At 37.6% G+C, this 72,089-nt stretch overlaps 1 protein-coding gene across 5 annotated transcripts; it reads left to right on the top strand.

Moving 5' to 3' along the window:
• Positions 1 to 44,517: 44,517 nt before the first annotated feature.
• On the top strand, positions 44,518 to 49,960 carry LOC114265003 (uncharacterized). Of its 5 annotated transcripts, none has more exons than XR_014336753.1 (7): positions 44,518 to 45,585; positions 45,689 to 45,822; positions 45,907 to 45,983; positions 48,030 to 48,260; positions 48,525 to 48,626; positions 48,735 to 48,898; positions 49,594 to 49,959. XR_014336753.1 is itself a non-coding variant. In XM_082880831.1 (6 exons), the coding sequence occupies exons 3-6, from the start codon at positions 45,909 to 45,911 to the stop codon at positions 49,633 to 49,635; spliced, it is 450 nt and encodes a 149-aa protein (XP_082736957.1). In that variant the 5' UTR covers positions 44,518 to 45,585; positions 45,689 to 45,822; positions 45,907 to 45,908; the 3' UTR covers positions 49,636 to 49,960. The 5 variants fall into 5 exon arrangements, 2 of the variants coding, with proteins under 2 accessions (XP_082736957.1, XP_082736951.1); XR_014336751.1 differs by having other exon boundaries at positions 48,709 to 48,898; XR_014336752.1 differs by having other exon boundaries at positions 44,518 to 45,822; positions 48,709 to 48,898.
• Positions 49,961 to 72,089: the final 22,129 nt, after the last annotated feature.

Here is a 72,089-nt window from a genome sequence, read left to right as displayed (position 1 = left end):
AAAGAATGGAGTTTTGCCCTAAAATGTTCAAGTAATTATTTTGCATAAATAGTAAAATTAGAAATGGGAATATGAAATTAGATGAATGGTTATATAAATGGTGAAGTTGGATGTATATTACCTCTCACCTATAGAAATTTCAATAATTTATCTGTTGAGAAGATTGTATATTTGTTTTGGACTATCGGTGGAGAATAGTTATGATTGTTGTCGTAATTGCATGAGGATTATGTAAATTGAAACCAATCGCTTATTGATTGTCATTGAATATGACTGTGTTTAATACATTGTTTATGTATGATGTTTGGAAGGAGAAAGGGGATGTACTTCATGTTTAGGAGAAGAAAGGGAATGGACTCCATTGAATTAAGTTAACCTGTGCATCCAGGGTGAAAGTACCGAAAATATTGTGTATACATGGATGCCGATTCCTGCGAATGAAATTTTCGTAAAATGACAAATTGAAGTGTTTGTGTGTAATGGTTGTGTGATAAGAAAACCACTGAGTTGTAATCTTAGTTGGGTTGTCTAGATAACGATGGATATGACTCATGAGTTAAGGAGTGTAGACACCCCATTTTTGACCGTCCTCAAGACTTGGACGTCACCGTTTGAACACTCGGTGATCATCCATGTTCGTGTTCGTTTTGAGTTCCCGGAGGCCTCAGGCGTGCGCCTTGTCTCAGGATCTCTTAACTTGCCTGTTCTGTGCTTGGTTTTGCACCAAGGACTTGTGTTTTGTGCTTCTGAGGATGGGAAGAGGCTTGTTAGCCATCCTTGAAACCCACCGGCCGTGGCATGATGCCACCGGCCTTGTTTTTTTTCTACCGACCAAATGTTTGGTTGGTCGGTATTTTCTTAGGTGTATCGGCCTTTTTGTGTGGTCGGCCGACCATTTATTTGGCTGGTTGTCTCTTTTTTTGGCCGGTACCTCCTTTTTGCCTTTTTTAGGCATTGTGCATGCCAGCTGTGCCAGCTGGAATGCACGGACTTCTCCTCCATACACGTGTATAGAGGAGTTGCACTCTTTGCCCCTTTTTTTGCTCAAGCTTCTTGGAGAAGCTTGACCCTTTGCCTTAGCTTCTTCAAGAAGCTTAGACCCTTTGCCTTAGCTTCTCTTAGAAGCTTGACCTCTTTGACCCTTTTGCCTTAGCTTCTTTAAGAAGCTTAGGCCTTTGTCTTCCTCTATAAAAGGAGACCTCTCTTCTCCTTTGAAGAGGTTCAACAAAATCAGAGTTATATAGGATATATACACCACTCTCTCTCTTCATTTGTGTGTGTTAGAGGGCCTAAAAGGGTGTTTTGTTCTTAGTTTTGCACTAAGACACCTAGTATTACACCATACTTTGGTTTTGGAGGTGTTGAGAGTTTGTTCTTGGAGTTTTGAGTTGGTTTTGATCAGAAAAAGGGGGCTGGACTTACTGTTCTTGAAGTGTTCTTCAAGGGTAAACACTATTGCTTTATATTTCTCAATCTTGCACTAGCTTTTAACCTACTTTGCATGCTGTTTTGAGCTTTGTGTATAACTGATAAAAACTCTGATTTTTCATGCTTAAGATGTTTCATTAAGGTCTCTTTGGTGTTGGGGGTCGACCTCCCCCTCTTTGGCCTTGGTTGGCCGTTTTGTTGCCTTCTTTGTTAAGCCTTTGAAACTTTCATGAATTGGCCTTCTCACCAATGAAATCCAGAGGATTTTCAGTGGTGAAGAAGAGGTTTTGAGGTCTTGCATAGGGGAGGGACACCCCTCTCCCTTTGTGTTTCATTTGTTTGTGCTTTTGGCTCATAAGGGTAGCATGCATGCCTAGCTTTGTTTGGTCTTATTTCAGAGGTTATTTGGTGTTTTTTTAACATGTTTTACCTCTGTTCCATGGTGGTTTGTTGACCCCTTGCATGCATAATATACTTGCCTTGTATTTCTCCATTTTGCCTAGAAATGCATCTTGCCTTTAGACCTCCATGCTTGCATGTTCTAGCTAGACTTCATGAAGCTTTTGGTCATATTTCATCATGCTTAAGGTCTGTTGGGTGTTGATTTGATCATGTTTGCCATGTTTGGTATAGCCTCTTTGCATTTTGGCTCGTGAGCCTTGAGTGTGTGAGTCATTAGCTTGCATTACCTAGGCTATTTCAGTGATTTGGAATCACTTATTATGCCATTTCAGTCCATGTTTTGTGCTTACATGCTTGCATTTGCTACCCTTTCAATGCCTTGAAGAGATGTGACCTTTTGCTCCATGTTAGGGCCTTGGTGTATGCCTATGTGTTTGAGGCTTTGGGCTGCCATATCAGTGGATTTTGGGGTGCATTTTGATGTATTAAAACTCTGTTTTTGGTTGTCTAGTCCATGCCATGTTTGGTTGGGGTGGTGTAGAGAAGTGCTCCCTTTTGTGCTTTGGAATGCCCTTTGTTTTGGGCCCATTTCTTGGCATGTTTTGACCATGTTCCATGCATGTTCTAGTCTTATTTTGGAATGCCCTAGGACTATTTTTGGTCATTTTTGTCCTTTGGGGCTTGGTTGTCATAGCTATGGTTTGAACTCCCTTGTTGGCCTCAGGTTTGGGGCCCCATTGCATGCCTTACTTGCATGTTTTGTTTGAGTTGGCATCACTCCTCATGAGATTTCAGAGTTTATTATATCCTCATATTCATCACATTTCACTCATGCTTGAAGGTTGTGCATCGTGGTCTAAGTAATGGGCCAATTAGTAAGCTTGTTTGATTTGTATTTTGTTGCCTTCATCCATCATTTCGGCCACTGTTTTGGGATGGGCTGAGGTCTCCCAATTGCGGTTTAAGTCCACCATTGCATGTTTTGATATGTTACATTACTTTGTTTCATGCTTGCATTGTCTCACCTTTGCGCGTTTGCATGTTGTTTAGCTAGTTGCATTCCATATCCTAGTTTGCATGATAGGTTGCATTGCATTGTATCTTACATGTTTGGCACATTGCACTTGGCATGTTTGCCACCTTAGCCGCATGTTGCATACTTGAGTCACATTGCATACTTTCATTACATTTTGCTTCGTTTGGGGTGTCAAACCAAGCATGAGGAACAAGGGGCGTTCGTACTCAAAGTGACGTAACGCGCCTCAATCCTCGGTCGCCGATGTCCTTGATCTCAACATGATAGGGCGTATAGCACTCATGTGCTTTATTGCATTCATTCACATTGAAATGCACAGTTGACTTCTTGGACCATCACGCATCGAAATGCACGATTGGTGGTCCGAGGGTCGAGTACCAAACTCCCTTGAGCCCATAGCATGATAGGGAGAGTGGCCATGCACACATTGCTTTGAAAATTCCATACCATACACTGTCTGTCCTCTGCTGCTGTCAAAACAGGGCTATGTAGGAAGAAATGGCCGGCCGACCACTCTTGGTGCCGACCGACCATCAGTGTCCATCCGGTGGTTCAATATTTGGTCGATAAGTCTACTCCCATGGCCGGTGGATTTTAATTGTGGCCGGTGATATTCCACAACACTCAGGGAGTGATTCAGAAGGATTCTGGAAACTTTCATAAATTTCAGAGGAGCAGGGCAGTGTAAACAGAGGCAACATTGGCATGGTACCGAGTTTCCAGCCGAGGCGAACCGAGCATGCATCATCCCATCATTTCAAGGCAGGGCTGCGGCCACTTTCCTTTTGTATCTAATTTGTTAATTAATTAGAAGCTTTGTAATATTTAATTAGCTAGAGTAGTTAATTATTTGTTTAATTTGTATTATTCTTTTGGTCCCTCCAGGCGAGGGCAATTCTGTAATAAGTGTGTGTGAGTGTGTGTATGTCTTCCAACCCCTACTTCTTTCTCCTTTTTACTTACCAGCTTTCAATGGTTAGTATTAAAGCATATTTAAATTAGCATACCTTATGCTACGCATGCGTGCATCTATACATTTGTCTTGCATGCACCGGGCTCGGCGCATTATACTAACTGTATTGTATTTCAATTCCAAGTTGAATATGTGTTAGTTGTAACATCATCATATGCCATCTTAGAATAGCCGAGCCTATTGCAGTTGCATCTTGCCTGTGTTGCATTAGCCATCTTAACATGAACTAGGATCATGCACATGATTATTAACTAGTTTCTGTTTTGGCTTGGAGTACTCGGTAAGCATTTATGTTTTAGCATCCTTGCATGAGTGTAAGTGTTGCCATGATAGCATGCTTGCCATGAGACTATGTGCTTATGTGATATTACTGCCTGAATGCCTGTGGGTGAAGGTTGGATTGTTTGAGTTGGAACAACTCGTTGAAATTCGTATTTTTAGCCTACTTGCGAGTAGTAAATTTCAAAACATTTTCCGAACAAACGGATATGCAATGCTTTGTTCCAAATTAGGCAACCTAGTCTATACTTTTGTGTTGTGCGCATCACATAGTAAGATTAGCTAATTAATCGGAATAAGAACACATAACGTTTTCAAAACTAGATATCATGGTTAGCAGAGGTCGATCTTCGGATCGGGCGAGCGGGAGGTGCTCATAGCTAACCTTCCCCAATCGTACCCAAGTTCCCAAGCCGAGGCAACTTTGGTGATGACGGACATGTGGCCTTAGGCAAACAAGTCAGGGTTTCTTAAATTCCCCCATAAAAAAATATTTAGGTGGCGACTCTGTATCTGGCAAAGCAGTCCATGTTTGGCACTTCTTTACAAAAAATCTGTTTTCAAAAACAATTTGCCGGATTTGAACTCTTTGGTTCAGATTTAGAACCGTGACAATTTGGGTCCTGAACTGTAGTGAGCCCAAAACCAACTAAACGGGATTCATCCTCCCGGGGCGTTCGCGGGGACATCTACAAGGAGATATGAAGATGACATGAAACGAATTGACATAAAATGGATTGAGATATCATACTTGGCATAATATGGATTTGGGAAGAAGAGTTGTAAATGATTTTATTTGAGCATTGGCCATGTGCATTATGTCTATAACCTTGTTAAAGTTCATATATTGTGCTAAATTGTTTCTGCTGGATTTTGGCTCACCCTATTTGGGAAAAACCATTTTCAGGTGCTGGTAATATGCCTCTACCAAGGCAGTAACTCAGAGGGATTGGGAGCAAGAGCTTCTATCATATTATATCTATTTTTGTATAGCCAAGGGCTTTAAATTGTGTTGAGTTAGGCTCACTTTTGCTGTAACCAAGAACTGTCTTGGAAAGATGTAAGCCCATAGAGCATTTATTTCGTTGATCATTTAGTTTGGTGCCACATGTTGTACATTCAGGGTAGAGCTTATGAATATGTAATGCATGTGCCCTTTTGTAAATGGACTCTGATTAATGAAAGTCTATTACACTGTTTTTGTCTTTTTGCATTAGTCTTTATGGTTGAATTGTTGTATTATTTTCGGGGCTTGACAATTTGGCTTAGGTTTCTGACTAAAAAAGGTGAGGGTTTTTGGTTAAAATAACAAAAAAAGTCAAAACACTTAATCACATTACTTTATTTTTCTACACGTCTTTTTGTACAAAATCAAAATCTAACTAAAATAATCAATTCCTAAACAAACTCTTACTTGAGAATTGAAAGAAATGGTCGAATTCAACGTGAGGCTTAGCAGTTAAATAAATGAGAGATCAAAATGCAAATTAGATCTAATACAAAACATCAATTCAAACATCATATAAGTATGAGAGAGAGAGAGAGAGAGAGAGAAGCCAAACCTGTGGTTCATGCTCTAGGGGATTGTCGTCATGAGTTGTGTAACAATATTGTCGATACCTCTCAATGATTTGGCTTATGCTAAAAAAAAAAAAAAAAATGGGCAGATAAAAATTCTATCAAAATAAATATATAAAAATACTACTATTAATTAACATGATTGATTAGACATATCATTTAATAAATAAACAAAAGAATCTACAAAAATAACTTTTAGACGTACAAAACTTTTATTGGTAACTAGAATAGGAGAAAAACCATTCAATCACTAGTATCTAGTGCTTTAGATGGACATGGACTCCAATAAAATAAGAAAACAATATGTTAAGATGAATAAATCATATAACCCAACCTTGCTATACTAATACTCCGTTTTGGAAATATCTTTCATACTTTTTAGTGTTCGGTACAATTGAAAACGAAAGTATGGAAAACATTTTTTTATGGTTAATTAGTGATAAGCCAAGACTACTTGAAGCAAAGCCACAATCCAAGATAGAGTTGCAGTCACAGCCAAGACTACAACCGCAACCACAAAGAATGTTGCAGCTCAAGCCATAGCTCAACAAGTTAGTTAAGTCATCTGAAGCTAGTGCATAATAATTAAGCACGTGTATTAGATTGAGGAGGTTACAATCCACTTGGGGTGGTTAGATTAGTTAGTTAGGGAGTTGTGGTAACACAACTATAGTTAGTTGCATGATTGGTTAGGTATAAAGACTCACATTGTATTGATTGAATTGTTAATAAAAAATGAGATAAACTTCAATTTCTTTTATGGTATCAGAGCCAAGAGAGCTCTCACGAGCATTAAATCTTCGACAAGATTCAACAATGGCAACAAAGCTTCAAGAAGCTGCAACAATGGCAGCTTCAGCATCTTCTGTCATTCCTTCAAGCATTTCGTCGAACACATCTGTGTTGCCTTCAAATCTTACTCTTCTTATTTCAAATCTAAATTCATTTGTTCCAATCAAGCTTGATTCAACAAATTACATCATATGGAAAAGCCAATTCTAAAATATCTTGAGAACTACAAAGCTTATAGGCTGTGTTAATGGATTAGAGGTTTGTCCTTCTTCAACAATCAGAGATGCAAATGGTAATCCTATTCTAAATTCTACATATACTAATTGGATTGCCATTGATGCACACTTCCTAAGTTGTCTTACTACTACACTATCATATTCTATTTGCACTAATGTTCTTCATTGTGGAACAAGATATGAGGTCTGGACTACACTAGTTACTTAATTTGCATCTCTGTCGAGATCTCACATTCACCAGTTAAAGAACAAACTCAGTCATATTACAAAGAATAATTTAACTATGGAAGACTATTTGAGTCAAATTAAGTTTGTTTCTGATCAGTTGAGTTTAGCCAGGTCACCCATTGAGGATAAGGATATAGTCTTGCTCACTTTAAATGGCTTACTTGATGAATATAATGCTTTCAACACTACAATTCGTGTCAGATCTGAACCAATCTCTATTGCTTGTTTCTTTTCATTACTATGTTCTGAGTTAATTCATATTGAAAACTCCACTAAACAAGCACCCTCGGATCTCTCCTTTTTTTTATGCTACTACAAGAGGCAATTATCGAGGTAATCACAGAGGTTATCAGAAAGAAGGATATAAAGGTCATAGGGGAAATTCTTCATTTAGAGGTCGGAGCAATGGAAGAATTGATCAAGGTAGAGGAGGTCACAATAACAGGACTCAACCTCCTCAAATTCAATCTCAGCCTCACTTTAATGTTGGATCTCTATCATGTCAAATATGTGGAAAGCCTAACCATTCAATTTTAGAGTGTTGGCAAAGAATGGACTTAGTTTTTCAGGCATCTTCCAAATCATCTAAATTTAATCCTAGAGCTTATGTTGCATGTTCATCAATAGCCAATATCATGGACTTAGACTCTGAGCCTATAACCAACTAGTATGATGAATGGTTGATATAGGCTCAGATTCTAGGATCATGAACTAGTTAGAGATCATGTTCATCAATCATCTAAATTTAATGCACTTAGACTCTGAGCCTATATCAACCTTATCAAGGTCTTGATCAAGTCACTATGGGAGATGGTTCTACTTTGCCTATTCATCATACTAGTAATGGCATCGTTTCTACACCAACCATTTCTTTCAAACTCAATAATTTGCTACATGTTCTTTTCATTTTTTCAAACCTTCTTTCTGTTCATTAATTAGTTGTTGATAACAAATGCACTATTACTTTTGATGTTGACTCATTTGTTATACAGGACAAGATTACCTAGAAGGTTCTCTATAGAGGATGTCATTCGAATGGCTTTTATCATCTTCCAACTTCAGCTGCTTCTTCATCATTCACTTCTACATCTTGAGCTTGCTTTCATTGTTCTACTATTGCTACTATACATGTTGATTCTCTTTGGCATCATAGATTAGGTCATCATTCATCTAAGAAGTTGCACTATCTTGTTTCTCATCAACATTTACCTGCTACTGCTACTGCTACTAGTAGTACTACAAATAAATTGTGCACGCGTTGTTTTGTCTCTAAGAGCCATAGGTTGTCATTTAGTCTTTCTAATTCCATTGTAAATCAACCTTTAATTCATATTCATTCTGATGTTTGGGGGCCATTTGTTTCAAAGTACAAATACTATGTGCTTTTCATTGATGACTATGGCAAGTTTACATGGTTGTTTCCACTTTTTTTTTTTCTTTTTTTTTTTTTATAAAAGTGAAGTTTTCTCCAAGTTTGTTGAATTTAAGGCCTTGTAGAAACACAATTTCAAACTAAACTTCAAATTCTAAGAAGTGAAAATGGAGAAGAATATCTTGATAATAAATTTCAGTATTTTCTTAAATCAAAAGGCATTGAACATCAGCTCATTTGTCCACATACACATGCTCAAAATGGGGGGGAGGGGCGCTAAGAAAAAGCATAACCATTTAATAGAAACTACAATAGCTCTCCTGCACTAATCATCCATTCTAATACAATTTCGGTTTGATGCTCTTGCTACCTCAGTGTTTCTTATCAACAGACATCCTATTTCTAAGCTTGATAATTTAACTCCATTTGAAGTTTTGTATAAGGAATCTCCTTATTACAATTTTTTGAAAGCTTTTGGTTGTAGGTGCCATCATTGGGTTAGACCTTATACCACCCACAAGCTTCAACCAAGGTCTCTTTCTTTTGTTTTTCTTGGTTATCAGCCTTCTACAAAAGGATACAAATGCTTGGAAGTGTCTAGTGGTCGAGTCTACATTTCTAGGCATGCTATTTTTCATGAAACTACCTTTTCTTTTTCAGGATAGTTCCCTCTGTGCCTCTTCCTCATCTCCAACTTTCTCTCAACTTTAGACCCTTGTTTGGCCCTCAGATAGCTCTGTCTTCACTTTGTCCTTATACACCACCTTCTGCAGCTGTCTATCCATCTGCACCTCCTACAACACCTGTATGTTCTTCTATACTACCTATAGTACCTATTTCCTCAGTTCCTACTTCATCTGCCATTTCTATATCATCTACAGACCCTATATCTCCACATCTTCATGTCCCATCTGGTTCCCTTGTCTCATCTATTCCTTCATCTTCTTTACCTCTTTCTACTTAATCCCATGTTCCTATTTCCTCTATTTCCATAGATTTACCTCTTTGCTTGCCTTCTCAAAATACTTATCCCATGCTTACTTGATCTAAGACTAAACCACTTCCTACTTGTCTCATGGCTGCAACTGAATCCATGAAACCATCCACATACAAAGAAGCAACCCTTTCTCCTCAATGGTAAGCTGCAATGTTGGATGAATTCCAAGCTCCGCAACGCCAAACCACCTGGTCACTTGTGTCATTGCCACATGACAAGTCAGCTATAGGGTGTAAATGGGTGTTTAGGATCAAGAAAAATTCAAACAGCACTGTCGCAAGGTATAAGGCTCGTTTGGTTGCAAAGGGATTTCTTCAAACATAGGGCATTGATTTCCATGAAACCTTCAGCCTTGTTGCCAAACACCAACAGTTTGAGTTCTCTTATCCTTAGCCTTACACTTTCAATGGCCAATCAAGCAACTTGATATGTCCAATGCATAGTTACATAGTGTCTTAGAGGAGGAAGTGTATATGCAACAATCTTAAGGCTTCACTAGTGCCTCTTCTCCTCACCTTGTTAAGCAAATGCATTTCACTTTTACCATGAAGAAAATTGGTTTTATAAATACTTTCTTGGTATATCAGTTACTTCCTTCTCTCTAGGCTATTTTCTCTCCCAGCACAAATATGCTTATGAGATTGTTGCCAAAACTGGCATGTTTGATTGTAAACCTTATTCCTTCTCCACGACTCTTAAGCAAGCTAATCCTACTGATAATGTACCATTTTCTAATCCTACTGCAGTATTGTAGGTGCTCTTCAATACTTAATAATCATTTTTTCAACGTCACCATCGTTAGCGGCGACTGACCAGACTGTCAAATATACCATCCATCATCATTTGAGTAAGGCTTTTAGCATCCTCTTTGTCCTTCTGTCCTTCTGATTTCATCTAGGTTTGTGATTTGAGGGAAGCCAAGTAAAAAGGTTTTCGCACTAGTGCCTCTTCTGTCCTTCTGATTTCAATACTTAGTATTGTCGGTCCTGTTTTTCCCAGTAAAAAGGTTTTCGCACTCCACCTGTTCTATAAAATGCTTCAGTGAAAATGTAACGGCACAAGGGGGAAATGGAGGCAGGATTCCGATAGTGAGGTAGTGTAGCACGTCCGCGAGGGACCCCTGTGAGGCCCCTGACTTTTTTTGTAAACTTTATTAGATCCCTAAATTTTGAATTATTATAATAAAGCCCTTAGTTCGTCAATTAATCGCAAATTAAGCCCTAGGACTGAAAACGCATCACGGGCGAATCCATACAAACCCTAATCGATCCTAGAAGCTTAGAAATCACTTCTAACACTCTAACATTAATTACTTAACTCTCAAATTTTAGATTAATCGCTCTAAACCTTAACTTTCAATTTTTACAATCATCGTTCGGTTATTTACCTTTAAATTCAAAGCAAGATAATACAAACTGAATTATTTTACACTTGAAATAGATACTTTAATTGAACCCAAGCCCGCACATTTTTATTAAATCACAAATTGACCCCAAACAAGTACTATTATATATATATATATATACACTTTTACCCAAAAATCTTTTTTTAATAATATATTTTACAATTTCCAAGATTTGTACAAAATATATATATATATATATATATATAACATGTCCATCAATTCACCATCACAAGGCTAGCCATCATACCCCCCCTAGACTATAATCATTGTACTTTAAAATCTCTTGAAATCTTGGAGCAATAATGACTTTAGTACCTATAAAGATTTGCTATATTTTTTTGTGTACTTCTAAGATATTTATATTAGTCCTAGACCTAACTAGATCATAATTAAATACATCATTAAGGTTCTAATCCTCCTCATTTCATTACATTTAATGTGAAGCCCCAGAAAAATGTATTTGAATTATTTCCTTAAAGCCCCTTAGTTTCTTAAATTATTTCGAATCTTGCCATATAGCATTTTTAATTTTTATCGGAACAGGAATTACACTAGCCGGATTAGGTTCCCTAACCTAATTTAATTTAATTCTATATAAGTAAGGTTCCAATACATGAGTTTAATTCCAAGCCCTCACTTCTTTATTTAAATTCTAAATTTACCCCAAACTAGTACTTGTACCTTGTACCTTGGTATACCATCAATCTTGCAATATATATATAGGCATATATACACCTTGAGGGATGTGCCTAGGACCAAAATTAATTAAAATAACAACCCATCACACTTCCCCAAGACTATGATTAAGATATTCTAGGAAATCCAAACCTAGTGACCTAGACCTAGGTTGCAAATCTCAAAACTAGTTACCTTTCAACTAAAGATCAACTAATTGATGCCAAAACCTATGATTTAGCACCTTAGTTACTCCTATCCCATTTGACACCAACCAAAATCTTAGCTTTCCCATCCATTTTCAACTAAAGGGTTTTTATGTCCTTTTACCCCAAATTTGCCTATATATACCACACCCTCCCTAGCTTGCAAACATACACACAACACACTCACTCACACACACATTTTGAGAGGGAGGAGAGCAAGGAAGAGAAGTCTAGAGGAGGAGAGGGAAGAAGAAGAGAGTTTCTTGTGCAAAGCTTAGAAGGTAAGCCACCAACACAACCTTCTCTTCATTTCCTTTTCTAATGCATGTTCTAAAGTTCTGAATAATGTTCCAGATCTGTTATTAGCAAGTTCTTATGTCAAAAAAATGCTAAGGGTTGTGTATTGATTTCATCCCTCTTGTATTTTCCCCATTTTGCCACAAACCATCTTCTTTTTGTACAAATCTCTCAACTTTTCAAGGGCACTCTTTCAAAAAAAATTTCTGAGTTAAACATGTCATAGTTAGCATATGTTCTTCACAAAAGAAATGAAACTTTCCCGTGGTGGAACCCCCTTTTTATAAATTTTCTTGTTTTGGGCATTCTACCTTAAAACCTGTTTTTGCAGTCAACTTTAAAAAATTCCAGAAAAATGTAAAAAAATATTCTGAACCTCTATTTTATGTAAAAACATTCCTTTAGAAGTTATATTTCAACTAAAATTGGTTTCATCGAAAAACATTGAGCGGTTTGCAAGAAAATCAAGTTTTCGTAATAGTCGACGGATCTGGGCAGATTCTGGACAGATTCTGGACAGTGCTGAAATACTTTCTAAATAATTTAGAATCTGGAAGAGCAACCCCAATTCCAAAAAATGTTCTAGAAACTAGATCGAATTCTTTTCGAACCATAAAAAGACCAAGTCCGGTGGAAGATCTAAAATAGCCCTTTCATTTTAATCTTTATGTGATGCTAAATCTGGAAAATTTGTTATGCATGGATGTTTTATGCCCTTGTATTCATGAAAATGTTTATTAGCTTATGATCATATCTTGGCATGATATTGTATGTGTTATGTTATGTTCTTTATCTTCTTCACCTTATGGATGCATGCTTGTGTGAACATTTTTATCTGGTTAAGTTGTCTAACCTTGATGTAAAATATCTAACTCAACGGGAAACCAAGTTGGGAGGGTATTGGGTTTTCGAGCACTTGAGTAATGAAAAGATGAGAATATGAGATATATGGTTTGTTGGGATGCGTTCCCCATTTGGAAGTTAAAGTCTTGCGCAAGTGATTTTCGGAACCCTTGGTGGTTTGGTGTGAGGAGGGATTCGGGCAAGGCCCTATTTTACCGTCTCTTTTGAGGCCCTGCGGTTGGCACTACACGGTATATAACCGTTGGTAGGCATCCGAGGTTAGGTCTGCAACAAAGCAGCAAAAGAGGGGGCATACCGAATAATCCGCGTCCAATTCTTGTGGTTGGGAGGACGGAATCTCTTTGGGGGATTTCTAGTTTACTGACATCTAACTTAACTATTTATTTATTTATTGATTCATTTATTGGAATATCATGCTTTACTACTTGATGTTATATTTTGTGATTGTGTATTGGATTGGGAAAAAGGGGTAGGGTGTGTGCGTGTGTTTACTGGGCATTCAAAGCTCACGGCGTATCATGCCAGGTGACGAAGAGGAACTCATAGCTAGAGATGTCGAACTTGAAACATTTGAAGACTTTTGGCTATCCTAGAATATTAGAAGTTTCTTTTTGATATTTTTGTAAGACTCATGTGAGGTTTAAAACTTTCTTTTTGGGATGTAATGTAATGGAACAATCTTTTAATCAAGGATATTGTGGCAATTATATTCTATATATTTATATGCATGAACCTTATCGTTGCTTATGAGACCTTGTGTCAATACCTTTTAAGATCTGTCAAAAGGGTAGTGCGCTACCTAAGAAAGCTGGGCTTAGAAGGGAGGCTATTTTGACTCCTCCGGCGATCTGGGATCTTACTTGGCTATTGACCATAGGACTCATTAGTGACTCTCCCTTGTCTGCAACCAATAGCGTAGAATCGGGGCGTCACAACCCCGCTACAGTTCGGACTCGATTTGTGTCACGGTTCTTAATCTGAACCAAAGAGTCCAAATCCGGCAAATCGCTTTGAGAAACAGATTTTTGAAAAGAAGTGCCAAACATGGACTGCTTTGCCAGATACAGAGTCGCCACCTAAATATTTTTTATGGGGGAATTTAGGAAACCTTGACTCGGTGCCAAAGGCCACGTGTCCATCATCACCAAATTTGCCTCGGCTCGGGGGCTTGGGTACGATTGGGGAAGGTCAGCTATGAGCACCCCCTCTCGCCCGATCAAAGATCGGCCTCTACTAACCATGATATCTTGTTTTGAAAGCATTATGTGTTCTTATTCCGGTTATTAGCCTAGAATTACTTTGTTATGCGCACAGCAAACAAGTATAGACCAAATCGCCTAAATTGGAACAAAACATTTCATGTTTGTTTTGAAAATGGTTTGCTACTCGCAAGTAGGCTAAAATACAGGTTTTGCCACCCTCAAGTGGGCTTTTAGAAAAGATGGTTTTGCCGCTATCTAGTGGGCTTAAAATTCACAGTTTTAATACGTTATCCCAATTTAAACAATTCGACCTCCATCCACAGGCATTCAAGCAGTTATATCACATAAGCAGCTAGCCTCATGGTAATCATGCATATATGGCAACACTCACACGCATGCGGCATGCTAAAGCATAAAAGCTCACCTAGTACTCCAAGCCAAAACAGAAACCAGTTAGTAATCACATGCATGATCCTAGTTCATATTTGAAATGGCTAATGCAACACATACAAAGATGCAATTCAAACAGGCTCGGCTATCCTAAACATGGCATGTGAAATGCTGCAACTAACAAATACTCAACTTGGAATTGAAATACGAGTGCAGTTAGCATGATGTACCGAGCCTGGTGCATGAAAGACAAATGTATGGATGCATGCATGCATAGCATAAGGTATGCTAATTTAGATATGCCCTAGTCTACCATCATAAGCAGGTAAATAAAAGGGAAGAAAGACGTGGGGTTGGAAGACATACACACACTCACGCACACTTATTACACAATTGCCCTCACTCGGAGGGCCCGAATAAATATTACAGTCCGAATAAATAATACTAAATTAAATATTACAAAATTTCTAATCTAATTAACAAATTAAATGCAAAGAGTGGACGGCCGCAGCCGCTGCCTCGGGATGCATGAATGATGCATGCTTGGTCCATTTTGCCCGGAAACCCGTACCATGCCACTGCTGCCTCTGTTAATGCTGCCCTGCTCCTCTGGAAATTGCCAAAGTCTCAGGGTATCTTCAATGAGCACTGCATAACATCACCGGCTAAGTGAAATGACCACCGGCCGTGGGAAACTTCCATCGGCTACTTTCAAGTCTACCGGCCACCAATATACGGCCAGTCGGCATTCTACAGTGCCGGTTGGCAAAAACTTCCTGCAGAAGCTGGTTTTTGACAGCAGCAGAGGACAGGTAGTGCATGGCATAGAATTTCAAGCATGTGTAAGCATGGTCATGTTCCCTATCATGTATTGAACTCAAGGGAGAATGGTCCTTGATCCTTGGGCCATCAATCGCGCATGATAGCCTAAGGGACCAAACTTGCCATTCAATGTAAAATGCATGCAACACACAAATGAGGACCAAGACCCTATCATGTCGAAGTCAAGGGCCTCGGTGACCGAGGGTTGAGATGTGTTTCATCACTTGTAGTATGAACACCTCTCACCCTCACACTAGGTTTGACACCCCAAATCAAGCAATGCAATAACATGGCTCAAAAATGCAACAAGAAGCTAATATGCAAAACATGTCAAATGTGATGCAATGCAAACTATCATGCAAACAACATGGTAATGCCACTAGCATGCAACACTACAAGCAATACTACAATGCACACTAGATAGGCAAGTATGTAAAGAGGTGGGCATGCAACAATGCACAAGCCATAAGGATACCACAACATGCAATGTCACGAGCATACTACAAGATGCAAATATATGATCCATGGACTTACACTAAGATGGAGGACCCTCAGCCACACCCCAAAACAGTGGGCAAAAGTGATGAAATGATGGGCAAATACTCATGCAAACTTGCATACCAAAGAGCATAAGGCTAAGGCATAAAAGAAGCCTTCTACCACAACTATCGTAACCACACATGGTATGAATGGAACAACCAAAAAAAAAAATAGAGTTTTAATGCATTAAAACACGCCCCAAAACCCTCATGAATGGCAACCCAAGTGACTTAAACATACAAGCATGCACAATGCCCATTTCAAGGCACAAAACTACAACACCTCAAGGCATAAAAGGATGATAAATGATGTCATACAAGCATGATATAGGGGCTGAAATAGCATAAAAGGTGACTCCAAATCATTTAAACAACCTAGCCAAAGTATGCTAATGACTCATTCGCTCAAAGCCAAAATGCTAGAATGCAAAGGAGCTATGTAAACCACGACAAACATGACAAAAACAGTGGCCAATAGACCTAAAGCATGATAAATCATGACCAAAAGCTTCAATAAGCTAAGCCAAATCATGAAGATATACTAGGCTAAACACATGGCACATTTCTAGGCAAGATAAGGAATTACAAAGCAAGTACAAGATGCATGCTAAGGGCTACAAATCCAACCAAAGACAGAGATATAACATGACTAATAGGCACCCAAAAACCTTTGAGATGGGACCAAAAACAACCAAGCATGCATGTTGCCCTTTTAAGCCAAAACAAAGGTGAAAAAAGGACAAAGGGGAGAGGGGTGTCCCCCCCCCCTACACAAGACTTCAAAAGAACTCCATCACCACTAAAAATCCACTGGATTTCAGTGGTGGGAAGACCAACACAACAAAGTAAACAAAGCTTAAAGAAAAGGGCACCAAAATAGGCCAAAAGAGGCCTAAGGGGAGAAGTTCGACCCCCAATGCCAAAACGCCCTTAATGAAAGATGTTAAGCACAAAAATACAAGAATTTTTCATGTTATACACAAAGCCTAAAGCAGCATGCAAGATAGGTAGAAAACTAGTGCAAGATTGGGGAAACTAAAGCAAATGTCTCACCCTTGAAGAAACCTTGAAGAACAGATGATCCAGCCACTCTCTACTGATCAAAATCAGTCCAAAACCTCAACAAACAACCCTCAATGCCTCTCAATCTCGGAGCAAGGTGTAATGGTGTGTGTGTTAGTGCAAAAGTAAGGTCAAAATGCACTTTTAGGCTTCCAAACACACCCTAAGGATGAGAGAGAGGGAGATATAGAGAGAGAGGATGATATATCAGATGTATAGATATAGAAGCTCTGGTTTTTTATTCAAAAGCTCCAACCCCCAACAAAGGGAGAGGATGAGTGCTTATATAGGCAAAGGCCAAGGTTCTAGGCTTCTCCAAGAAGCTAGATGAAAGGGGCAAAGGGGTGCAAAAGGTTCTTGGCTTCTTGGAGAAGCTAATGCAGCTGGCCAAGCTTCCCCAAGAAGCTTGGCCAAAGGGTTCAAGCTTCTAGAAGGAAAGAGGGTTCAAAGGTTCACACCAGCCAAAAACTGCACGGGGAGGAGTGATGGTGCATTCCAGCTGGCACAGCTGGCATGCACCATGCCTCAAGGGTGCAAAGGAGTCACACCGGCCAGCAAAAGAGGTCGCCGAAAAAATAAAGTGCCGGCCGGCCATTGGTTTTAAGAAACCATGGCCGGTGGCACCCATAAACAGCCGGTGATGCTAGGGGAAGGCCGGTGGAATGTGGGGATGGCCAACAAGCCATTCCCCGCCCTTCAAGGCAGAAACACAAGTGTTTGGTGCCAAAACCAAACACGGAACAGTCGAGTCAAGAGATCCTGAGGCAAGGCGTGCAGCCAAGACTTTCGGGAACTCAAGACGAAACACAAACAAAGAGGATCACCGAGTGTTCAAGCGGTGACGTCCAAGTCTTGAGGACGGTCAAAAATGAGGTGTCTACAGGTAGCAGGAAAGAGGTGGAGCTCAAGGCAAGGAAGATAAGCATGGACTGTTCATTGTATTTGTAGATAATTTACCTTCAGATATGGATGCTAAAACTCTGTTCAAACTCTTCACACAGTTTGACATAGTTAAGGATGTCTTTATACCCTTCAAAAAAAGGACAGTGTCAAACTTTAGATTTGGTTTTTCTTGTTAACAGATATTTTTTAGTGGTTATCATATAATAAATGATTATTAGGCTTTTAATAAGTAATGTTTAACATATGACATATTTTTAGTTTTGAATGTTTTGATTTATTGAATTGGCCTAATACTGATATCAAAGTTGTTGCCATGTTTGACTTGAGTTTTTTTAAACTATTTTTAGAATTTTTTTTTAAAAAAATAGAAAATAATTTAACAAAAATAATTATAAGAAAAATATTTCTACCCTCCTAAAAGATAAAATTATATAAAAATGATAAGTGTTTTTAATTCTTTTTTCACCAATTCTATTTTTAATTTCTTAGGAAAAAAATTGAAAATATATTCTAAAAATCAAACCAAACAGAAAAAGTGTCAGTATTATTTATTAAAAAAATGATATTACATTTCAAATAATATACAAGTTAATCAACACAAAATAAGTTCGATAACAACTTTATTCTTGAAATGGAGAATTTTTTGTTTGCAAAAGAAATGACATCTTTGATTGTCTTTACTTAGAACCAGATTCAAAATTTATGATCAAATGTATTATAATTGAAATGTTAGAAATCAAAATGACAAAAGCCTAAACTACAGAATTGTTACCTTAAATTCAAATTTAAACTAGAAGGAAATCATCCAAATCAAAAACTCTAAGGAGGAATACAACATAGGCTTTTTTCTTTTCTTTTCTTTTTTATAATTATTTTATTTCATTTATTACGTGAATAGTTATGACGTTTTTTTATGCTTTATTTTGTTTTGTTTTTGATTTTAAAGATAACTATTAAGTAATTAATAAAGTAAAATATTAAAAACAGCATTAAGGTGGTTGTTAGCGCTAGAAAATATATATATAAATGCATTAAAATGTGTAAAAAATAAATAAAAATACGTAAAATGTATATTGAGGTTATAGATAAGGCTCATTAATAAAAATAAATTGATGTATACATATTGAGGCAACCTAAACTACTAATACTATAAGAAATTAAGGTTTTGGAAATAAAAATTGTAAAAAAAAAAATTACTTTTCAGAGATGAAATATTTTGATTATCAAAAGTATCATTATTGTATTTTCACTAATAAAATAAAACATTTAGTAAAGAATTATTACATTTTTTTTGACCGAAATTTTCATCTAAAAAGTAAATTCTTTATGCACGAAAGTGCTTTATCTCTAAAAATGTACTTACTAATAATATTTTTAAAATTTTGTCACTAATTTTTTTTTTTTTGACATTTTAGAATAATTTTTTAGTGACAACTCTCATGACAATATGAATTAATCTTCAAATTTAAAAAAAAATACTTTTAAAGATAAAATATTCAATTTTTAAAACCTTTATACATTGTAGTGTAGACACGTGAGCCGGCACTAGAGGTTAGAGTGGTCCCTTTAGCTTTACTAAGGCCTCGTTTGGAATGAGTGTTTTGGCTAAAATAATTATATATGACAAAATAAGTTATTTTAGTTAAATAAGATAAAATATCACATCTAATTTATAATTATTTCATTTTTTTCTCATAAAATCAAAAAAATCAAAAAACATATCCCAAACGAAACTTTTTAATCCCACACTAAAATAATCAAAAAATTAAAATAATCAAAAAATCAACCTACATCTCAAACCAACCCTACTCGCACATGAATTCAAGACTTGCATATGGAGAGGGATTCAAGACTTGCATATGGAGAGGGACATGCTTATAGGGCGGTCCCCTCCACTTGTGATTGTCAGTAACAATAAGAAAGACGTGTCTGATAGCCCTAATCTCATATTATTATTGTGGCCCTGTAGACGCCCCCGTGGGCCTCACTACAGTTCGGACTCAATTTGTGTCACGGTCCTTAATCTGAACCAAAGAGTCCAAATCCGGAAAATCGTTTTGAGAAACAGATTTTTGAAAAGAAGTGCCAAACATGGACTGCTTTGCCAGATACAGAGTCGCCACCTAAATATTTTTTATTGGGGAATTTAGGAAACCCTGACTCGGTGCCAAAGGCCACGTGTCCGTCATCACCAAAGTTGCCTCGGCTCGGGAGCTTGGGTATGATTGGGGAAGGTCAGCTATGAGCACCCCCTCTCGCCCGATTCGAAGATCGGCCTCTACTAACTGTGATATCCGTTTTTGAAAATGTTATGTGTTCTTATTCCATTTATTAGCCTAGAATTACTATGTTATGTGCACAGCAAACAAGTATAGACCAAATCACCTAAATTGGAACAAAACATTGCATGTTCGTTTTTGAAAATGGTTTGTTACTCGCAGGTAAGCTAAAATGCAGGTTTTGCCACCCTCGAGTGGGCTTTTAGAAAAGATGATTTTGCCACTATCTAGTGGGCTTAAAACTCACAGTTTTAATGCATTATTCCAATTTAGGTAATTCAACCTCCATCCACAGGCATTCGAGCAGTTATATCACATAAGCAGCTAGCCTCATGGTAATCATGCTGTTATGGCAATACTCACACGCATGCGGTATGCTAAAGCATAAATGCTTACCAAGTACTCCAAGCCAAAACATGAACATGTTAGCAATCATGCATGATCCAAGTCCATGTTTAAATGCCTAATGCAACGCATACGGAATGTCACTGAGTAGGCTCAGCTAGTCTATAAATGACACGTGAAAATGCACAAGTAGTATGTATTCAAGTTAGATTTGAAATACTTATGCAGTTAGTATGATGCGCCGAGCCTGGTGCATGCAATACTAATGAACGATGCACACATGCATAGCATAAGGTATGCTAAAGTAAACATGTCCTAATACTAACCATCAAAGCAGGTAAGTAAAAAGGGAGAAAGAAGTGGGGGTTGGAAAACATGCACACACGCACCCACACTTATTACAAATTCACCCTCGCTTGGAGGGGGGCCAAAGAATAATACAAATTAATTAACCTATAAGCTAATTAATTATTACAGACCACCTAATTAATTAAAAAAATTAACTAAGCTAAGAAAGCAGTAAAGGCCTCGGGAAGAGGATCCAATGCGCGCGTGCTCGGGTTTGCTCGGAAATCCAACGCCATGCACAAGTTTGCCTCTGCTTTGACTGTTCTGCTTCTCTGAAAATTGCACGACTCCCAAGGTTGCTTCTCTGGGTGTTGTAGAACACCACCGGCTGAATGGGATCATCACCGGCCATTTTGAAGTGGTCATCGACCATCCATTGAGCTTTCGGCCAAACATTTGCAAGTAACGCATGCTACACACTCACGCACCCAAGGCCAACAAGCCAAAATGCAAGGTGGCTATACTAAGCATGTGATGATCGACCAAAACAACCAAAAACAGAGCTTAGGCATGCTAAAACAAACACGAAAGCTTCACGAAGCTTGGCCAAAATGATGCTAGAATAAGGACCAAAACCTAAAGCATGTTAAGACCTAAACACGGCATTACAAGGCATGCATGCTAAGCAAGCATGGTGTACCAAAACCAACTAAAAACAGAGCTATACCAAGACATAATAAGCATAAATATCATTCAAGGCATGGCCAACATGAACCTAAACATGATGCTCACTAAAGAGGCAAAAATGGCCCTTTTCAAGGACAACAAGGAGAGGGGGTGGCCCTCTCCTTCCTAGGACCTCAAGGCACCATCCTCACCTCTAAAATCCCTCAAGATTTCAGTGGTGAGGAGGCCCAAACACAATGGTCCCGGAGCTCAACCGAAATGGCACAAAACAAAGGCCAAACAAGCCTTAAGAGGGGTCAAACAACCCCAAAGCTTAAAACACCCTTAACAAACTATTTAGATCACTCAAAAAAAAGACTTTTCTATGTTATATGCTAAGCTCAAAAATAGATGCAAGATAGGCTAAAAAAGCTTTGCAAAAAAGGGGTAAAAAAGGGACAAAAGTCTTACCCTTGTAGCACAACAGCAAATCAGGAACTTTTGGACCAAGAAAAGGCTTCAAATCACCCCAAAAATCACCTTCAAGGACTTCAGCTCAATAAAGGGAATAGAGAACTAGGTGTTTGTATGCAAAAGTGCAAAGAAAATGCACTTTTGAGCACAAACAAGCTCTAAACCTTAGAGAGAGAGGCAGAAAAATGTAGAGAGAGAGGGAAATTTTTTGCTCCTTAGATTGTATATCTCCTCCTCTTCCTCTTGTATCTCTCTTCTTTTGAGAGAGCTTGATTGATATAGATATATCAATCTGCAGCCCCCTCAGAAGTCCCACGTCCAGGCATGGGCTGGGGTATGGCCCGGAATGACAGCTGCCAGCTATCTACAGAAATATCTGTTGAAAACCACATTTGGCCGGCCGGCCTTCAAATTGGTCGACCGGCAGTCAAATTGGCCGGCCGGCCATCACATTTGGCCGATGGCAACAAGACACAGCCGGTGGCCTCAAGCCACGGCCGGTGGAGTGTAGGGATGTCCCAAAAGCCATTCCCTACCCTCCAAAGTAAAAACACAAGTGTTTGGTGCAAAACCATACACAAAACGGTCGAGTCGAGAGATTCTGAGGCAAGGCGCGTAGCCGAGGCCTTCGGGAACTCAAGACGAACACAAACATGGATGATCACCGAGTGTTCAAGCGGTGACGTCCAAGTCTTGAGGACGGTCAAAAATGGGGTGTCTATAGGCCCACATGGGGTTCTCCAATTGGGCAAAGAACACCCAACGGTGCACTCCAAATGATTTGTTATACATCCTTTGCTATAAGGAAGAGGACCAACCCATTGCTAAGAAGCCGCACTCCATCTACACCTCATCTAAATTTGTAAATCATTAACTCACTTATGGAAAAAGTTTCCTCCAACACAAGATGTAGGAGTTCCTACATCTAAGTAATGTGACATTTTAAAATTGACTAAAACATTATACAATTCAAGAAAACTTGTGTTTGCAATCTTAGTTATCTTAGATAACTTATTTATTTTATTTTTTTAATTAAATCTTTATCTTAAAATATAAAATTAAATATTGGTAATTTTTGACGGTTGATTTTTATTTTTTATTTTTTGGCACGATCAAATTGTACTACAATTGTATTGCACAGATAGTACCAGATGAAAATTTACATACATTAGACAACATTGTGTGCTGTCAAATTTTGTTAACAAAATTAATTATGTTTGGTTTTACTTTTGGAAAATAATTTTGATTTTATTTCCTTTTTTATTTTGTATTCGGAAACTTTTTCATATTTTAGTCAAATTTTTAAATTTTTTGGATGTGATGCACTTTAAAATATTTGTGAAGAAATTTGAAAAAAGAATTTACTAAAAACAAAGAAAAAATAAAAACAAAAAATTGGCACATTTTATTTTATTATTATTTTTTTGAATTTTTCTATATTTCTAAGACATACAATGTTGCCTAATTTATGTTGATTTTCTACGAATATTAATTAAGTAATATAATTGCAGAATAATTTGATCATGAAGAAAAAGAAAGAAAAACATTCAGGTGATAAGTCATCCAAAATTTACCAAAATTGAATTTTATATTTTTAAATAGTGATTTAAGTAATATATATATATATATATACAAGTTACATAAAATAATTAGGATTCTAAATATATGTTTAATCCCTTTAACCAATCTTAAAGTGTCACATTATTTGAGATGTAAGAGTTTGTACATCCTGGATTGGAGGGAAAATGTTTCCCTAATGGATATCATCGCAAATTATATATTATACTATAATTAGTGATATAAAATGGTTAAAAAAAAAAAAGAAAAAAAACATATAGTAGTCTTCAAATCTAAAATGTCATTGCAATTTCCATGTAAAAACATCTTCCACAATCCATCTCTGGCTTCCTTGGTAGAGAGCAATTGGGGAGAACTACACCTGAATGGATCGGCAGGTTTCATTCTGAAGAGGAAATTGCAGTCCCTAAAGTTGGCTTTAAGAAAATGGAATCAAGAGTCTTATGGTAATGTTGCTAAGAAATTAGAAGCCTCCGAAGCTGCTTTGCATGATCTTGATCTAAAAGCTGAAACCGGCCCCCTAGATGAAAGTGAATTGGTGCTACAAGGAGAGAAAATGAATGAAATGCGGTCTTTGAGCAGGAAGATGGAATGGGAATGGCTCCAAAAATCTAGGTTGGACTGGAATCTAAAAGGGGATAGGAACACGAGGTTTTTTCATGTCATGGCCACTAGTAGACAAACAAGAAACACTATTAATTCCATCACAATCGGGGATGTGGTCATTGAGGATCCAGTTTCTGTCAAGAATGAGGTTTGGCTTCACTTTTCCAGCCTTTTCAAAGACGACTGGAAAGTGAGACCAACCTTGTCAGGTGAATTCAAAAATGTCAGGCTCAGCTCTCACTTCCATGGGCTTGAAGCAGATTTTTCTAAAGATGAAGTTTGGGCAGCAGTAAGCGATTGTAATGGTAACAAAGCTCCAGGACCTGATGGATTTAATCTATTGTTTTTCCAAAAATTTTGGAAAGTGCTTAAAGGGGAAGTCCTTAATTTTATGCAAGAGTTTCATGCCAGTGACAGATTATTCCCAAGTTTGAGTAGCTCATTCATTTCTCTTGTCCCAAAGAAGGAGAAAGCTATAACACTAAATGAATTCAGACCTATTAGTTTGATTGGTTCCATCTACAAAATTCTATCTAAAGTCCTAACAAATAGATTGAAGCTAGTTATGCCTTGGATTATAGGTGATTCACAATCTGCTTTTCTGTGAGGTAGAAACATCTTGGATGGTATCTTGATTGCAAATGAAGTTGTGGATAGTTGGGTCAAATCCAAGAAAGTTGGGCTGCTATTTAAAATAGATTTTGAGAAGGCTTTTGACTCCATCAACTGGAATTTCCTTTTTTCAATGTTGGCAAAATTTGGGTTTGGCGAAAAATGGATCTCTTGGATTCAGAAGTGTGTCACCACTGCTAGAATTTCAATTCTTGTCAATGGAGATCCCACCAAGGAGTTTAACCCACAAAAAGGGCTCCGGCAAGGTGATCCCTTATCACCATTCCTTTTCAATTTGGTTGTTGAGGCATTAAATATCCTTCTTCAGAGAGCTATGGATCTGAGATTGCTTAGAGGGGTATCAGTTGGGGCTAATGTTGAGGTGAATTTATCACACCTGCAATTTGCAGACGATTCACTCTTGTTCTGTGAAGCTGAGCTATCAGAGGTGCTAAGCTTGAAAAGAATTCTTCGATGCTTTGAAGTGGCTTCAGGACTTAAAATTAATTACCATAAAAGTGTGGTTTGTGGGATTGGCATCTCCGGACCTACCCTTACTGAGTTTGCTTCCCTCTTGAACTGTAAGTCCCAAAATCTACCCTTATAGTATCTAGGTCTACCCTTGGGTGCAAACCCTAGAAGGAAGAAAACTTGGAAACCAGTAGTTGAAAAGGTAAAACTAAGGCTAGCTGGTTGGAAAAGGAGGCTACTATCTTATGCAGGTAGATTAACCTTGGTGAAAGCTGTGTTATCAAGTATACCTGTGTACTACTTATCACTATTCAAGCTACCTGATGGAATTGCAAAGGAGTTAGACAAAATTCAAGCATCATTCTTATGGGGAGGGTCAGATCTGAAGCGTAAAATTCACTTAGTAAAATGATCAGAGGTTACCAAGAGTATTAAGCAAGGCAGTTTGGGGGTTCGAAGAATCAGAGATGTAAATGTGTGTCTACTTCTAAAATGGTGGTGGAGATTTGATTTTGAACCAATGTCACTTTGGTATAAGGTTATTTGCAGTAAATATCGGTTCCTTGGTGGGAAATGGGTTCCAAACCCAAGTTTAAACTCCTCTCCCTCATATATCTGGAATGGCATAGTGGCAGCAGGTGAGCAAAACCAGTCCCTTTCCCTTTTCTATGCTAGCAACCTCCAGTTAAATGTGGGAAATGGCTACCGCATCAGTTTCTGGGTTGATCCTTGGTGTGGGAATCTCTGTCTAAAAGATGAGTTCCCTCGCCTCTTCAGTTTATCTTTACAAAAGGATGGTCTTCTAAAGGATTTTGTGGAAGTATCTGGCACAACTAAGAATTGATTATTCACATTTAGGAGGCGACTCTTTGTTTGGGAAAAGTCTGAATTGCTAAGGCTCTATGGCATTGTAGGTTCAGCCCCTTCTCTTCAGTTGGAGACTCTGGACAATGCAATTTGGAGAGCAGCCAAGACAGGGCAATCTTTTGTGGCTAACCTTTACAATCATACCAGCAGTGCCTATGGAGGGACTGAAAGCTTCAGTCATCTGGTGTGGATCAAGTTTCTTCCTCCTAAGGTCCAGTTCTTTGGTTGGCTCGCATGGAAATACAAGATCAAAACTGTTGTTTTCTTGCAGCAGATTGGAGTCTTGCCTAGCTCTGCCTCTTCATTGTGCGTATTTTGTAAATCACAGCAGCAATCTTTGGAGCATGTTCTCATGCTCTTCCCACTTGTTTAGAGAGTATGGTCAGGCCTTCTACAGTGGTGGGGTGTATCTTGGGTTATTCCTGACTCTGTCATTGGTCTGCTGCAATGGTAGTCAGGATACCCTTGCAGGAAAGCTGAGCTGCGGATTTGGCGTGCCTTACCTCTGGTAACACTATGGTCAATCTGGAAGCATAGGAATGTTTGTTTCTTTAATGCGTCTAATCCAAATCTGCAGGAGCTGCGAGAGCTAATTCTCATTAGGCTGGCTTTCTGGCTTAAGGCTGCCTCAAAGGAGCTCCATTTTTCGGTTTCAGATTTCCTCTACAATATCTCAGGGGTGAGGCAAGGTCTGTTATAGTTTGGTGAGACCAGTGCTGTGAGCTTCTGGGTTCTTTGAAAATTTTTGTTTCAGTTTGCTGTGTTGTCCTACTGTTTTTAAGTTAGGCTTCTCTGCTTCTGATGGCTGCTAGTGATCTGTTTTTGGCTGTTGTAGACCTGTTCTAACTTAAAGGTTGTTTGATTTGAGTATGCAAGCTGCTGTGATCTGTTCTGACCTGGTTGATCTATGTATGCAACCTGCTGTGATCTGTTCTGATCTGTTTGATGGCTGCAAGTGTTCTACTCTAATGGCTGCAAGTGTTTTGCTGGTGTTTTTGTTCTATTTGCTACTGTTGTACTGATCTAAGTATGCTATTGCTGGTGTTTGATCAGTTTTGCTGGTTTCGCTGGTTCCTCACCAACTTACCCCTCCTCTTTTACTCTTTATTGGTGTAATTGTTTGGTACTTTGTACTACATTTTCATCAATGAAGTCCTTATCTTTGCCGTTCAAAAAAAAAAAAAAAAAAACAAGTCTAGTCGAAAGAGTTATTTAATACTGTTCTATTTTAGTAAGTCATTTTTTTTTTTTGGGTATAAATACACACTCCATCAAGGTTTTCTACTTTAGCTATCTTTTTTTAAAATATCTTTTTTTTCATTTTTCTAAATACAATAATATTTTTGAGGGTAAATTATTTTGACTTTTCTTGAAATTTTAAAAATAAAATAAAAATAAAGCAAGCCCTATAATTTCGGTACAATTAGATTGAACTCTCTCAAAGTATTAATTAAAAATAACACTTGGCTCATTTTTTATCAATAATTTGTTAGTCATATGGATGTAAAAATTATATTACCATTTACTTTACACTAAAATGTATAATTTTTCTTATTTTTTCTTATATCTTCACACTATTTGCATTAATTATGATCACTTTAGTTTTATTAAAAGCGAAGTCCCTATAATTATGTCAAAATTATAACACTTTGTAATTTTTCTAAATTTCAGGAAACGTCAATATAATTTGTCCTATTTTAGAATAGTTATATTTTTACAAAATATGTTTTCAATGGTCATATTTTTCAGTGACAATATTTTTTCAAGAGCATCTCTCTAATGATTAAATAGTTAAATGACTAGTTACTGCTAAAACAAATTACACTGATAATTTTTATATTTTATTTTTTATGTTATTTTAGTCATTACATTTTTAATTAGCATAATTTTGACCGTCAATTTTAGACTTGTGTCAATTTGGATTAATTGATAACGTTATAAGTGTTTTTTACAAAGAAAAAAAAATCAATGATTTGGTTGAGATTAACTCACTAAATTGATTAGGTTTACAATTTTATTTCTAAAAGTGTAACATATTCTATTCATGTGCACATTTGCAATAGAATATTACTAACATTTGTAATTAATTGAACTAAACTGAGACAAAGTAAAAAATTCATGGTCAAAATTGAGCCAATTGAATTTATAAGAACCAAAATGATACAAGAGCCAAAGTATAGGGCCAACTGGTGTAATTTTTTTTATTTTTTTTGGTAATTTGATATCCGGACCATTACACTGACTAATCTAAAGGACTAATCTCACTGTCCACTTGCGAGGGTCCCATTTACCCATTAGTTATAGATTAAGTCTTTGCTTCCCTTTTTACCCTAACCCAGTCTTAAGAAAGAGATTGAATCTCCTTAATAGAATTCAATTATAGTACCAAGAACTCTCTCTTGGTTAGAAATTCAAAGATTCACAGAGAATTAATAATTGTACTACTTCATTTAAAGAATAGGGAATAAGGGATTCAATATGGGACAGAAGGTTCCCATTATATCGACTAATCCTAGAGACCAATCTCATCGCCCATGTGCGAAGGTCCCAATTACTCATTACACCGACTAATCTGGGGGACCAATGTCACACCCCACTTTTTATTACTCGGAAGTGTTACCAAATTCATTACTTAATTCAATTTCAGAGATAACATGCGGAAATAAACTCTTTAGTCCAATGAGTAGAAATAAATAATCATTCTCTCATCCTAATGCAAATTAAATACAACATGAGCATACTGAATAAAATACCCGAAGGCTTACATCATTTGTTTAAAAGAATCAAGAAGAAGGGTGTAACCATTTTACAACAATGGCATTCCGCCAACACAAAAGAGGCCCCGTGGCCAACAAATAAGAAGATCCAAAATCTTGTAGCACATCCTGCTTATTACCTAAAAAGATTCAACAATGTGGGATGAACATATAGTCTAGTAGGGATCTCAACATGATCCTCAACAATAACAACTTACAGATAGCTATGATCATGAATGCTCAATATCATACTACGATAGTAATGTGGCAGTTTATACAAAATATATATAAGTACGAATTTTTCTCGAAAATAGCCATTTCATTCAACATTATAAACGATTCATCTTCCTTTTCTTTTCATTACCCCTTGTTGCCAAACTTTCATAACAATATCAACTTAGAAAAAGATTCCACTAAGCCCATTACTTTTCTCCCATTTTCCATACTTACAACAGGTTTTTTCTTTTTCAAAACATACTTTCAAATACCCAATTTTCCTCCACACTTTTCCAAAATCTCATAATGGAATTTTGGTTTGTTCCCAACACATTCATATCTGTATATGCATGCCTTTAATAGAAAGGAGATAACAAATCATCAACATGTATATAATCAACAAATAAGGCAACTCGGCCCTCCAAAACTGTAACCATCGTAATTCATGATATACTCCGATTTACTGAGACAATAACAATAAAACTCTACTCTACCTGCCATAAGCACGGTAAGTTAAGGATACACCTTACAATCAAATGATTAGCCATATTCTCCAGACACAAGCTGGAAGGTAATGGTACCTAGTCCAAGTTCTCCAAGCGCTAGCTGGAAGGCACTGGTACCCCTTATTCTAAGTGCGATATATAACACTAACCATCTCAATATAACAAAGCACAACCAATAAGTGTAATACGTACACATAAACTATTCATGATACATAAGCAATGTGTTAAAGTATATGAACGCATAGGTGTGTGGAGTACATCCCCTATCTCCTCCCACACACTGGAGTACATCACTTATCTCCTCCCTAACAATTATACATATATAATGTATCATAACACTTCATTACGTACAATGTTCAATCAACACCGGTGTAATGCAAACACAACAATTCAATACAACAATGTCATCCTCCACCGATGACCAAGGACAAGACCTCTAGATGCATGTATTCAATACACCTATTAGAAAACTCAACTATCATGAGATCATAAACCCAACAACAACGCTAATACGATAGGTAAAGGTAAAATCCCAAATGTGTGTATTCAACACTCATGATACAATAATTAAATTCTCATATTCATTCTCCGAGACTCACATAGAGTTAACATTTCATTTTCCATTTTCAAGGTCAACTTTCATAAACTTTCCAAGTCAACAAGTTACACCACTTATTCCCCAAAACACTTTTCCCATTCACAAAATCAATTCCATTCTTTTTATTTTACAAAACCAATTCCATGGATAATAAAAGCCATAAGCCAACTCAGTTCAATACATTCATTTCAAAACAACCCCAAAGCCATAGTTAATCCTATAGGCATTAATACCTTCACCCAACTCATATTAACAATAGTAATTTACAATTATTGTTAAATCAACCTCCCTCTTTAATCTCCCAATACAAAATATAATTTAGGGATTTTTCTTCTTTCCACAACAACATGATAATTTACACTCCAATTAACCCAAAGAACTAACAATGATAAATTAATCATTCTCAAACAACCAACCCTAGGTTCCCTCACATGGTTTTCAAAGAAATTCAACATGATATGATTTTCATGCAATACAAAACTACCACATGTCTATCTATAGACGGAGTATTGAAAAGGAACAAGGAGAATCCCTACCTCAAATGGAGAACCCAAGGAGAAGAAGAGCCAAACTCGGAAGTGCTCCAATCCCAAAGTTTTTCAAATCAAAACGAAGCCCACGCAACCCTCTAACTTTCTTACAAAAAGATTAGGGTAGGAACACCCAAGAACTAGATCAATCCTTAGAGAGAAGGTGAGTATAGAAAGAGAGAGAGTCGAATCTAGGGTTTGAGACAAAAGGGGAAATCAAAAAGTGAAGAAGAAGCTGCTGCTGCGAACTGATATATACGATCTTCGCTCGAGCGAAGGAGTGGTCGCTCGAGCGACCAGACACAAAGAAACCACGCTCGAGCGCACAAAGCCTTGCTCGAGCGAACAACACGAAGCTTCAGGTTTGCAACCCAGAAGCACGCTCGAGCGAAGAAATGCTCGCTCGAGCAAAGAAGCCCAAAACATACAGCTCGCTCGAGCCAAGGCTGCGTCTGAACAAAAACCTGAAGACATGAAGAGCCCACTCGAGCGTACAAACTCTCGCTCGAGCGAAGAAGCAACAACACAAGGCTCGCTCGAGCGACAAAGTCCTGGATCGAGCGAAAAGGCTAAAAACTGGACAGCAACCATATGCTTCCAATCACAACCAACCTGAAACGAACCTGCCCAAAACATCCTATAACTCAAATACAAAGTATTGAAGGACGGAAACAAGCTAAATACAACAACCCACGTCTACGGAACCAAGTCCGGAATACAATACAAAATGGAGGGAGAACCGGGATCGCTATAACCTCCCCTCCTTAAAGAATTCCGTCCCCAAAATTAAGAACACGCCAAAAGCACAAGGCGACTGATCATACAGCACCCAACACCCGAGTACTAGGAAAGAAACTATTCTTGCAACAAACCTCTGGTTAGCTCTCACCAAAAGAAAGACTTACCAAGGAAACACGTTCCAAAAGATAACACTCAGGCACAAAAACTTCAACAAAGCCAAACCTTTCTCGAAACAATTTACCAACATCCGACTTGCGCTTCAAGCTAAGTCATTACTCAACAACATAATTTCCAAAAAGGCAACCAAAACAAATCTTTTGTACAAATACAAGAAAAATCATTTTCTTGTTCATGAGACATTTTTCAAAGATAGTCAAATTTTCAAGGTTGACATTCCGAATCAAATTTTGCATTTTCCCAATGAAACTCAAAAGTTTTGTAAACATTTTTCACAAACACGGTGTTATCTAAAACACATACTCATCCTCAGTTTATTTGCCAAAAACTACTCGTTTGGAAATTCCCATAACATTCAAATTAAATCAAATCCTCAACATTTTCCTTTTAACTACGCCCTTAGAAGGCCAAAACACTAGGAAGAACTTGTTTTCCATTCCTTTTTAAAATAACACTAGTAACATCCATCACTCATACAGCGATGCTACAACCAACACATAACATAACATTTCTATAATGATAGTTGATAGAAATAAACACTTTGCTATCAGCATATAAAGCATAAGAAATTCATGGTTTTGCAATTTCATTCCACCTTCCTCTACTTGACCAATTTAAGATCATAAACATGGCTCAGAACCTGGCCGAACAATTGAATGACACTACAGCTCACAAATAAACATTTCAATGTTATAATTGATACACATAATTGTTGTATCAATGGAGTCCATCCCCCATCCCCTCCCAAACAAAGGTGCATATTACAGATGTTTTCAAACACTTATCATATACAATGATCAATCAATACACAGATTTGATGTATTATTCCAACCATCACATTCAATGACACAATCCGAATGATTAGTTTCAGTTTTCCCTAATCAACATACAATGTCTACTACAATCAAGACTATCCCCAAGGTGACCAATGCCAACCCAAAACCCGATGCTAACAAGCTGACTAATCAACTCAATAAACCACCACACTCAGTAAACCACACACTGGTGTGCCACTCAACACCATTTACCCCAAACACGGAGTTCCCTACACAAACCCCAAATGAAATCTCACCGGACTTCTCAAGATTGAATCACACCGTCACTGTTTCTAAGGGAATCACCACCCCCCAAGGCTACATAGCAAGCCTGCCCATCTCCTCAACTCAAGACCAACATGGTCAACCCTAATCACACAAACCCGAACACGAAAGACAATTCTGATCAATGATTCTCTCATCACCCGAAAACACAATCTATTCTTCCTTTCAAAGAATGCCGCCAACATCCACTCATGAAATTCTCCTCCTACTCACAAACCATACCCAAAACCAACAACAAGTCACAATACGAACACTACCCATGTACATACTGATGGGATCACAACGAACTCGTTAAGTAGCAACACCAAAAACACTAAACAATAAGCCGATACCATTCCTGCTAACCCGAGATACAAATCTCACATTCCCTCAAACATTCTCACATAACTTTGCCAATACCACGCAACTCTCGAAACCATCATATCAATCACATTCACCTACGAATTTCCCGTTCTCAACAAATAACTTATAAACTGAACAAGGCTCATAAGCCATCACATAAATATCTCATAATTCAGTACCAAACATGCAACAATACTAGGATCATCGATCCCATTGACAGCTTCTCAATATAAATAAAAGAAGGTGCGTGATTCCATGCATGCCCCAATATATGAGGAATAAACAAACAACAACACGCATACAAAACCACTACATAATCATGATGCCTCAGCATCCAACAATACACCGGTCAACAACAAAATGATTCACATATTACATCACCGGTCAACAATGCAAAAGTCCAATAAGTCGCCCCTCGCGAGGCTCTCAAAGCCTGGCCTGCCTGTTTCTGGTACCGATAACGTCCCCGACTGGACGGGTATAACTGAGTCTAACTAGGTTTTGAAACACTTGCATAATTCACACGTAAAGGGCATAAACGCCTAACATGGCCTAACTGACCACAACCAAAACAACGAACAGACCCTCTACTCTGAGACAGGTCTGAAACCTGAACCTCCCTGGACCTCTCAACAAAAGAGTCCGAAACCCCTGGCGAGAAAAGGGATTTAGCCTGAGACTGAGAATGTTTTCGCCTCTACCTCTTACTAGGCCTAGAGTGCTTATGAACCGTAGGAGTTACCGAGATGGCCTCCTCCCTAACTTGACCAGCACTCACAACCATGGCCTCCACATGGGCCGCTGCCTCGACTAGACTATAATAATCCTTCTAAAAGGATCCAATTACTTTCTCCCGAATATCGAAACACAATCGACTTTCAAACTCATAACAACGGCGCTCCTCTGTTGCCACCAACTCTGGAGCGAACCTCGACAAACTGGTAAACCGCATCTCAAACTGTGCCACAGGAGTATCATCCTAACACAACTCAATAAACTATTCCCTCAACCTTTCCCGAGCAGAAGGAGGGAAATACTTGGCCCAAAAGGCCTCGGTAAAAGCAACCCACGTGCCACTTACAGTATTCTTAACATACTTCCACCAATAACTCGCATCTCCCTTCAATTGAAAAGTCGCCAAAGAAACTCTCAACTCCTCATCTTCGACTCTGAGACATATCAAGAGTCTTGGTAATCTGCTCTAACCAACTCTCTGCCTCCAACGGTTTGGCCTCTCCCATAAACTCTGGTGGACTGGAGTGAAAGAACTCCTTAGTAAGCTTGAGGGCACGCCCGCTGCCACCCTCAGTGCGAGCTAGGGCGTCCTGCACTACTCTCACAATCTCGCGTGCAACGTCCTCGCTAACAGCCGATGCTGCAATGACGGTTGTTAAAGGAACTGTTGTGCCTCTCTCGGCACTCCTACTACTCACCCGACCTCTACTTCCTCTTGTAGACATCCTATAAAAACCAAAGAACAAAACCACGCTTAGTGCACAACACAACAGCCTTCTTCGAGGCAGACACTTGCTACAATTAAGTCACAAGACGCACTTAGTCTCAAAACATACATCTCTATTGCATATAAACATCTAAACATGTAAACACATAATCGAATCAAGTCTACAAAGATAGCCACTCATCCCGGAACTCTCAAGGAATTCCTATCCGAAACCACGTTGATCAAGCGTGTTTCAAAGAGGACCTCAAAGCAAGTTCACCGGCTACGAGTATTATCTAGAAACCTTAATCCCTTGCTCATATAAATGCAACATACAAGTCCTAACATTCATGTTAACTATATGCAACGTCCTCACTACACGTAGCAAACCCACTGTAATAGAAACCACTTCCCATGAGCCCAAAGTATTCAAACCCGGCTCGCTCTAATACCAAGTTGTCACGCCCCACTTTTTATTACTCGGAAGTGTTACCAAATTCATTACTTAATTCAATTTCAGAGATAACATGCGGAAATAAACTCTTTAGTCCAATGAGTAGAAATAAATAATCATTCTCTCATCCGAATACAAATTAAATACAACATGAGCATACTGAATAAAATGCCCGAAGGCTTACATCATTTGTTTAAAAGAATCAAGAAGAAGGGTGTAACCTTTTTACAACAATGGCATTCCGCCAACACAAAAGAGGCCCCGTGGCCAACAAATAAGAAGATCCAAAATCTTGTAGCACATCTTGCTTATTACCTGAAAAGATTCAACAACGTGGGACGAATATATAATCCAGTAGGGATCTCAACATGATCCTCAACAATAACAACTTACAGATAGCTACGATCATGAATGCTCAATATCAAACTACGATAGTAATGTGGCAGTTTATACAAAATATATATAAGTATGAACTTTTCTCGAAAACAGCCGTTTCATTCGACATTATAAGCGATTCATCTTCCTTTTCTTTTCATTACCCCTTTGTTCCCAAACTTTCATAACAATATCAACCTAGAAAACGATTCCACTAAGCCCATTACTTTTCTCCCATTTTCCATACTTACAACAGGTTTTCCCTTTTTCAAAACATACTTTCAAATACCCAATTTCTCTCCACACTTTCCCAAAATCTCATAATGGCATTTTGGTTTGTTCCCAACACATTCATATCTATACATGCATGCCTTTAATAGAAAGGAGATAACAAATCATCAACATGTATATAATCAACAAATAAGACAACTCGGCCCTCCAAAACTGTAACCATCGCAATTCATGATATACTCAGATATACTGAGACAATAACAATAAAACTCTACTCTACCTGCCATAAGCATGGTAAGTTAAGGATACACCTTACAATCAAATGACTAGCCATATTCTCCAGACACAAGCTGGAAGGTAATGGTACCTAGTCCAAGTTCTCCAGGCACTAGCTGGAAGGCACTGGTACCCCTTATTCTAAGCGTGGTATATAACACCAACCATCTCAATATAACAAAGCACAACCAATAAGTGTAATATGTATACATAAACTATTCATGATACATAAGCAATGTGTTAAAGTATATGAACACATAGGTGTGTGGAGTACATCCCCTATCTCCTCCCACACACTGGAGTACATCACTTATCTCCTCCCTAACAATTATACATATATAATGTATCATAGCACTTCATTACGTACAATGTTCAATCAACACCGGTGTAATGCAAACACAACAATTCAATACAACAATGTCATCCTCTACCGATGACCAAGGACAAAACCTCTAGATGCATGTATTCAATACACCTATTAGAAAACTCAACTATCATGAGATCATAAACCCAACAACAACGCTAATACGATAGGTAAAGGTAAAATCCCAAATGTGAGTATTCAACACTCATGATACAATAATTAAATTCTCATATTCATTCTCCGAGACTCACATAGAGTTAACATTTCATTTTCCATTTTCAAGGTCAACTTTCATAAACTTTCCAAGTCAACAAGTTACACCACTTATTCCCCAAAACACTTTTCCCATTCACAAAATCAATTCCATTCTTTTTATTTTACAAAACCAATTCCATGGATAATAAAAGCCATAAGCCAACTCAGTTCAATACATTCATTTCAAAACAACCCCAATGCCATAGTTAATCCTCTAGGCATTAATACCTTCACCCAACTCATATTAACAATAGTAATTTACAATTATTGCTCAATCAACCTCCCTCTTTAATTTCCCAATACAAAATATAATTTAGAGTTTTTTCTTCTTTCCACAACAACATGCTAATTTATACTCCAATTAACCCAAAGAACTAACAATGATAAATTAATCATTCTCAAACAACCAACCCTAGGTTCCCTCACATGGTTTTCAAAGAAATTCAACATGATATGATTTTCATGCAATACAAAACTACCACATGTCTATCTGTAGACGGATTATTGAAAAGGAACAAGGAGAATCCCTACCTCAAATGGAGAACCCAAGGAGAAGAAGAGCCAAACTCGGAAGTGCTCCAATCCCAAAGTTTTTTGGATCAAAACGAAGCCCACGCAACCCTCTAACTTTCTTACAAAGAGATTAGGGTAGGAACACCCAAGAACTAGATCAATCCTTATAGAGAAGGTGAGTGTAGAGAGAGAGAGAGTCGAATCTATGGTTTGAGACAAAAGGGGAAATCAAAAAGTGAAGAAGAAGCTGTTGCTGCGAATTGATATATACGTTCCTCGCTCGAGCGAAGGAGTAGTCGCTCAAGTGACCAGACACAAAGAAACCTCGCTCGAGCGCACAAAGCCTCACTCGAGCGAACAACATGAAAATTCAGGTCTGCAACCCAAAAGCACGCTCGAGCGAAGAAGACCAAAACATACAGCTCGCTCGCTCAAGCGAAGAACATCTCGCTCGAGCCAAGGCTGCGTCTAAACAAAAACCTGAAGACATGAAGAGCCTGCTCGAGCCTACAAACTCTCGCTCGAACGAAGAAGCAACAACACAAGGCTCGCTCGAGCGACAAAGTCCTGGCTCAAGCGAAGAGGCTAAAAACTAGACAGCAACCATATGCTTCCAATCACAACCAACCTGAAACGAACCTGCCCTAAACATCCTATAACTCAAATACAAAGTATTGAAGGACGGAAACAAGCTAAGTACAACAACCCACGTCTACGGAACCAAGTTCAGAATACAGTACAAAATGGAGGGAGAACCGGGATTGCTATAACCAATCTCACCGCCTACTTGCGGGAGTCCCAATTAAAACCAGGACTAACAAATTGTTTGCACCTTAGGGGTTTTGAACGTATGACCTTAGATAGAGCACACCTCCAAATGCCTTGACCACTAAGCCAACCCCCTAGGGTTCAGTGTAATTTTCCCTTATTTCTATATTTTAGCAATAGCTAGTAATAAAATATTATAATTTAGCAATATTATTTTAATAGTACAAATGCTATTTCTTTTTTCCCCTCAAAATGACAAGTTTGAAATTTTGAATATTTTTTATTATTATTCTTGTGGTTGCTATATGTTGATTCCAAGTCATATAAGAGTAAAAAATGTTACCAAATTTTAAGAAGTCATTTTTTTTTTTTAGATTGGGAAGAAAATTTCATTACAAAATCAATAGAAGACCATATCAATCTCATACAACGGTAGCATAAGATCTCAAAAAGAGATGAACAACCCCTATAGAAAGAAGAATCCAAGTCTCCATAGATGAGGAGAAAAGGGCCCCACAAGAGAAGGAAACAAACCTCAACACATGAAAGATTATTATATCAACAAGCTAAAAATTAAAATACCAAATAAAAAAAAAAAAAACATATCTGAGTCATCACCGAACTCATCCAAACTCCACTGCTCCACTGCCTTCAACTTGGAATCTAAAGAACCTACCTATGTTGGTCAAGATAGAACTTTGAGGTTGAGGTGGTCGCCTAGCATGAAATAAATGTGTTATTCAGCGTCGGCCTTCGAATTGTAAGAAAATCTAAAACTAGATCTTGAAGTTTTAGGCTCGAGGGTGGAGAAGGTAAGGTGGTAATAACCGGATTGGTGAGACAAACATCAGATCTGGACTAAGAACCAAATCTAGAGAAGGCTCGAAGGGAATGAGAGTGAGAGGGATAGAAAATGGTGATCAGAGAGGTGGGGGAACCACTGTTACAGGAAAAAAAAAAAACAAAAACAAATAGAGAGAAAAACAAGTAAGTTTTAGGGTTTATGAAGTGGCACTAATTTTAAATAGTCATTGAAAAGCTTGAAATTGATCTTCATGTAATTTTTAGCAATACCTAATCCTTTTAGAGCATCTCTAGTGGTGAGGTAGAAGGTCTGCTATTTTTAAGAACTAGCATAAACTTAAAAATTAAATAGTGTGGGATCTCCTAAATGGGGGCCCGAGCGGGCCCAACAATTAGAACCCTCAATTTAGTTTCACTAGTGCAATGTAAAATAGAATGGGAGTCCAAATCTAGCAAATCTATAGAAAATCCACTAATCACAAGAAATGCCAAAAATGGACTACATCACCAGACTCAGAATCGCCACCAAATTTTTTGAGAAAATTAAAAAACCCATGACTCATGCCAAAGGCCATTGTTCGTCGTAACCAAAGTGTCTCAGCTCGAGAACTTAGGTATGAGGAGGAAAGGTCATGAATTGAGCATCCCAGCTCACCCGATCAAAGATCGGCCTACACCATTCTAGATATGAGATTGATTACCAATATATGCTTATGTTCCGATTATTAATGCTAAAATTACTATGTGAAGTAAACAAGTATAGACTAAATCACTTACTTTAGAATGCTTTGATCTCAAGCGATTTTGAAAAAGGTTTCAAAGATATGCAACCCAAAGAAAAGGTGAGTTAACATGCATGGAAATCAATAACATACCAACCTAAGCAAAATAACCTCCATCTGAGGGCATCCAAAGAGATATATCAAGACAGTAAGTAGCCGCATGATAAGAATGCTAGACATAGTAAGAAAAATACACATAATCAGGATGCAAATATGAAAGAAGCTCACCTAGTACTCCTCTACACCAAGCTAAGCAAAAAGTGTTAGAAAAGTATGTACGATCCTAAATGCAAAGAAACTAATGCAACACACACACACACACACACACACACATAAAATGCAACTAAAGACTTGGCTACTAATCATATGATATATGAACCATCTCAAGGCATAGGGTAGCGCACATAATTACATAAGAAATAAAGAAATGAGGCATAAAATGAGTCAAGCCTTATACATGAAAAATGGATGCAAAACATAGAAGAATGATGAAATAAACAAAACATGATGCCAAGGTATGGAAAGCTCTGAATGAAAGGGATAGAGAAGAAAGAAATGAGTACTCAAGCATCTATACTAAGAAGAAGTGAAATGACAAGAATAATAGAAACGAACTACTAATAATGCCACCAAATGAAAAGACATTAGAAGCTACCGAACAATACTACATCATGGAAGCAATCAAGTAATAAAGAAAATGAAAACAAGTTAAATCCACTATCCTCACCATGAAAGAGATGAAATGATGGTCTTCCGCAATCACCAATGGATATAGAAAATCACATAATGATCAAGAAAGAAAAACAATGAGAGAGAACTACCATACTCATTATGGAAGAAAGGATGAGATGATAGACTTCTTTGATCATCAAAGATATAGGAAATCATTGATGATCATAGAAGAAACATACATGAAATGGAAGCTAAATAAGAAACAAATCAAAGAAGTGAATATGAATCTACATCATCTCTTGTGGAAAAGAGTAAATAGGTACGCAAATACATGTTAGAAGTAGATGGAGAGAGTAGATTACAAATTACTACTAAGTGGAAGCCATGTTTGGCTTCCAAGAATGTAGAGAGAAAGTAAGAAAAAATAAGGGAAAGTAAGAGAAAATAAAAGAAAATGAGATTGAAAACACTTCAATCACCAATTTAAGCTCATGGATCACCCAATTAACCCCACATAAAAAATTTTAAAATCTCATTAGAATATAAGCAATGATTGAATTATGAAAATTAAACTTGTTTGGATGATGAGAAAATTAGTGAGAACATGATGGAAAATGAAAGACAATGAAGGAAAACAAAAGAATTATCAAAACAAGCTATAGGGTAGAGCTAGAACCCTCTATACAAGTCCAAATCTAATCTAAATTACCAAAGAAAATAAGAATATTGAGTGTTTGGAAGGTGAGAAAATGAGAGAGAAAATGTAGGGAAAACTATAATTCAAGTAATCCAATCAATCCTATGGAGGGGTGGCTAATCCCTTCCACTATCCACAAGGCCCAATCACATATTAAACAATTAAATTCAGAATTTCAGAGTGTTTGGCAAGAGAGAAAATAGAAGAGAAAGTGCAAAGAAAGTTGAAGAACTCACTTCAAGTGATGAAGAAAGCCTCCTTGATTAGCAAACCTTTTTCTAAGAACCATTAAGCTTCTAGGTTTAGACTTCAATTCCCAATAGAAAGTAACTTCAAGCTTCTATCTCCAATGGTGTATCTATAGGTGTAAGTATAGAAAGAGAAAATTTGAAGGTCCCAATAGGTTTTGAGCCAAAGAGAAGTGTCTCTATGCCTTGGTAAACCCTCTCTCCTTTTCAACAAGTGAAAGAGTGGTGAATTTATAGGTTGAAGGTTGCTTGGTCCGTAATTTGCACAAACATTGCGGATGTGGCAACCTCACATGCATAGGGGGACCATCTCACAAAAATTGCTCTATTTCTCGACAAATTTGTCTAGCTAGTTGTAGACACCCCATTTTGACCAGCCTTAAGACTTGGGCGCTCTTTTCCGAACACATGATGATGAAGGTTGGAATGTGTAATCTTACTAATTCCTCAGCAGGAGAGCCAAGTTCAAACTTTAATCCCAACGTTGCACTCATTTGGCCAAAATATTTTCTACCCTCGTAAACCCCTTTTCAAACATTTCTACAAAGTTCCGAGGCTTGCATTTTCAAAATTCAAGTGCTAAATTTTTAAAAGTAAATTGAGCAAGGAAAAAGTGGAAATGAGTGGAAGGAATAAGAATTGTTTGGAAAAAAAAAAAAAAAAAAACCCTGTTTTTTCCTTTAAAAAAATTGTCTAACCAAACAATTTTTTGTCTGGCCAAACAATTTTTTGTCTAGCCAGATGATTTGTCCAGAAAATAGAGCAGTTTCGAGAAATTCGGCATATTCTCCGAATTTTATACAAATATCTTAGATATTTTGCCTTTGGGTTTCCTCAGCAAATTTCTCAGATATTTTGTTTCCGTCAAAACTCTCTAAATACAGCTCTATACTTCATTCTAAAGAGTTGAAAAATCATTTTCTAGGCTTAGACCTTGAACTCAAAGGCTTTCAACTTCTTCACATCTCCCTTTATACACCCACCACCTAAGCACCATTAATCCTTGACTTGGAGCTCCTTGGCAAGGATTCTTAGACTTAATCAAGAACTTTGAGGGTACTAGAAAACAGTTTTTGAACAAGAAAGTTCATCCTCTCTTCAAGAGGTGAACTTTTGCAAAATTTTGTCACTTTTTCTCTTTCTTTCTTCATTGTTAGCTTGTTGTAATCATTTGATGGGTCCTCATGAATGTGGAGGGAACCAGGACGTTAGCCACCCATCCATTAAGTGGATTGTTCTCTTCACTTTCTTACACTTTTGCACACTTTTTTTTTTCTTTCTTTCTAGTGCTATGATTCACAGTTGTTATATATAGATGCGATACTTGGAACCATGTGGATGTGATTGGGGGTAGAAAGTAACCATCCATTCACAAGTTTGATATGTAGAGTAGATTTCCTTCTTGTTACACATCTTCTTCTCACATATCTCATCATTTAAGTATGTTAATCCATGTGTTTCAACCTATGCTCAATATTAGTGAGTAATAGTAGTTGTTTTATAAGATTACTCGGATGATTCTTGGGATTTGATATTGAGAGGGTTGTGGTTTTCCATTTTATTGATTGTTTTTGGAAGCAAAACAAGAGATTCTATGTCAAGAGTGTTAAAATCTCTTTTCTCAATCACTCGTAAACATGGAAAGGGTGGAAACATCCTTGTTCCATGAATAGAAGAAGAGTTCTCAATAGTTTTTTTATGAATCCATTGCTTTAAAATCAAAACTTCCACTAAGAAATGATGCGCATTAATTTACTCTCTCAAATTAATAGCATGGATCTGGGTATTAACCTGTTCTTATTCACAAAGAGTTGATGTAAGTTCCCATCTATTTCTTAGGTTTGAATTTGATTTTGCTTCAATCCATTTAATTTGATGAATTGTTACAAAATATCTGTTGTACATGTCTGTTCTATCTTATTGTTGAGAGTTAAGGCATGTCTACCTCTTCCCTAAGTGGTTTCTGCAAATGGGAGAGGTAGAAGGGATAAACACTCTTTGGAAGATGTGCTTGGCTTCTGTTCTGGACTTCTCTATACCAAATTAATTTTCCCCAGAGAAAGTATTTGGCCGGTCACATTTATAGTTGGCCGAATCATATTATGTCTAGTCAGATGGTTTTTCCCAGAGCATGATAGATAGTTTCTAGGGAGTGCTCTCCCGGGTGTTTCTAGAGCTACTGATCAACTTTATTTATTTATTTAATATGATTTGTTAGATTCAGCAGTAATTTGGATGAATCTATTCATAGTTGTATTAATTTCTCCAACCCACGTATCTTCTTTTTATTATCTATTCATTTTTGTAATAATTTCTTCCCCATCTTCTCATTTGAATTGTTGTAATAATCTTCCAATCCCATGCCTTTCTATTCCTTTTATTTACGTGCTTTCTGTATATATAGTATCCATGATTTGTATCCATTTTTCATGCATATGGGTTCGGCTCATTTGCATCAATGGGATTTATCATTTCTAACATGGTTTTGTGCGCTACCCTATGCCTTGAAACGATTCACATGCCATTTGGTAATAGTTGAATCTTTAGTTTCATTTTTTTGTATGCATTGCATTAGATATTTGCGTATAGGATCATGCATATGTTTATAGCATATTACTTTTGTGGCTTACCACAGAGGAGTATTAGGTGAGCATTTATAGTTTTAGAATCATGTGTGTGTATGTTATTCTACTATGTCCAGCATTGTACTATGTGGTTACCTGCTTATCTGGAATATCAGTATGAATGCTAGTGGGGGGAGTATGTTTGTTTAAGTTGGAATGTTATTGATTGATATGCATATGGTCTCAATTTCATTTTGGGTTGTATAATTATTCAAAAAACTTTCAAAATACATAAAATTAAAGCATACCAAAATAAGTGACATGATCTATACTTATTTGCTTCACATAGTAATGTTAGCATTATTAATAACCGGAACACAAACATATATTGTTTATAATACTCATATCATGGCTTAGTAGAGACCAATATTTTGATCGGGTGAGCAGGGGTGCTCAATTCATGACCTTCCCCCCTCTTACCGAAGGTTTTGAACCGAGTTATTTTTGGTTATAACGAACAGTGGCCTTTGACACGAGTCACAGGTTTTCTAATTTCCCCAAAAGATTAGGTGGCGACTTTGAAATCTAGTGATATAGTTCATTTCTAACAAATGTTTTGTAATAAAATGGATTTTTTATAAAAGTTGTCGAATCTGGACTCTCATTTTCTATTTCACATTTTACTAGTGATATAAGATCAAAAATCAGGGAGTTTGAACTGTTGGGTGCTCTTGGTAACCCCAAAAGACATCCTACACCAGCCAAAAGATGTTTGGCCTTCTCTTTTATGGCTAGCCAGGCATACAAGTTGTACGGTTGGAGTAAACACTACAACAAAAATGACTTTTTACGGCATCACATCAACGGCATACAATAAATGCATGCCGTAGTTTCTTACTTTTATGACTTACTTTTTTTGCACGTCGTAAATACTTTTCCAACCATGACATGTCTATTGCGTAGGCCATGAATGGTAATAACAATGATTTTTTTACGGCTTACAATGCACACCGTAAATAATAAAACTTTCTATGATGTGCATATGGCGTGCCATTAATACATTAATTAAATTATGCACGACGCACATATACTAGCCGTGAAAAGTGAATACTTTTTACAGTGCACACAACACCCACCGTTAAAAGTATTATATTTTTTATGACACACATTGTCTACTGTTAAAAGTATTACCTTTCACGACGTACAATGCATGTCATGAATCATATGATAAAAAACAAAGGCGCCAAAATAAAATTTAGGGCGCCAAATATTTTTTTCCCAAAATAAGTATTTTGCCTTCATCACAAGGGTTTCAATCTCTCTCTCTATCTGAAATGAAACATAGCAAGGTTTCAAATCTCTCTCTCTCTCTCTCTCTCTCTCATGATGAAGGCTGAATCAAACCCTTGTTCAACACAGCAAGATCGTAGAACTGATTTGGGTATTCTTTTTTCAATGTGGTGAAAATTGATTTGTTAGTTTTGATTTGGGTGAATGGTGAAGAGAGGGAACCCTAAAACCCCTCATTCCTTAATTACAAGATTCAAATCATCTTCTCTCTCATTTTCCTCTACATGCGTCTCTCTCTTTCTCTATAAGTGCTCCTTGTATCAGCCACTTTGTGCGCTGAATCTGTTCGATGAAATTCCTCTCTGAAAATTCTTTACTATCTATCTAGTTTCAGAGCTTTTTAAAGATGTATGTTGTGAAGAGAGATGGGCGTCAAGAGACTCTGCATTTCGACAAGATCATTGCTCGTCTCACTACCACAGAACCCTATGCCTTGCCCTATGCCTGGGAGCCATCCTTCACATTAAAAAATTGCCTAGAGGATTTAAGAGACCAATTTTTCCCTCTTGAAAAGCTACAGGTTTTGCAAGAACCATTCAGGCTGCATTGGCCAAAATCTGCAATAAAGCTAAAATAGAAGGCTCTTTTATTAGGAAAACCAGTTGGCAATCATACAAGAAATTGTAAATTCTGAAAGAAGCCCACATAATCTGACTAGAGTTGGCCAACATGATATGATACTTCCCAGTGGGTTTGTTGAAACTTATGATTTGTGTCCGTAGGGTTAGGCTGCCTTGTTAAGATTTGTAAAAGAGATTCTATATTTGAATTTTCATGTTTGTTACATGATCTGGTAATGATCTAAAAAGCAAATGGATTCAGATAAATTGAGTAAATATAAGGAACAAATTGACAGTAGACAAAAACGGTTCCAATAAGACATGATTTATTGAGTGATTATGCAATCAGTCTCCTCAATAAAGAGTAAACAACTCTGTAAGATGTTCATTAAGGTAATACCAATTGATATATCTTATGGTTTGTATAAATTTTTAAATCCTGAAATTAGACAAAAAAAAATTAATTATGTTGGTGGTATGGCCATTGTAACTGCAGTTTTCTATTGTGTTGGAGCTCTTGCAATAACCGGTTCTCTACATCATATTGACAAGGACCTCCTTGGGTGGTGGTTATGTGAGCGACAGGTTAAATCTGGAGGTCTAAATGGGCGTCCTGAGAAGCTTCCAAATGTAGGTTATTCTTCTTTGAACTAAAGATTTTTTTTGAATATTTTTGTAAGTTTTATTACTAAAGCTTCCACTATGTGACTGTAGGTATGCTATTCATGGTGGGTCCTTTACCTCTTGGAATCATTGGGGGAGCACTAGCTGGTCACAGAGTTGTAACTTTGGTAACTTGTATACTTTAAGAAAAATTTAAACTTGTCTTTGCATCAGCAGCACTGCAAGTTCCTTTCATAAATGAAAAATCAACTTGCTGAATTTTTTGGCTAAGAAGCAAAAATAATTTAGTTTTGAAACATGCTTTTGGGTCAAGAAGATAAAAGAATGATTTGGCAACATGTGCAAATTAGAAGTTTTTCAGCTAAAGAAATAAAATACATGTTTTTCTCTTAATTTTAAAATTTTGGTGACTTTAGTGACCTGTGATAAGGCTATGTTGGGGTTATATCGCAGTTGTGTAAATTGCTAGTAACATTCTACATCTTGGACCTGGTTCAACTATGAATTGAATTGATACCAAACTGAGTAAAACCCTTGTTTCTCAATTGTATTCCTTTTATCACTAGCAATCTGTCTCTTTTCTTGCTCTTGGACAACATGCTAGGACAATTCATTTCCATTGAATTTGGTGAAATTAATTGATTCTAAAGTTAATTTCATTTTTTGTATGTAAGGGATACTGTATATTAGTCATATGCTTTTGGACTCATTTATTGCTGGGCATATTATGCTTTACAACCTCATAATTTTCTTTAAAATTCAATACAAGATAACAACAGGTTTTTCTTAGAAAACACTATAGTTTTATCCAAAGGTGAGATGCTCTTGGATGGTATATTCAGGTTAGTGTTTATTTTTTCCCCTTTGCACTTGTTTTCTTTGTGCGTACTCACATTTGATTTTGAAATTTGAAACTAGCATTGCTTGACTTTTTTTTTTTCTTTTCTTTTCTTTTTTTTCTCCCTTGAGGATGAATGTAAGGGCTTGTTTATACCTATATTCAGTTTTTCATGCTTCATGCACCTAAACTTAAGAAAAATCTCATTAGACCAATACAATTTTGAGTATTTATAAAAACAAATTAGCATTTTTGGCAAAAACAAGGATTATCAGAAAAATCTTGACATTTAACCATTGAATTCCTGAAACATAATAATGTTTCATTTCCTGTACATACTATGTAGGTGAAAATATGTGGATTTCCTCCTTTAGAAGACAGAGACAAGTCATTGATTTTTGTAGAATTTATTTCTATTAAATGCTTAATTATCAAATTAAGCTCATTGTTGGTTCCTGTACCAAAAAAGTAAAGGGAAAAGAAAAAAAAAAAAATAGAAGCTCATTTTTAAATACTCTGGCCATGTGTATTATTTGATTTCTTTATGGTTGGATCCTACAGATTTCTGGGAGTAGCAATTAACCCTCACTTTGTTTATATGCCATTTTCTCTAATAAAAATCCTCATGGAGTGAAACCAGTGCCAAATGTTAGATATATGAGATACCTTTCTAGGTACACAAGAATCACTGAAAAATGTTAATTATTGAGAGAGTTATGATCATTTTTCCAAAACGCGACAAGAACAGACCAGTACTGCTTGAACCTGTATTTTCACCCCCTTGATGTGATTTTTAGACTTTTCATCCCCCTAATAAAATATCACTAACTCAAATACCTTTCCAATGGTTTTGGTGTCACTTAGTTTGGACATCGCTTGATGCCTCTGTTCATTTTTCTAACTCAGCCTACTTGTGCTGGAGTCTGCTGAACTCACTGCTTGAATATACCAGTTTTTTTCCAAAAATGAGTTCTCCATCATAAGGTGGTTTTTAGCTCTAGAGTTCTTCTTGAAATATCTTCTAACTTATTGAACTATCTCCAGTAAAAATATCGTGAACATTTGACTTCATTTGGTATGAGCTCGTATTTTTCTTTAGAACCGTTCACTGTTGAGAATATGGACAGAACATAGTAAATGGCCTATAGATAAATCTCTGGTTCTGTTATGCAACTTATAAATGAAAATTTGAAATGAAAGTGGACTTTCGTTATATGCATCATTTCAGCTGTAATAGCACTACTGCGCACCACAACCATAAAGTGCACAAGGAGTGTTTTATAAGCATTTCTTCTATCTGCATACTAACGTCTTTTTCCTGCAGTAAAACCAGAACTATCACTAAAATTGCCTCCTCTGTTGGGATTTTTTGCAGACTATCCAACAACTAGAAGCAAAAAATCCACATCCACTTGCACAGATGACAAACAATGATTCCGTGGAATTTTTGATTGCCATGGACATCTTCTGGATCCTGATTGTGGACTTTGTCTCCGAAGGGCGTTATCTCTTCCTCAATGCAATCGCAAATCAGATACGCAACCCAAACAACCATACACATTTCTTCTCCTATGTTCTTCTCTACTTGTTTGTGAATGCTGACAAGGTTAGTTTCTCTCTCTCTCTCTCTCTCTCTCTCTCTCTCTCTCTCTCTTTGTTGAACATAAATTACAATTTAGATTCATAGGATTTGTTTGCCTACAAGTATAACCAGAAAATTTGAATTCCCCTAAAATGTTGTGGTTGAAATTGAGAGAATGAATAGTAATAACTTCTTGATCATTGAGAATTACACTAGTTAAGTCTAGGATTTTTACACTAGTTATGTGAAATGTGATTTGCTCACAGCTTCGCATTCCTTGTTGGATAGGAAATTATACAGGAGCAAATAACAAGAGTTTTGTTGGAAGGACTGATTGTGAATAGACCACATCTTTGGAGGCTTTTGATCACCTTCATTGAGCTCATCGAGGTAACTTCAAACCACCACCAAAGTGTTGTTTGGCTAGTCATATGTTCTCTTAAAATCTTTTTTTTTTTTTTTGGTCATGCAGAATCCAAAATACAACTTCTTGTGTAGGTCTTTCACTAGGTGTGCACCGTAGATTGAGAAACTTTTTGAATTAGTTTCGAGATCGTGTGGTGGGTCTAAATCTGTAGATGAATCAATGGTATCTGGTGGAATTCCTGATAGTGTGCACTGATTCTGGAAGATTGGATCTCTGTATTTGATGTCGGTGTAATGTAAGTTTTAGCGATTTTCTTGTCGTAACAAACTACAGCTTTGTTAGATGACTGCCAGACTAACACCGATTCACACAATTTGAATAGAATATTTGATTGTGGTTATTATTCAAAGCTGGCTCACTATTCCAAATCTTTTTACCTAATAAAAATAATCAAATACTTCCTAAAACCAGATTATAAGCTATCTATCCTTCTCAAATCTTTTTACCTATAAAAATAATCAAATACTTTCTGAAATGATGCATACAATGGAAGTCCACTTTCATCGAATTGCTTACAGACTAGCAATACAATTCTTTTGATGCCTCAAGTAATTAAGCTAGAATTGAGAACCCCAATGTCAATTGTTTTGACTCAATTTCAGCCTCATTTCCTTTATCCAATTGGTGTGTTAATAATTTCAAGTGTTCCCTGGAGGTTTGCCAAAATGAGAAACTCACATTTATGGGACCATGTATGAGATGCTATGTATGGTGAATTTGTATAAGGGTATGCAGGGCATTTCATTATCTATATGTCAATTTCTAACTTTCTCTTCAAAAGGCATCCTTGTTTTGTAATTTCCAGTATTTGTTATGCAGCAGCAATACTAAATGTTTATTATGTAGGCAGCTGTAGGGCTTCAAGATCTTTTGGATGGAACAGTGACCAAATATCTTTGTTTTCTTTTCTGATTCTGTGCTTTGTCTTAGGTTTGTAACTGGGTGCTCCCGAGGACCTTTGCTTGGATTTAAATACCTTGAGCCTTTGTCCTGCATACGGAGGTGATGGTCCTTTTTTGAGTATTCTCTTACGGCAGCTGGTAATGCTTCTGAAGAGGCTCTTGAAGCTGCTAACAATTTTTTAGTACAAAGATATGGAGGACACAAACCTGAGTGTTGATGCAATTAAATCAGCCCATGATGGTGCACTCACAAGAAGATATTTGGCTAAATTTTGTATGGTTTAGAACTTAATGATAGTGTTTTTTGGATAATTTAGAACATTTTGGATTGTATAGACATTTGTTGAATGTTCATAATTTATGGATATAGTTTTTTTTTTGATATTTCAAATAATATTTTGGTGGTTGATTGATGTTTTGTGATGCTTGTTTGTAATATTTGTTAGATTGTACAAAATTAGTCAAATAAAACCTGCTGAATTTTAAAATTTAAAAAAAAAAAAAAACTACATATTCTACGACCGGCATAATAAGTCGTATTACATATTTACGGCGTGCAATTAGTGTCGTTATTTGTTTCACCAATTAACGGCGTGCAAAATTAGTCATAGAAAAAGTAACAACGACGCACAAAATCTGTCGTTAAATAGTTTTTAACGGCATGGTATAGCATGTCGTAGAAAAAGTAACGACACAAAATCTGTCGTTAAATGTTTTTAATGACGTACAAAACATATCGTTAAAAGTAAATGACTTTCCATGACTGGTCATAATATGACGCGCGTTGCACGTCGTAGAAGGGTTTTCACGACATGCATTGCGCGCCGTAAAAACCCTTTTTTGTTGTTGTGAAATTTTTTACAATTGAAGCAAATTACTAGAAAAACAAGGTTTTTCGAGAAGATTCTCTTCCATTCCATTCATTTCCACTTTGTCTTTGCTCGGTTTAACGAAAATCACAACGTTTTAATTAAAAACATCATGGAACTGATTAGATTTATGCATGACAAAAATTAATTTTTTTAAATTTTTTTTTGAAAGGTTTAAAAACATTTGGCCCAAATGGATGAAAGGTTGGGATCTGCTTTAGAAATTGAGTACTAGAGAAATCAAAGGTAACACGTATTTCGGATATTCATCATTGGGTGTTTAGAAAAAGGAGTCCAAGTTTTAGGGCCGGTCAAAATGGGGTGTCTACAGTTGCCCTTCTTTGATAGAGCTTAGTATGTCATTTCATGACGTGAGTGAATGTCAAAACCTAAAGACAACCCTTTTAATAAGGCCATAGGACTTGGGCAAACAAATAAGATGCAAATGCAGTTGGTTGGACTCGAGGGTTGCCTACGCATCACTTTGCAAGGAATCAAACCAACGTAGTTCAAGGCATGATACAAATTATATGATTGAAACACATTAGATAGTCAAATTTACACGCTTCGTGAAGCTTGTTATTCGAAAGTTAGGCTTACATGTACCACATTACCTAAAAGCTTTTGAAAACAATTTGAAAGTTGATTTTTATGCAATGCCATGCAACGGAATGATGATGCGAAGATGATAACATGCGAGGCATGCCTTTTGCAAATGGTATGAAGTATGCTAGAAGATGCGAGCATGGAGAATACAACCTTTCTGTATTTCCACATATCAAGGAAGTAAGCAAATACCAAACAAAATGATCAAGAATGTGCATCGTATACAAATGTGATCCACACGAATGAAAAAGAAGGGGTGCATCGTATACAAACGTGATCCACATGAATGAAAGAAAAGGGGTGCATTGCATACAAATGTGTTTAACATGAATGAAAAAGGGTGTGCATCGCATACAAATGTGTTTTACACGAATGAAAAAGAAAGGTGTATCGCATATAAATGTGTTTCACATGAATGAAAAAGAAAGGTGTATCGCATATAAATGTGTTTCACATGAATGAAAAAGAAAGGTGCATCGCATACAAACTTGTTTCACATGAATGGAAAAAGAAGGGGAACCATCAGTGTTTTCTACAATTCAACATGGTTGGCGGAAACATACTCCAAAAACTTGTATGCGATCGACAATCACAACAACATGGAACTCCAATTCTCACCTACCAGCTAACAAAGGCGAACCCAGGGGTGTAGGGCAAACACATTTCATGTGAGTGGCGAAGAGGTTGCTCAAATGTGCTACCACATAAGTGATATAGGGAGGAGTATGTAACCTGAACAGTGTATGCGACCAGCAATCATAGCAATAGGGAACTCTAATCTTGACCTGCCAGTCAACAAAGGCGAGCCTTGGGGTGCAATCCGAACATATTTCATGTGAATAGAAGAAAAGGTTGTAGCCAACAAGCCTAAAAGTATTTCATACGAAAAGGGTGAATGCAGGCCTAGACGTATTTCATGTGAAAGAGTGAATGCAACAAGAGAAAGTGTGGTATGAAATGCGATAGATGCAACAAACAATGCAATGGATGCACAAAAATGATGTGATAGATACACCTCTCAAGTTTGGAATTCAGTATATGGGGCCGCTTGGCTTTTGGAAACAATGCTTTTTCAAACATCTCAGGATACAGATAGCTCTTCGAGGATTTAGAGTATTGACGTAAGGGTCCATCTCATTCTTATTGAAGCGACGTTCTTTGAACGTCTCACAAGTTTGGGAAGCAATGTTCTTCGCACATCTCAAGAAGTGATACTCTAGAGAGCACCTCACAAATTTGAAAATAGGCATGCAAGCTATGTCTTCGGAAAGCAATATTCTTTGAATATCTGAAGAAGAGATACTTTGGAAAGCATCTCATGGTTATGGGAATAGTGCACAGGGCAGCCTTATTTTGTGAAAAGGCAATGTTCTTCCAAACATCAAATTTTCAAATTGTTTTGGAACTTGGTGTATGGAGCTACCTCGTTCTGGAAAGCAATATTTCAAAAAATATCTCAGGAAATGGTGCTTATAGTGAAGCAACTCAAAGTTTTGTTCGAATTCGGCGTATAGGGCCATTTCATTTCGAGAAGCGATGTTTTATGAAAACATCTCGGGAAGCAATGCTTATGGGGAAGCACCTCAATGGGAGGAAACAAACCGATTTCCAAACTCTATTTTGATAGATGTTGAGTCTAAAATTGAAGCAAACCATGTACTGGAGGATAGTGAGACCAGTGGCAAAGATGTTCTTGAGCTTCTAAAGTTGAATTTGATTTGAATGTACATCTTTCCCACTGGTCAGACAACTTTTTGAATTACCCGTACAAATTCTGGCTTCAACCATACAAAAAGAGTTTTCATACAAATCATGCATGCAGACGTACACAATTTACTTGGCCTAATATAATATGGTCAGCCATCTATTGGTGCTCTCAGGCACTTTTTGATCCTTTGCCATGTATGAGAATGGTTTCTTCTCTTTTCCTAGATCTCCTATAGGATTTGATGAGCCAAATACCCCTAAGAAGAGTATACTATGTCTAATGATGAGACTCATAACACTCTGTTTCTTGCTCTCTTCCATCATATGCCTTTCGATATTACCTTTGCCATTATTCACGGTAGAGGTCATAGTGGAGTTCATAGACATAGTTGGGATGGAAGACGTGGGCAAGGGTATGCTTAAAGTAATGGACATAGCTATGGGCATGGTCTAAGACAAGGGCCTAGTCAGGGTCGTGGTCATAGACATGGGCGAGGACAAGGTCCTATGGATCCAAACTTTCAAAATGTTCGTGACGAGGCTCTTCTTTGATACTTCAAAACTGTATCTGATTTCCAAGATACCTACATCTTTTGTTTTCTAACTGATGTCTTGTACTAGTAGGATGTGGTGATTCTCTAGGCTCCTACTCTTGAGGTGATCATTGTCAGCAACAATGATGACGACGACGACAAGGGTCTTGAGCTCATCAATGGTACTAATGGTGGTGCTGATGATAGTAATGATGATGGACCCGATTGTTACCTATACCATTCGTTGTTTGTAGCTATTGCTTAGTTTGATATTCTGACGGGGATCTTCCTTTTTACTACACCTTCTTTTTGTTTTTCTTAGGAAAAAGAAAGTAACAAAGAAATCTTGTTTAGCTTCCAAGTTGTTTTGAAAAACAGTTTGTAAAAAAAAAACAAAAAAACAAAAACTTGATCAAAGCATGACCTACCAATATGAAAAGGAAGAATGTTATTTTGCACATGATTACATTGGATGGCACAACACTTCAGCACAAAAACACTTTTATTTGAAATGAAAATTGAAAAAGGTTGCATCACGTGTAGTTCTGAGACAGCCTATGAGCCTACAACTGACCAAAATGCAAAATACAACTTGATAAAAGAAAGATACAGCAAAAACAACCCGACGATACCTAAAAACACTAGCTAGAAAGAAAAAGGATTGAAGATGACTCAAAAAAAGACCAAAAGACACCTATTGAGCCTCTATTGCTGCTACTGCACTGATCATTTTGTTGGGCTGGACAAATTTTTGGCCAACTGGCCAAAACATCTGTACGGTTGGATTCAAAATGGTCGATTAGTGGCTGGTACAACTTGAGATAGCTGTCATGCACTTTCTAGTCTTAAACCAGAAGAGTGTTTTTCGTCATTTTTCTTCCAACAATGGAGACACCTCTTGCTTCTAGGCTTGAAGACTAGATGGCTACCTTAGTTGGGATGGATAAAGTCAATTTCTCCAGCTTTGGGTTGAATGCCCTTTTCTATTTAAGCCACACCCCTCTATGCTTTCTTTTCTTTCATGCCACAGTCCATTGTTGGGACCCGATTACTTATGTATTCCACTTCAGGATGCAAGAGTTATGTCCGACCATTGAGGAGTTCTGGGCTTTGATGGGATTTTCTGGGGTTAAGGTGATTCTTTCCTAACCTTTCTTTGGTCATGCACAGGCTCTAGCTCGGATGTGTGGCCTTACTCTGAGTGAGGCTCGTGCCTTAGCTCATGATGGGGAGTTGGACATTCTTGGTTTAATTCGTCAATTCTCGAGCATTGGAGATAGAGATGATTTCACTTGGCAGAGGCATTGCCAGGACGCCCTTTGCTTGTGCCTTCTTGCGCACTACTTGCTTGCATCTGGCAATGGTAGAGCTAGCATCAAACTGTTTAAGATAGCTTAGCACATTAGAGAGGGTTAGAACTGCAATGGTTTAGTGTTAGCCGAGACCTTGTTGGGCTTGGATGCGCTTTGTCAGGACGAGACCACCCGATTTGCGGGGAGCGCACTACTCCTTCAGGTACTATTTCCCATCCCTTTCTCACTTTATGATTCTCACATCACTTCGACACTCAACATTGTATTTTCTCTAAATAACCCATTTTCTTACTTTTTCCTCTTAACGCACATCTCTTTATTCTTTAATCTCTCTTTTCTTTTATCCCTCCCCAAATATGGTTGATGGATGTGCTGAAGGTAGTAGGTCCTTAACGTCGATATAAGGCTAGGCTTTCATTATTCCTTACGCTCTCTTCTAGTGAGCTTCTATTCAGAGCAGCTCTAGTGTGACTGGATGTGCATCAGATTAGCTAGTGACATTGCTTGGTGATGTTGACTTACATCATGTTCTGACAGCCCAGCATACAGTTGATTGGCTTTACTTATTGCACTTTCTAATTTCCCTTCAGATTCTGGTGACAATTTGGACATGATCAAACTCACCCTAATGATGCTGTTGAGTATTCGATTTCATTTCCACTTCGAGCCTCTCACTTCACCCAATATGTAACTATTTGGAGGATGGGGGAGTTGTTGGCTCCTGCTGATAGCTTTAGTCACGCCTTTCCGGAGAGTGCTTGCATTAGCTTGAGAATGAGGCACAGGTTGGTGTGACCATGGTGGCAGAGACTTCTAAGAGAGCAGGGAAGCAACAGAGGATTTCTACCTGACTCGACTATGCCCCTATTTCATTGCTTTGATCCCCTTTTTTTATGCAAAAGATTTTGATTAACGTGAGAGTTAGATTAGCACACTTGTTCCACTCTCTGTTTTGAAATCATGTAATTAAGTTTTGAGTATTGAAAAATCTCCTTTTGGTCCGAATGAAAGGTCTAAGTTTGAAAAATGTAATGTAAGAAAATCAGTCAACTTTATTAAAAATCATCAAAACAGGTTTTCGCAAATGGTCATTACCTGACAAACATGAAATCAATCCTCGAGATGTACAGTTTCGAATCAAAACACCCAACCAGGATATATTGCACTCAGCTTTCACCACTGTTCTTTCACTGAACTATCTTGCAACTGGTCTTTGTGGAGGCTTGGGATAACTGAACCAAGAATAGAGACAAACTTATTGAATATAATAGGGCAATCGAACTCAACATGGTTACAGCTAAACTTCAAGATGAGGTTGCCTACGTATCCTAAAAATAGGAATCATGCTTTACGTGGTTCACGGTTAGGGTCCACTCGGGGTATTTACACTCTCATTTTGTGCTCTTACTTTTGCCAAAGTTGCCTTTTTAGGTTTTCAACCTTGCAAGCTCTCTTTATTTCATTTTTCATTTTTTATGCTCTAACTTTTGCTTAGGTCGCCCTTTCAGGTTTTCGGCTTACGAGCCTTTCAAGGGTAGTACATCTTTAGTTTGTCCATATTGATCGATTGTGAGAACTCCATGCCATCTAGAACCATAAGAATAACTGCTCCATTTGACCAAATGGACTTGATGATATAAGGACTCGTCTAATTAGGTCGGAACTTGTCCCTGGGGTCATGAATAGGATCTTGATTATCCTTCAACACTAGGTCCCCTATAACTAGATTTCTTGATTTGACATTCTTGTTGAATGTTCTAGCAATTCTACATTGATATCATTAAATGTAGTACAATGCCTTCAGTCTTTTCTCAGCAAACAATATCAACTCTTCAAATCGATTCTATTGCCAATCCACTTATGTTATATGAGACTCAACCATGATCCTCAATGAAGGTATCTCAATCTTGATCGATTGTACACCTTCTATTCTATACACCAAAGAATAAGAGGTTACCCCAATAGATGTTCGAATTGACATTCTATATCCCCGAAGTGTAAAAAGCAGCTTACCCAGCTAATCTTTATATGTTTCCACAATCTTCTATAGAATGTTCTTGATGTTATTATTTGTAGCTTCAATGGCTGCATTGGTCTGTGATAGATTGACGATTTGTGGAAAGCCACATTGTATTTCTCGAGTAAATCTGCCACTTCTCTTTGAAGTGTGATCCATTGTCTGATGCTATCTCATTCGATACCCCATATCTGCAAATGATGTTATTTCTAATGAACTTGGCTACATATGATGCTTTCAGCACTGAATATGACTGTGCCTCTACCTACTTGGTGAAATAGGCATTTGCAACCAAGATGAACTCATGCCCATTCGAACCTTTTGGTGTAACAGCTCTGATAACCTCTATGTTCCAAACTAAGAAAGGCCATAGCGAGGTCATATTATAGAGTTTTGATGGCGGGATGTTCATACGATTAACATGGATTTGACATTTATGGCATCGCCAAATAAAGTTGATACGATGACTCTCTGTAGTTGACCAGTAGTACCCTTGCCTAAGAGTCTTCCTTGCCAACATTATACCATTCATATGTGCTCCACACTCTCCATTATGAATCGTTTCCATGATCTGCCTTGCTTCTTCATTCTCTACACACAACTTGTACATTCCCAGATGTCCTATTTTGTAAAGCTTATTTCCACAAATTATGAATTGAACAGCCAAACATCATATTCCCCTTTTGTTCTTGGCATTTGCCCCTTATGGGTATGTGCCACTTTCCATGAAATTCCAAATATCAAAATACTAGGGTTTTCATCTTGAACCTCTTCTGTTGATGCTACAATGTCATATGCAGGCACATACCTCTATTTGATAATGATTGGACACATCATAACTCCTATCGGTATATCCACCATTGAAGCTAAAATTGCTAGGGCATCAGCAAATTGGTTGTTCTCCTTCAGTAAATGGGTGAAAGTCAATATCTCAAACATGGCAATTAGAACATCCAACGTTTGGTGATACACCTTCATCATTTCTTCTTTGACTTTCCTGTCCCCTTTGGCGTAGGAGATGTCCAAGTTCGAATCCCCAATTACGTCTAACCTTGTTGCTTGTAGTTCCAGTGCTGCTTTCAATCCAGCAATGCATGCCTCATAGTTAGCTTGATTATTGGATACTTTGAATCAAAGTTTGAATGTTATAAATACATAAGAATCATCTGGAGCAATAAACAGTACTCCTATCCCATAACCGAATTGATTAGTTGCTCCATCAAAGTATAACCTCCAGGTGTCTTATTCTAATTGCCAGATCTCTTCATCTGGGAATAGGAACTCCATATCTTCTCCCTCTTCTATTGGATAGTCGGCCAAGAACTCTACTGCTGCTCTTCCTTTGATAGACTTGCTAGTGACATACTTAATATCAAATTCAAAAAGGAGTAGCAACCAATGAGATAGCCTACCAGTAAGTGCTAGTTTCTCAAAGAGATATTTGATGGGATCTAATCTCGAAACCTGAATTACCAAGTGAGCTAACAAGTAGTCCTTCAATTTCTTGGTGGCCCATACCAAAGCCAGGTAAGCTTTCTCTAAGGGAATATAACGAGTCTCGTACTCCAACATCTTCTTGCTCAAATAATAGATGTCTTTCTCCACCATTGCTTCCAACTCTTGCACTAGCATACATCCCATGGTGGTTTCAGTCACTGATAGGTACAGGATTAACAGTTTCCCTACCTCTGATGGTGATCGAACTGGTGCATTTTGAAGGTATTGGTTGATCTGTTCAAAAGCAAACTGACACCGATCATCCCAATGGAACTTTTTTCCTTTATTCAAGAGATTGAGGAGTGGTTCACAAGTCAACGTTAGTTTGGAGATAAACCAACTTATGAATTGCACTTTTTCTAGAAAGCTGCACACTTTTTTTTTTAGTCATTGGTGGTAGCATTTCCAAGATGGCCTTAATCAATGATGGATCCACCTCAATCCCTCATTGTGTGATCAAAACCCCAACATTTTTCCTGCAGTTACCCCAAAGGTGCACTTCTGTGGATTCAACCCTTAGCTTGTACTTTCTGATCCTTTCAAAGAATTTCTTTAAAGCTACGTAATGCCCTTCTCGTTCTTTAGATTTAACGATCATGTCATCCATATATACCTCAACTTCCTTGTGGGTCATGTCATGCAGTTGTGTGGCTGTCGCTCTCTGATATGTAGCCCCAACATTCTTCAACCCAAATGGCATAACCCAGTAACAGTATGTTCCCTATTGTATGGTAAATGCAGTTTTCTCCCTATCTTTTGGCGCCATCACAATCTAGTTGTAACTTGAGAAACTGTTTATGAAGGATAACAATGCATGTCCCGCTGTGAAATCTACCAACTCATCAATATGTGGTAATAGAAAATCAAATTTTGAATTGGCTTTGTTCAAATCTCTTAAATCAACACAAACCCCGATTCTGCTATCCTTCTTCAAAACTAGAACAATGTTGGCCAACAATGTTAGATACACTATGACGATCAAAAATCTGACATTGATCTGTCTAGTGACCTCTTCTTTGATTTTCAAAGCCCAATCTAGATGTATCCTCCTCAGTTTTTGTTTGATGGGTTAGGCTTCAAGGTTAAAAGGGATCTTGTGCTATACAATCTTAGGATCAATTCTAGGCATGTCTTCCATGCAAAAACATCTTTAGATTCTTTTAACAAAGTGACTAAGCACTTGTGTTCATCTAAAGAAAACGTGGAACTGATTTGGACCAAGTGAGGATCTTTTTCAATGCCTACGTTAATTGGAACAATCTCATCTAGTAAGAGCCTCTCTTCCTCCCAGTTAATAAAATTTTCAAAGCCCGAGGAATTTCTTCCTCTCTTTTTTTTTTCCCAGTAAAAATTTGGAAATCATGATCAATGCAATAAACTATGGGCACACAAGAGTAAGCGAAATCTATTGCATTCTCATTGACAATCTCTGGCTCAGTAGTTACAAAGGACTCAAAGGAAAAGGAAAAAAAAGACTTTGACAAGACAGTGGTGTCTAGGTCATCACTCCCACAAGCACTAGAGTCCGACCAACTAGACTAACTTGAGTCTGACTCTGACTTTGACTCTACAGATTTGGTGGAATCAAACTCAGACTCAAACAAAACCCTTCTCACATTTCTAGTCAAAGTGTTGGCCCTTCGCTACATCAAGGATAGGGTTGGTGCAGTCAACAGGCAGTCCTCCATCGATCATAAAAATTATTGCACCATCCCCTAGGTTCGCCTGCTCGGCTCTAATCTTGTGGTGCATCAGAAAGTCAACTAGTGTCAGTTCAAGAGTTTCCTTTGCATTGCTGTCTAAGTCACTATCTCTGTCCTGACCAATATCAATACTGGGGTCCACCCGCTCCTCGTCACTATCAGAAAATTGGTGAGTGAAGAAGATCTGAAATTCGAAATAACACTTCTTTATTACATGATCAACCCAAGGCTCAGGAAAGTCACAGAAAGGAAAGTTGTCTCCCTAGATAACAAAGTGTCCATTCAGGTTTCCTTGGATAGGCTTGTAAACTAGTTCGTATTGTTTCCTAGCCCTCATCGCCTTAACACGAATACACACACACACAATCTCTCTCCCTCTCCCTCTCTCCCTCTCTCTCTCTTCTTCACCATTCTTCCTCTAATTCTCCTCCGTAGGCTTATATCCTAGCCCGAATGCATATGGATTATGGGTTACATCAATTGCTATAGCGATGGCTTGGTTTCCACTCTTTCTTAATCCCATTCCAGGAATGTGCCCCAACTTGCTCATTAGATAGATAGACTGAGCACTTACATACCTTCCCTCTTCTTCAACCATGATAAACTGGACCAGCTGAGCTTCTGCCTAAGTGAATCATAAATGAAAGACATCTTCTTTTCCATTGTGAATCTCTAGTAAAGAATTCCCAAAAATGGTCGCAATTTTCCCTTTGTGCAGATATTTCACCAGTTGATGGACAGTAGATGGCACTGACTTTATCTAATGTAACCAAGGTCTTCCAAATAGCATGTTGAAAGTTCCAAGGACATCCATAACATGGAATTCAGTCTCATGTTCAGATGGGCCCACTATTTTCTTCATTTTGATAATCTTCATGACCTTTCTACTAGTATAATCATATGCCTAGATTAACTAACTTGTAGATGTAAAATATGTCGGTTTCAACCCTAATGCGTAAGCAGTACGTGACGCACACACATTGATAGTTGATCTAGTGTGTTCAAGAACCACTTAAGTCCACTTTTTTTTGCACTCGAGTGAAACATACGAAGGCTTATTATGGCTCGCCCCCTCTGCGGGCAATTCCTTGTGAGAAAAAGTCATTGTTGGAATGGTTTCTCCCAACATGATCATAGACTTGAGTTGATCTGGTGTAGTGTTAATTGACAATTTTGCCTTGCTCAAAGCTGTCAACCTTGCTTGATGGTGTTCTCTGGAAGCCATTAGGAGCCCCCAAATCGAAATGTCCGCTTGAAACTTCTTCAACTACCTTAACACCAAGTCTTTGTTCTGCCTCTTTATCATATCCTTTCTTAGCATCGTTGGCCGAAGGCTTTCCTTGATCTAGGTGTGAGGACTTAAAGTAACGCCCACTCCTAGTTAAGTGATCTATTTTATCTTCATACCATATATTGTTAGGAGCATTTTTCCCCCATTCTTAATCTGTATAGGCAAAATGTGGGTCATTGACCTCCCATCATTCTCCTTCATCCATTGATAGGCAATTACCCGGTTCAACTTGAATCATCCCCACACTTTGATCCCCATTCTTTGGTTGATAGGTTGATTTTGATCGGATTTCCATGAAAATTCCCTTCTTCTTATGTGTACTCATGCTCTGCTAGCTCTCTTTTTTTCCTCTTCTGTTGTTAGCCCAGTCCTCTTCTATTGGTGATGCATTGGCTTTTTTTTCTCTTCTTCTTCGGACTCTTCTTCTTTATCACTCTTTTTGGTTTTGTTGACCTCATTAACTTTTCCATTTCCCTCAGTACCCACTTTTGGTTTATCTTCCCTTGTTTCATCTTAATTCCCTTATCCTCACCTATTTCATAATCTTCCTCACTGATAGTCCAACCATGGTTGGCCTCTGAGTTACTTGGATCCCACTATCCTAGTTGCAAATTTGCTAGGTCTTGCACCTTGAAGAATTGAAGATTGTCTAAATCATCTTTCAAATTTGCAAAGTCATCCAAATTTTGTTTTGGCCCTTTTTTTCTGATAGCATTGATGCTGAATGAATAGGCAACAAAACCTTTGGCCTTGGTTGACCAAAAGGCATGATGTACTTTCTTGAATCATACCCTTCTATGAGTAACTCTCTTTTTTTCATGACTGGTACTTCGAATTCTTCATTCTTTTACTTCACCTCTTCTTTATTTAAGGTCAGACTCTTTCCTTCTTGCACTACCACCTTTCTTTCTCTAGATATATTGCTAATGCTATCATAAGGCTTCAGTGGGATTCAGGTGTGTTCATTATGCACAAGTCAGTGTCATCTAGAATGAACACCTCATTTTAGGTAAGTCGGATGGGGTGATGTATATGCTAGGGTTGTAGGCAGGTGGTAATGTATGGATGAGGTTGAGGTTTGGAGGGGGTGGTACTCGGTCATGGGCGGGTAATGGGTTGGTGGTGACATTGGGCTTTTGTGATGGAGCTATGGTTTTATTGTCGATGAGATCTCAAATCTCATGACGAAGGCAAAAGAAACAATCTGTGTCGTGACCAAAAAGATGGTGAAATGCACAATATTTGGTAGGGTCATGTTTAGCTATGAGATAATCGAGGAGAGAACGAGGGTCAAGGGGCTTAACATGCCCTTTTTCTATCAGGATTTTTAGGGCTCCGGTCGAGGTCATATGGAGAGGGTGGAAGGTTCTATTTTGGGCTTAAGTGGGGTTGGTTGTTTGTGGGCTGGTATTGGCGAAGGGATTGTCTAGTTTAGTATTGGCAACAATGGCATTGACTTCCATAGGTTTGGCAACTGTGCTACTAGTAGCATTGGAACTGCGAGTGAACAACTTCTTTATGGGCTCATTTCCTTCCACTATAATTCTCTAGTTAACTGCATCTTCGATTTGGCCCCTAATCTCATGTAGGTCTTTGAAATTAAAGAAGAGGAGAACTATTATCTTCTATAGTAACTTGCCGTGTAGATTCCTCACAATAGTACAAATTTGATCTTTTTTTCGAAGGCCTATTTGCTATTCTGGCTGCTTTTTCCCTCCATCTAGTAACAAATGCCATAAAACTCTTCTTGGGATCTTAATGAGTTGCCTCAAATTCTTGACTAGTAACCTCTATTTGTGTGTTGTATGAATATTGGGTAATAAATGCCTCCACCATTTTTTCCCATTTCCACTTGACTGTATCTTCCATCTTCGCATCCTGAGTAATAGCAACTCCAGACACAGTTCTTCCAAACAAGGAAAGTTTTTGAGCTCGGGTTAGTCCCATGGGCTTGAGAATATTTGAAAAGAGATGGATGTGGACAATTGGATCATCAGTTCCATCAAACCTGTCTATATGCAGCATCTTGAATTTGTTTGAGAGTCTTACTGCAACCTTAGTGTACATGTCTTCAATGTTAGGGATAGAGTTAATCCCTTGTGATTTATTAAGCATCTTATTCAAGCTTGGCAATTTTTGACAAGGCTAGGTCAAGGTCATTCAAATCAAGGGAAAAAGGTCCTCCAACGGTTAGTGTTGGAGCCCTAGGAGGTTAGGCATGGACCGATTCCTCCGGTTGCACAAACTCTTGAAAGTCTTCGACTGGCAGAGGTGGATCTGGAATTATATGAATGGTTAAATTGATCGGGTAGTAGAGATCGGTGTAATCTAATAATGGTTTATGCTTAAGTAGCGATGGTGGGATTAAGAGCATCCATAGTTTGTTGTAGACTAGTCAACCTTTCTACCAAGTCAACAGGGGTTTGTGCCATCACTGATTCTGATGAAGCGGGTTGATGTGGATTGAGAGGTTGGAGATGAATGTTCTATACTGGCTGTGATTGCTTGACTCTTCTTCTTCTGACCACTGGTTAAAGTGACGCTAACACTGGTTGTCCTTGTATCAGATCATTGATCTTACAAAGTCTACTAGTGCAAGTCCGAAGAACATGAGGGATGTCAAGTTTCTTGGAAGCTATGATGACAAGACTGCCAAGCAAAAAAAAACAAAACAAAACAAAACAAAACAAAACAAAAAAACAAACAAACAAACAAACAAACAAAAAACAAACAAAGAAAAGAAAAAGCAAAACTCCAATCAGACGGTACCTTGGCTAAATCTTACCATTCACATAAGATCATTGCAAAAAACCACTGTAGCATAATCATTGTACCCCATTGAAAGCACTACACTCAGACCCTAGAACTGATACGTTTGGACCACTGTTCTAAATGCAGAACCCCTACACTGATCCAAGTATATAGCACATAACGAGTAAAGATAACAAATACCCCTATGGAGGGTTTAGGTTACCCTGTCCTAGCTTGGAATAGATCTAGCGTTTCTCTACTCAAACAAAGGCATCACAGCATTCTGAAAATGGGTGAGTATCTTGTTCTAGGTTGGAAGGCACTGTAGCTCACTATATGTAATGGGTAGGATTAGTCAAAACGGGTGCCTCAGCAAGATATATCGATATACCTCTCACACCTTCCACTGGGCAGTGAAAAAAGAATCAAGTGGTACTTGGGGATCTAGATCCAAGGGCTGAGTTCCCAACATTATAGAGCCTATTACCGGCAAGCCGTCTAGGATATCAGATACCAAACACAAAGATTTAAAGTGCACCAATGCAAATACAATGCAACGAACATATATACATAAACGAATCTCATATTTAAAATTCTCAAGTCAAGTTCTCTTAGTCTCCCTGGTGGAGTCTCCATAAACTATGGTATCTCCCGGACGGGGAGTCTGAACAGGCCTAATAATTAGCACCCTTGGTCTAGTTTCACTAGTGCAATGTGAAATAGAATGGGAGTCCAAATCTAGCAAATCCATAGAAAATCCACTAATCACAAGAAATGCCAAAAATGAACTACATCACCAGACTCAGAGTCGCTATGTTATCTTTTGGGAAAACTAAGAAACCCAAGACTCGTGCCAAAGGCCACTGTTCATCATAACAAAGTGTCTCAGCTTTGGAACTTAGGTATGAACGGGGAACGTCATGAGTGAGCACCCCTGCTCACCCGATCAAAGATCGGCCTCTACTAATTCTAAATATGAAAACCCCTTTACCTTTTGTCGTCCCTCACATCCCCTTGAAACTCTTGCCCTTTCTGACTAGAACCTCTCATATGTTCCCCCTCTGTCTGAATCACCACCTCCAAATGGACAGCCGATTCGACAAGGGGCCCATAGTCCCGAATCATAGACCCGACCACCTTGAAAAGGAGTCTGGTCCTCAATCTCTTTTGAGCTCAATACAACGACATTTCTCAATTGCCACAAGTTTCGATGCAAACCTCGAAAGGCTAGTGAAAGCCACCTCAAACTCGGCCACTAGTGTGCTCAACTGCTTGAGCTTCAAAAACTACTCTCTTAACTTTTCCCTCTCTGTGAGTGGTAAAAACTTATCCAGGAAGGTGTAGCTCGACTTTTTTCGCGTCCCCTTTTAGACGTTTGAAATATAAGCCATACAGTTCGTACTCCTGCGATTCTGAATCTAATCTCACAAGTGCAATATGAAATTGATAAACACCAAAGAGTCTAAATCTGGCAAATCTTTTGGAAAATCGATTTTGAATCAAATTGCCAAAAATGGACTACTTTGCCAAATATAAAGTCATCACCTAAATATTTTGTTTTGGAAAAATTTAGGAAACCCATGACTCGTGCAAAAGGCCACGTGTCCGTCATCACCAAGATTGTCTTGGCTCGGGAACTTAGGTACGAGAGGGGAAGGTCATGAATACTTTTGAGCACCCCCGCTCACCCGATCAAAGATCCGCCTCTACTAATCATGATATGAATCTTATTTACATAATATTTTCTTGTTCCGTTTTATTAGGGAAGCATTACTATGTGATGCGCACATACACAAGTATAGACTAACTTTCAAGAATTGGAACACTTGATTTATGTTTGTTTTGAAAATCATTTCGAAATATGTACCACTTGAAAAAGTGATCACATATGAACATTACTCAAATCTTTCATTCAAGCAACAAACCTTCATTCACAGGCATTCAAGCAATTATAACACTTAAGCAATTAGCCTCATGTCAAGCATGGTAAACATGGCAACACTCATACTCATGCAATATGCTAAAGCGAGTAAAGGCTCACCTAGTACTCCAAGCTTAGATAAAACAAAAGAGTTAGAAAAATATGCATGATACCTAACTACACAAGATGGCTAATGCAACGCATGCAAAAATGTAACTAAATTAGGCTCAACTACTTAGCATGTTATTTGCAACAATTTCATAGCATATGTTTAGACACGTATTCAACAAGGTAATAAATGACAATGCAAGTTTGAATGATGAACCAAACCTCAGTGTATGTAAGACAAATGAATGGATGCAAACATGCAATATGCTAATTGAAACCTGATGCCCCTAATCTAACCATCAAAAGCGAATAAATTAAAAGGAGAAAGACGTGGGGTTGGAAGACATACACATTATTACAACATTGATGCCCTCGCGCAGGAGGGTCCGAATGAATAAAGCTAACTTCACTACTTAACTAATTATTACAAACCGAATGAAATAAATTAACTATTATAAGCTAATTAATTAATTAATACAACAAATTAATTAACTAATTAATTAACTATTCTAGCTAATTACAAAAATAACTAATTAACTATTCTAGTTAACTAATTAAACAATTACAACAACAAACTAACTAATTAATTACGTACGAGAAATTAACTAATTACAATAATGAAATACTATGCTAAACTAGCTATTCCACCTCGGGAAAGGAGGAATGCACAAGGATGCAAGGTTTTCCACCCGAAAACAGCCACTATCTTGCTGATGTATGCCTCTGTTGCACGACACTTACACTGTTTTCCTTCTCCAGATCAACTTTTCTCTACTTCAAAAGCACTCTGCTGAATTTTCAATAGCGGCTAACAGGCCAAAAGTGAGGGGTTGCCGGCCATTAGAGGTCGCCTGCTGGCCACTGAAGCCAAGTCCTTTCTTGCTGCAACAGAGGAAAAACAGAGCAAGAATAGGATATTCTCAAGGGTTGTCTGCACATTTTGCCTCTTCTTATCAGCAAACAGGTCAAAGAAGGGACAAAATTTGGTTCATAAACCATCAATCAAGCAATTTCATTACATGATGGCTTATGGACCAAAGTGCAAGTTCAATAAATGCAATCAAACAAGACTAAAACAAACCTTCACCCTATAATGCATGATCAAGGGCAATGGAGACCTCAGAAAAATTGGCACATTTCATCACTTTAAGTATGAAATGCCCCAATTTTCCTTTTGTTCAATTAACGTCCTATTGAACACACCAAAACACAATAAAGTTCTTATCTTTGCACAATTTTAGTTTCAACTTTTAGTTACTCATTTTAATTATCCTTCTATTCTTTAACCAATTAAGTCCATTGGTGAATAGTCCTCTAAAGAGAAGTAAGTGTCAAACAAAGGGTAGTGTAAGGCAAGAGAGAGATGTCATGCCGTTGATAATGAACTCCCAAAAGAGGATTAAACCATTAAGCATGGACCTCAATCTCAAGCCCAAACCATCCTAAGGTTGAAACAACCCTCAAAGCAAACAAAGAGTTAAGAAATAAGGGAGATTACAGAGATTATGCTTGCTGAAATTAAGTGAGAAAAGCACTAAAACAATGTAATCAAGTCAAACAAGTGGTGTCTAAAGGCCTAAAACACCAAGCTTGTGAGGACACTTACACTAGAAGTATGCAAAACAAGACTCAAATGCAATAACCATCCAAAAATAGTCCTAAAACAGTCTAAATCAGAGGTTAAAACATGCTAGAATTAAGTTATAAAAGGTTAGAAAATTAAGCTAACACATAGAGCTAACTAGGATAGCAAATAAGACACAAGGAGGGGAGGCTAATCCCTCCAATTTTGGGTTTCAAAACATGATTTTCACCACTGAAATTACTTTGAAATTTTGTATTTAAAAGCCCAGAAAAAGATAATGCAAAGTGGGAAACACAAGGGTAAAGGCCTTGAGAGCAAGGTATAAAGAAAGGTGAACCACCCCTTAACCTTATTGGCCTTAAAACCACAAGTTTTAGCCCAAAAATACAGGCTTTGTATAGCCCAAAAATCTGTAGAAAAGATGGAAAACAAGTGGTGTAAAGATGGTACAAAAACAAGAGAATGTATACCTATTGAAAAGAAATGAACCCTTAAGTTACAAACCACCAATTTCACACTCTCAAGTGCTTCAAGAGCTCAAATTCAAGCTCAAATAACCTCAGCAAGAAGAGAGAGAGAGAATTGTAGAGAGAGAGAGAGAGAGAGAATTTTAACACCCAAACTTTTCTAACCTTAAAACAAGAAGAGAGGCCCTCTATATGTAGAAAACAAGTGCCTCATGTCGAAATATCTATATAGAGACAGGTGGAGCATTGTCGGATCAGCTGGCAACAATTGGCACAAAATATCTGATTTTTTTGCACCAGTGGCCAGTAGGCCACAAATGTAGCCGGCAGGCCACTAATGGTGGCCGACCGTCCACTATTTGTGGCCGGCACATCACTAGGGTGGTCAAGGGGGTCAAACCACTCAAAAAGGCCAAAATTACTAGTGGCCGGCAGGCCAGAAGTGGTGGCTGGCCGGCCACCAGTGGTGGCCTGTTGTCCATAAAAGGGGACTTGTTGTCCACAAAAATCTACTCTCCAGGCCCAATTTCAAACAAACATATCTTCCTCATCCGGACTCAGTTTTTGGTCATTCTTAAGTCTAAATTGAAGCCTCAGAAGTCTACTTTCCAATGAAAGTGTCCTTACATCGAAATTCTAAGTGTACAAAGAGATATGCCTATTTTAGTGAAGGTTGCTCAGTTTCGCCCTAACGAATTAATGCCTAACCTTTCGCTCGATAGGTTTTCTTCCCTCCACTCTTATTTTCTTCAACCCCAAACCTATAAATAAGATGTTTTTAAAGATTTTTCAAAAATTTCACCTCTCTTCCATTTATCTCCACTTTGTCCTTACTCGGTTTACCGAAAAGTGCAATTTTAACGAAATATGAGCCTCGGAACACCGTATAAATATTTGGAAAAAATATTTTGAAAGAAAGGGATTTAAGGTCTAAATTAGTTTTGGTCCAAAATGGTTTTGGTCAAAAATGGGGTGTTAGGTTGGGATCAGAGCTTCCTGCTAAAGAAATTAAGCGATTGCAAAGCGTAACTTTCATCATCGAATGATCAATGAGTGGCGCCCAAGTCTTAAGGGTAGTCAAAAATGGGGTGCCTACAAAAGTTAGTAACAAAATCCTACGAAGTCACCCTCATACGACCCCTTGCAAACTTCCACCATTGACCCGCATCACCTTTCAGCTGAAAGGCTGCCAAAGTCACCCTCAAACCATTATCTTCAATGTCAAGCATCTTAAATGTCTTCACCATCTGCTCAAGCCACTCATTGGCCTTCAATGGCTCTATTAGATCCCCGATAAACTTGTCCGGATTCAACTGGAAGAATTTTCTCTTCAGAACAGATGGCCCTATTTTCGAAACATGGGCCTAAACTTGATTCTCAGCTTTGAGAATGTCCATGGATTCTAACAATGCTCCTGCTATTTCGTGGGCTAAGGCGGTTATGGCTTATTGACCTACTTGCTCAACCACGTTTTCTTGACCAACTTCCTCTTGCTATGCCAAAATTTCATCTGAAATCAACACTTCCTGTTGTCTAGGCCAGCCACGCCAACCTCCACCACATTCGCGTCCTGACATACCAGTAAAGGTAACACAAAATTTAGCACATTTACAATATGCCATAACTAATTCATGCATGTGCTAAAATAGTGAACTACACAATAATTCACTCCACGTAAGCACCGAATCATGTATTCACAAACGAATTTCTTTTCTAGATAATGACCGTTCCGCGACATTGCCAGAGTTCTTGTTAAAATTAACAGTAATCAAGTGCTCTTCTAATGGGACTTCTAGGAATTCGTAGACATAACCAATACCTTAAAAACTAAATTCCATACTCACTTAATCACATAAGCATGTTATCACATAGCATACTAGGTATACATCCATTATTATCTAGCGAGACAAACCTATTGTAGTAATAACTACTTCCCACGAGCCCAAAGTATTCAAACCCAATAAGCTCTGATACTAAGTCGTAACACCTCCAAATAACAACAACAGATAATCCCATAAAGTATGTTGGTTATGCGAAAACTAATAAGATTTCTTTCTTTCATTAATTCACCTGATGACATTACAAAAGGTATCACATGCATTATACATTCATAAACATTCTGAATCAATAGTATGTGACACATGGTGATATACAAAAAATGAAAGAAAATTTGAATAATTTCATACCTTAATGGCTACATATTTCCAAGACAATGCTTGGTTACAACAAAAGTGGGCCCAAAACAAATAAAAAAGCCTAAGGCTTGTAAAATATATATATATATATATTTACAATCAAAGTAATACAAATAAGCCTTCAGCACCAAGATCCTCCCAAGCTAAGTCCTTGGCGGAGGCATACCATCAACACTTGAAAGTTAGTTTCCACATAAGGTGAGCTAAAGCTAGGTAGAGAATACCTTAACACACAGTGTGATACTTAACAAAGTCATATGGTGAACGCATATGTATGCCATTTACCAAAATGTTACACTTTCCTCCTTCAAAACAATGCAATACCATCATTATAAATCAATTCATAAAACAATACTTTTTAAATTACAAAATAGAGTAGTGGATACACAACATTAAGAATCTCTAGGTACGTGTCTGCCAGTAGGCTATACAAGCACTACCAAAGTCATCTTATTGGTACTAACTGAAAGGATTGACACCTAACTGCGTGGGTTTCTGGACTTTCACCAAAGACACACAGGCCATCATAGATAATATCACAACCACATCCCCTAACCACATTTACCAAGGTAATCACTCTTTTTTTTTTCTCAAAACGATACATTTTCAATGTATAAATATGAAACAATATTCAATTCAAGATGTATGAGTAATTAGTTTCAATTAACCTAATCCTCATGTGATTTCTACAATAATCGAAGCTATCCTCCATCGATAGTCCAAAACAGATATCTCTATACAAAAGATAAGTCTCAAAACAATAGTTATAATTTCATAATCTCAACATAAGAGTGATAACACATATTTAACTTCACTCTCATCATTAACAGACATTCATATTATCATTCCCAAAACTCATCTTCATCTTTGCCCTTAGTTCAAAAATCAATGGTTTCCAAGTAAATCATCCATTTCTTTCAAAAATATATTTAAAGGAGAAGTTTTCAAGACTTCAACCCAACTTATCAATATAATCATCTCCACAAAATTTTCCATGAACCCATTTAAAAACCCCACTTTTATAGTCCCAAATCAAATCCTAAATCCAACCCACAACTCTCAAATCACTACGGGTGTGTTTAGTTTGTATTTTGAGATAAATTTTCAAAAAAAAATTTAGAGAGAGAGTTTACAAATTTTTTAGTTTGTTTGGTTGTATATTTTGAAATTAGTTTTGGAGTTTGGGAGTTTGGGATGATTTGATATTTTGTTGTAGTTGAGTAAATATGTGCGTGAGAAAAAGTGATTGAGAATGAGAGAGGAGAGAGAAAAAGTGATTGATTGATGTCTAACAGAGAGATAAGCAATTTTAGAATTTTTTTGAGAAAATTTGTAACCAAACATGTTTTTGGAAATTTTCTTCCAAAAACATGTTTTAAAACACAAACCGAACACACCCTATATTTTCCAAGGAACACGTAACGAGGCTAAAAATCATACAAAGAGGTTGAATAAATCCCTACCTCAAGACTAGAAGGAGAGGAGAATAAGACCCGAAGTTTGATATAACAGAAAATGAAAACTTTTCCAATTAGAATGTTTACCTCTACAAGCTCTACACTTTTCCCCAAAGCACTAATGTGAGGCCTCTGAAAATTTCACTTTCTTAAAAGTCCCTTACTTTTAAATTATTTCCTTGAAGTCCCTCAGTTTCTTAATTAATTGCAATTTTAACCATAGGATCAAAATATATGCGCCAACTAAAAACTCACAAACCCTAATCGATTTCAGTAACTTAGGAATCATTTTCTAATATTCTAATACTGATTAATTGACTTCCTAAATATGGAATTACCACTTGAAAACCCTAGGTTTTTCCCATTTTTATCGCGTTTGTCGATTGATCACCTCTTTAGTCGAAACAAGAAATCCAAACCGAATTAGATTCTCTAATCCTAATTTAGTTTAATTCTACACTAAAATAAATGTTTCAATTTATAAATTAAACCCTAAGCCCTCAC

This window comes from Camellia sinensis, chromosome 1 (assembly GCF_055761805.1).
Source record: "Camellia sinensis isolate YWXY chromosome 1, ASM5576180v1, whole genome shotgun sequence".
In the NCBI taxonomy this organism is placed as follows: Eukaryota; Viridiplantae; Streptophyta; class Magnoliopsida; order Ericales; family Theaceae; genus Camellia; species Camellia sinensis.
The sequence above is the reverse complement of the archived record's forward strand: the minus strand, read 5'-3'. Positions and strand labels throughout refer to the sequence as shown.

Excerpts from the sequence above, each read along its gene's own strand:
- LOC114265003 (XM_082880825.1), top strand. The coding sequence starts at position 45,909 with ATGCTATTCATGGTGGGTCCTTTACCTCTTGGAATCATTGGGGGAGCA. Across the intron at positions 45,984-48,029 it reads GTCACAGAGTTGTAACTTTG|ACTATCCAACAACTAGAAGC; the intron begins GTAACTTGTATA and ends GATTTTTTGCAG. Across the intron at positions 48,627-48,708 it reads CCTTCATTGAGCTCATCGAG|AATCCAAAATACAACTTCTT; the intron begins GTAACTTCAAAC and ends TTGGTCATGCAG.